The following is a 72089-nucleotide window of genomic DNA, read 5'->3' as shown; positions in this document are numbered from 1 at the left end:
CCCATTTCCAACCAGTTAAATGGTGTTTAAGGGGTTTTAGACCTATAATTTGCATAACTCCGCCCATAAAGTCAATTTTGGAGTACATTTTAACTAATAACTCCAGAAGGACAAAAGATAGAGAAAAAGCGTTTTTTGCGGCGTGTTAGACATAATAAAATATATAAACTACAATATAAAGTGAAAATTCACCCTCAGTGAGAAAATTAGGCCGATTAAGGATCTGGACTGGCCTCCCACTGAAAAAAGCTCAACTTGGCTGGGAATTATACTGTCTTTTTGAGAGATTTTTCCTAGAGGGCTACCCAGTAGAAGCTTGTTGACCTGGTTCGGGGTCATCCGCTGGGATCTGTGGGCTCAACATATGCTTCGCGGGGCACAGCACTCTGCCCGTGTGGTCCCGGAAACCTGGCGGTGTTAACAAAAAGGGCCACTGGCAGAGAGGTGAGTCATGGTCTTCTACCTGTCTTCACCTTGTTTAAATGTGTGGAAAATGTTTATTGTGTGACGGTTCAGGTATGATAGTAATGTGCAGCTTTAACACTATAGTGGTAAATAGGGCTTTAAATTTAGACATTTGTCTCACTTAGCAAATTAATAGGATTATTTTCCTTAAAAAATTATCTGTTTTATCTTAAATAAATAAATAATTTATTCTATTATTATGCTGCGCTAACATATTATTATTGTAAATAGGACTTCAAAGCAATCATTCTACTAAATAGGACCCTAAATGTAATCATTTATCTTAATGAATAAATAAATCATGCGGATTATTTTCTTAAAAAATGATCTTCATCCTAATAAGTAAATAAATAAATATATTATTTGTTCACTTAAATCATTATTTTTTATCTTAATAAATAAATTGTTTATCCAATTGGCTATGGGACACGAGCCGAGGAGTGATCACCCTACGGCTAGCCGCCATGGATGAGGGTGTATAGTAATGAAAGGCTGAAACACCCTGTGACTCTATGGTTTACTACTGATGACGTGTCTCACTATTTAGGATGTCGTCGGGCTAAAGAGGGCTTTAATTTAGTCTGTACCCTTAGCCCTAAATAGCATTTAGTGCGTTCTCCATTCCTGAACCCTAAAACATAACCGCAGGTTTCCATTTCTAAGCCCTAAACATAACCATGTATCTAGCTCTGGTGGTTGGAGCCCTAAACCTAACCCTAAAACCTAACCCTAAACTTAACCCTAATTTTTAGCACCCTACACCTAACTCTCAGCCCTAAACATAACCGTGTTTCTAGCCCTAGGGTTTAGAGCCCTAAGCCTAACCCTAAAACTTAACCGTTAGCCCTAACCCTAATTCCCAGCCCTAAACATAACCGGAGATTTAAAGCGCGTTCGTAACCCTAATTTTTCGAACCGTAAACCTAACTTTTAGCCCTAAACATAACCTTAGGCGTCGTCTGAGGTCGGAACCCTAATTTAGACCGACCTCCAACTCTAGAAGAGCGCTTTAAGCTCGTAACTCTAAATAGGCGATGTTTTTTCGTTCGTCGTGACGGTGGTGGCCGAAGACGAGGCCCGAGTGGCAGGCCCGTGCACAACGTTGGTTCTGGTTCACTCCCGGAGCCACGGTCTTTTCCCCTAACCTAACCCAGCCAGTGCCGCCCTCGGACACCTCGTTGGAAGCCATCTCCACGTGACGCGTGATCCTGGTGGGCAGAGGTTAAAAAACTTTAACTGTTAACCTCAGTAAAATAAACAAAACGTAATGTCTTGATATACACACCCACCGAGGCACCCTATTAGTTGGGGGCGACAGTTTCGATGCTCATTCATGAGCGCGTGCTGCAGCGATCGGGCCGAATGACACGGGCGATCCGTGCTCTATGGGCGGCCGAACAGAAAGGCGCCGGGGCGTAAGCGCGAGGGATATAAGAGGGACGGGAAGCGTAAGCGCATCGTAGTCTCAAGGGTCATGGGTTACGTTTCCGGAGCACGGTTTGGGATTAGCCCGAATCTAGCATAGGGGTCTGCCGCCCTCGACGCAGGATACCGAGGAGAAAGGCCAAGAATGACCCATGACTTTTCTCGTGCCACCCTCAGAGGTCTGGTCCACCCTGAAGGGAACGGCGATCGTTAGCTTAGGCTCTGGTTGCGTGCCTCGACCACCGAGCAGATGCCCGCTTCGTATTGCCCTTAATAGATCTCCGCTGGCCTTGTAGCGACCCTAAAATAGGCGCCCGCCGGCCCAATCTTACCCCGTTCAGAGCGTTAAAGCTCAGGCATGAATACGGAGATTCAAGAAATAGGCGTCGTAGGTTATTAGGCCTAAAATTTATTTAATTAAAATAACTTAATTAATTTTCTAAATAGGTTAATAATCACGGATTAGATTTAAAATAAGGGGGAGATGGTAACTACGCTCCATCCTGCTAAAATAATGTTTGGACCGGAAACTTAGGCCTGAACTTTAAATTAGAGGCGTTTATTAGCTATTTTAATTTAAATTAGTAAACTCTTATTTTAGCAGCGATCCAAAATCTCTTTAAATTCCACCTTAGACGGGCTTTGACCCATTTCCAACCAGTTAAATGGTGTTTAAGGGGTTTTAGACCTATAATTTGCATAACTCCGCCCATAAAGTCAATTTTGGAGTACATTTTAACTAATAACTCCAGAAGGACAAAAGATAGAGAAAAAGCGTTTTTTGCGGCGTGTTAGACATAATAAAATATATAAACTACAATATAAAGTGAAAATTCACCCTCAGTGAGAAAATTAGGCCGATTAAGGATCTGGACTGGCCTCCCACTGAAAAAAGCTCAACTTGGCTGGGAATTATACTGTCTTTTTGAGAGATTTTTCCTAGAGGGCTACCCAGTAGAAGCTTGTTGACCTGGTTCGGGGTCATCCGCTGGGATCTGTGGGCTCAACATATGCTTCGCGGGGCACAGCACTCTGCCCGTGTGGTCCCGGAAACCTGGCGGTGTTAACAAAAAGGGCCACTGGCAGAGAGGTGAGTCATGGTCTTCTACCTGTCTTCACCTTGTTTAAATGTGTGGAAAATGTTTATTGTGTGACGGTTCAGGTATGATAGTAATGTGCAGCTTTAACACTATAGTGGTAAATAGGGCTTTAAATTTAGACATTTGTCTCACTTAGCAAATTAATAGGATTATTTTCCTTAAAAAATTATCTGTTTTATCTTAAATAAATAAATAATTTATTCTATTATTATGCTGCGCTAACATATTATTATTGTAAATAGGACTTCAAAGCAATCATTCTACTAAATAGGACCCTAAATGTAATCATTTATCTTAATGAATAAATAAATCATGCGGATTATTTTCTTAAAAAATGATCTTCATCCTAATAAGTAAATAAATAAATATATTATTTGTTCACTTAAATCATTATTTTTTATCTTAATAAATAAATTGTTTATCCAATTGGCTATGGGACACGAGCCGAGGAGTGATCACCCTACGGCTAGCCGCCATGGATGAGGGTGTATAGTAATGAAAGGCTGAAACACCCTGTGACTCTATGGTTTACTACTGATGACGTGTCTCACTATTTAGGATGTCGTCGGGCTAAAGAGGGCTTTAATTTAGTCTGTACCCTTAGCCCTAAATAGCATTTAGTGCGTTCTCCATTCCTGAACCCTAAAACATAACCGCAGGTTTCCATTTCTAAGCCCTAAACATAACCATGTATCTAGCTCTGGTGGTTGGAGCCCTAAACCTAACCCTAAAACCTAACCCTAAACTTAACCCTAATTTTTAGCACCCTACACCTAACTCTCAGCCCTAAACATAACCGTGTTTCTAGCCCTAGGGTTTAGAGCCCTAAGCCTAACCCTAAAACTTAACCGTTAGCCCTAACCCTAATTCCCAGCCCTAAACATAACCGGAGATTTAAAGCGCGTTCGTAACCCTAATTTTTCGAACCGTAAACCTAACTTTTAGCCCTAAACATAACCTTAGGCGTCGTCTGAGGTCGGAACCCTAATTTAGACCGACCTCCAACTCTAGAAGAGCGCTTTAAGCTCGTAACTCTAAATAGGCGATGTTTTTTCGTTCGTCGTGACGGTGGTGGCCGAAGACGAGGCCCGAGTGGCAGGCCCGTGCACAACGTTGGTTCTGGTTCACTCCCGGAGCCACGGTCTTTTCCCCTAACCTAACCCTAACCCTAACCCTAACCCCTAACCCTAACCCTAACCCTAACCCCTAACCCCTAACCCTAACCCTAACCCTAACTTTTGCCCTAACCTTAACCTAAACCCAACCCTAACCTTAACCTTTACCCTTACCCTATGCCCTTACCCCAACCCTAACCCTAACCTTAACCCAGTACCCAAACCTAACCTTAGCCCTTGCCCTATCCTCTTACCCAAACCTTTGCCCTAACCTTAACCCAATACCCTACCCTACCTTTCCAACCGTTCTTTTGACCCCCACACCCCTTTCCGTTCCCTAAACTTAACCTTTACTTTCTTAGCTCTTTCCTTTTCCCTCACCCGTCCTTTTCCTCTATTTTGCTTCTTCTTCTCTCCCCTCTCTCACCCAAAATTATCCTAATTTCTACAAAATACTTAACTGTAGACCGGTCTTCCTTCAATACTTACCTTAATGCAGTAAAACACCGATTTCACTCCATCCAAAAAATAGGGGATCTTGGAGACCTGTAAAATAAATAAATAATTAAATAAATGAACAAATTAACAAATAAATAAATAAAAAATCTGATTAAAACAAATAGGGGAGAAAGGGATTCTTGGTTGTGCCCATGCACCAAAAATCCATTCGGATTACATTTACATTTACATTACATTTACAGCATTTGGCAGACGCCCTTATCCAGAGCGACGTACATAAGTGCTTAAATCTCTAACATTGAATACATTAATGCTGGATCACTAAGTTACATACTTAAGATACCATGAGTTTAAAACATTTGTTCAAAGTTACAATGAAAGTGTCAAAGGTGTGTTTTTTTTTTTTTGTTTTTTTTTAAATGCAAAAGATAATGAAAGAAGTGCTAGTTGAAGTGTTTCCTGAATAAGTAGGTCTTCAACCGCCGCTTGAAAATAGCCAGTGACTCAGCTGTCCGGACCTCTAGGGGAAGTTCGTTCCACCACCTTGGTGCCAGTACAGAGAAGAGTCTTGTAGTATACTTGCCTCTTACCCTGAGAGATGGTGGAACCATTCGGACTCTCAGCCCTAAACTTAACAGTGTTTGTAGCCCTAGGGTTTAGAGTCCTAAGCCTAACTCTAAAAATTCCCAGCCCTAAACATAACCAGAGATTTAAAGCTCGTTCGTAACCCTAATTTTTCGAACCGTAAACCTAACTTTTAGCCCTAGACATAACCTTAGGCGTCATCTGAGGTCGGAACCCTAATTCAGACCGACCTCCAACTCTAGAAGAGTGCTTTAACTCGTAGCTATAAATAGGCGGTGTTTTTTCGTTCGCCGTGACGGTGGTGGCCGAAAACGAGGCCCGAGTGGCAGGCCCGTGCACAACGTTGTTTCTGCGTCACTCCCGGAACCACGGTCTTTTCCCCTAACCTAACCCAGCCAGTGCCGCCCTCAGACACCTTGTTGGAAGCCATCTCCATGTGACGCGTGATCCTGGTGGGCAGAGGTTAAAAAACTTTAACTGTTAACCTCAATAAAATAAACACAACGTAATGTCTTGATATACACACCCACCGAGGCACCCTATTAGTTGGGGGCGACAGTTTCGATGCTTATTCATGAGCACGTGCTGTAGCGATTGGGCCGAATGACACGGGCGATCCGTGCTCTATGGGCGGCCGAACAGAAAGGCGCCGGGGCGTAAGCGTGAGGGATATCAGAGGGACGGGAAGCGTAAGCGCATCGTAGTCTTAAGGGTCATTGGTTACGTTTCCGGAGCACGGTTTGGGATTAGCCCGAATCTAGCATAGGGGTCTGCCGCCCTCGACGCAGGATACCGAGGAGAAAGGCCAAGAATGACCCATGACTTTTCTCGTGCCACCCTCAGAGGTCTGGTCCACCCTGAAGGCGAATGCCGATCGTTAGCTTAGGCTCTGGTTGCGTGCCTCGACCACCGAGCAGATGCCCGCTTCGTATTGCCCTTAATAGATCTCCGCTGGCCTTGTAGTGACCCTAAAATAGGAGCCCGCCGGCCCAATCTTACCCCGTTCAGAGCGTTAAAGCTCAGGCATGAATACGGAGATTCAAGCGCAGAAATAGGCGTCGTAGGTTATTAGGCCTAAAATTAATTTAATTAAAATAATTAATTTTCTAAATAGGTTAATAATCACGGATTAGATTTAAAATAAGGGGGAGATCGTAACTACGCTCCATCCTGCTAAAATCTGGCGGTGTTAACAAAAAGGGCCACTGGCAGAGAGGTGAGTCATGGTCTTCTACCTGTCTTCACCTTGTTTAAACGTGTTGAAAATGTTCATTGTGTGATGGTTCAGGTATGATGATAGTAATGTGCAGATTTAACACTATAGTGGTAAATAGTACTTTAAATTTAGACATTTATCTCACTTAGTAAATTAATTTATTATTAATATGGATTAGTAATAATCCATATTACCATCCATAATCCATATTAGTAATAATCCATACCCTAACCCTCTGTTTTAGATCTGTTTTATCTTAATATGTAAATACATTAATTAATTATTTATTTTATTATCATGCTGCTCTAACATATTATTATTGTAAATAGGACTTTAAAGCAATCATTTTACTAAATAGGACTCTAAATGTAATCATTTATCTTAATGAATAAACAAATCAAGAGGATTATTTTCTTAAAAAATTATCTTCATCCCAATAAGTAAATAAATAAATAATTTGTTCTCTTAAATAATTATCTTTTATCTTAATAAATAAATAAATAGTTTATCCAATTGGCTATGGGACACGAGCTGAGAAGTGATCGGCCTACGGCTGGCCGCCATGGATGAGGGTGTATAGTAATGAAAGGCTGAAACACCCTGTGATGACGTGTCTCACTATTTAGGATGTTGTCGGGCTAAAGAGGGCTTTAATTTTAGTCTGTACCCTTAGCCCTATAGCATTTAGTGCATTCTCCATTCCTGAACCCTAAAACATAATCGCAGGTTTCCATTTCTAAGCCCTAAACATAACCATGTATCTAGCTCTCATGGTTGGAGCCCTAAACATAACCATTTTTCTAGCCCTTGTGCTTGGAGCCCTAAACCTAACCCTAAAACTTAACCATTAGCCCTAACCCTAATTTTTTATAACCCTAAACCTAATTCCCAGCCCTAAACATAACCGGAGAATTAAAGTGCGTTCGTAACCCTAATTTTTCGAACCGTAAACCTAACTTTTAACCCTAAACATAACCTTAGGTGTTGTCTGAGGTCGGAACCCTAATTTAGACCGACCTCGAACTCTAGAGGAGCGCTTTAAGCTCATAACCCTAAATAGGCGTGTTTTTTCGTTCGCCGTGATGGTGGTGGCCGAAAACGAGGCCTGAGTGGCAGGCCCGTGCACAATGTTGTTTCTGGGTCACTCCCAGAACCACGGTCTTTTCCCCTAACCTTATCTATCCTGTAACCCTAACCCTAAAATTTTTTGAAAAATTCACTGTCCAAACTCAAAAAGCGTTCTCACAGAAATCATACCAGGTGAATCAGCGTTGCCTGAAACACCTAGAAAAATAGGTCCCTCGTCACAAATTTTGAGAAGCCATTCTGAAAAATGACAAACTCCGATCGACTCAAAAACACCACCATCGTGTCTGGCGACCTCGAAAGAGTATATATAGATGTCAATTCTGTAAAGGACCATAGGAAAATAATGTGCAATACCATATCTCCACTGGTGGTGGCGCTATCGAGCTGAAACCATGTGCAATCGACTTCCCGCCCCCTAATTAGTATATATACCAAATTTCAGCCTCCTAGGACCTATAGAAACGAAGTGCACCCCTCACAGTAGGAGGGTGCACTTTCGCATTTATCCCTATACTTAACCCTAACCGGAGGAGTTACTTAGCTTTAGCAATAGTCAACTTCAGATTTGACATGGGACACAAGCCAAGGCTTGATCGACCTGTGGCTGGCCGCCTCAGAGGAGGGTGTACTGTGATCAAAGGCCGAAACGCCCAATGAATCCGAGGAGCACTGCTGATGATGTGTCCTAAAATTCATAAAATGTTTGTTTTTAACCTTAAACCCTTTAAATAGGCTAATAATCCTATTAATTCTTTTAATAAATTTTTTTTTAAATAAAAAATATTAAATAAATAAATACAAGAGTATACACGCTTGTTCTCTAAACCTTAAAACTTGGAGACTGGCCCACTCAATCCAGTGGCTCACCTCCTTGTTACTCAACAAATCAAAGGTCTGACAGAGTGATAGCTGTGCAATAACATGCGCCAGCCAGTGCCTTTCCCTTGATCTCCCTATTCAAACTGCGCAGGTTAAGACCCTGTGATGGGGGAGTCATTGTATTCTTTCAAACCCTAACCCTAACTCCAACCCCAAACCCTAATTCCCTATCCCCACGGGCCTGGACCTGGGCCTCGGCTTTTCCCTTAACCTAACAGCCGCCTAATCCTAAAACCTAGCCCTAACCCTAACCTTAACCCTAACCATAACCGATAAACTCCAATTCCGACCGCTACGCTAACCAGACTCTAAATCCTTAAACCCAACCAATCTTGGCCCTAAAATTTTCATATATCAAAATCCTAGAAAATAACTTTCAAAATTGACCCAAAAACAACTTGAATTGGACCTAAGTCTCTAAATCTCAAACGGCCCCAATACGTAGGACTTAATTACCTAATTAAACCTAACTAGTTAATTGAATTGATTAAATTGACTGGTTAATAATTTAAATTAATTAATTAGTTTAATTGTTAGATTAATGTCACTTATTACTTGATTTATTTATTAATTGGTTAATTATTCAAAGTAATTTGTTAATTGATTACAATTAAATAAACCTAATTAGGATAAGTTTAATTTGGACTAATACATTAATCCGGACTCTGTATCCTAAACCCAACCGATCTTGGCCCTAAAGTTTCTTGGCAACTCAAATTGACTCCAAATACCCCTAATCAAAACTCAAAAAAAAAATTTTATCAGGCAATACAATGCCTAAAAATTTAAAATTGACCCTAACCCACTTGTAATTGCAAATAGATCAAATTAAAATCTAAATCAAATTAAAATCACCCAAAACCTAATTAGAATCATTCCAATTTGCAATACTACACTAGTCTGAACTCTAAATCTTATATTCATATATTTTATTCATAATTATGTTTACTTATGTATTTATATTAATTATATAAGGAACACAATCCAAAAAATACATGAAATTGCATAATTAATACTGCAGATGGCACCATTTGAACATGGGCTCCGCCTAAATGCACAGAGAGGATTCTGGGAACAGAATCAAAGGCTAATATTTCAGCAACCGTTCGAGCTATTGACATGCTGTTTTTTTTTGCCGTGTGTGTCATGATCTACTGTTTCAGTAGACATCAAAATAAAAAACACACAAGAAATTTTAAATTTATACCCTCCTTGGGAAAACGGTTCACATAGACATGTACTTTCAGCTTGATCCATGGAGATTCGAGCTGGGGGGCGGCATAGTGGAATAGTTTTTCCATGGTGACAGCCTTGGAATAACGTAGGGAAGGAATCCGCTGACGTACGCTTAACCCATGGGGACCCAACCCAGTAGAAGCTTGATGGTGTCCTGAAAGATTGCTGTGTTAACAAGAGACATTCTGGGGGGGTGAGGTAAGTTGCCGGCCTCCCTGGGTCCACTAGGACAGCATGCAGGGCGGTGGTCTGGGACCAACAGACCTTAAATGGGGCCAAGTCTTTTATTGGTGGCTAGCACCAACCACACAACAGTCCATCATGCACCTCACTGCACTCACACCAGATTAGCCTCCAAACCATAATGTTTTAAATTTCTTAGAAAATAGTCTGGTTAACAGTTTCATAGAAAAAAAATGCTTAAGTAATGTTGGCACTATAATTTTGCTACTATTATTGTTTACAATAATAACAAAAAATAGGAAAAACTAAAATAAGATAGGGAAAGATAGTAAAATGCTTGTAGCTCAAACTTAACCATTATCTCACCCCATAAAAATCAATTTCACACCTAAACTCACTCTAAACGCCTCTTTCATGCCTAGACTCACTCTGCTCTCCTTCACGTCCGCTCTCATCTTTTAGGAGTAAATGATAGATGATATAAATAAATAAATAAATAAATAAATAAATAAATAAATAAATAAATAAATAAAATAGGTTAAATAGGTTAATAGCTGTAGGTAAAACGCAGAATGGAGTTTAATTTATTAGGGCATTCCTCAAGCAGAATGGATTCGACTGGCGGCGCTCTGAAAAGGGAACAGACATATGTGCTGAATAGAGACGGTAAACGTGGGTGGGTCCAATATTATTGGTCTTAAAAAGTGGGTGTGTAACTCCAATGAGAGATTACAATGAGAAAAAAATAAGGAGAAAATGGTAAGCCTTAAATTACTAAAAGAATTAATAAATTCAAAGTTAAAACTTTTCATAAGTGATTATAGAATAATTTCAGGTTGTTTTCATATGTTGTGCGTGTAAGACATAATTAAGTAATGTTCCTTTAAGAAAATGTGAGGTGAGTTCATTGCCAACCAATCAGGAGAGCGAACGCGAAGCAAGCGGATGACGTCAGCGTCTAGTGCGAAAACAGAGAGAAGAGAGATGATGCAAGTAGAAAGCTTCTGATAAAATAGATCACTGATTGTGAGCAAAACCCAGACAAAATGTTTTGAAAGACTTTGGTTAACATTTGAACTGAACATTATTTCATTTTTGAGTGTTTTTTCCATGGGAACACGGCGATGACACATAGAGCTCATCACCTCGTGGGAAATGGCGGCGCCTTGTCGGAACTTAGAGCCCACCTCCAAGTGGACACATCGCAGGGTGACCTTCACACTTAGACTTTTGGTTAATAAAGACTGTTTTAGTTAGACTTAAATGATAACTTTATAATTACTACAAACAAAACACTGAGAAAACTCCTCAGACCTGGATGAGAATGAGCAAACTTCTTTATTGTGGTCAATCAGCCAACAATTCTCTAAGAGAAATTGCTAAGTTGAAAGTAACAAATGAAAAACCCAAAAAGAGCATCTTCATGAAGAGCATCTGCATGCAATCAAAAACAAAACTCTCAAGACATTCTTGCAAGGTAAAGTTTTTACACACACACACACACCGACCCTCAGGAAATCTCCTCAATATATATCCTGGCGCTCCTAGGTGCCTCCTCTTTGGTTCCCATCCTCTCAGGCAAATTCCCAGTATTTCACGGTGAAGTTCCACCTGGTGACCTTCCTCATATCACCTTATTTACCGGCATCACCTCCTATGTGTTCTAAATAACCTAACATCCTGTTCACTAAATTTCCCTTATTTCCCAGCACCTTTTACCCTTATGCCCATTTATGGATTTTCCTCCCCTTAGTTCCCAGGACCTAGGTCTGGGAACCAAGGTCTTCTTCATTCTTCATAACAGTTTATGAGCTAAGGTCTGGGAACCATGGTCTTCTTCATTCTACATAACAATTTTGTATTTGTTATTACAAATGTGCTCAAAAGAGCTTTACTTCCTGGTCAAAGTCACATTTGCCTCAGTCTTTTATGACAGACGTCCTGAGGATTAATCCTTCATTCAACTACAATGAGTAAGTTTCTCTTTTGCTATCTTCTTCTGTATATGCTTTTTACTGATTATAAGTCACTCTATGAGTCTGGTTTATGTCAAAGGTTCTCATGTTAAAAGCTCTTACTTATTCGTTATCTTATATTGTTACTATTGCTAAGCTGTTGCTGCTATAATGTTGCTTGTGTACAAATGAAGTTCTTTGATGACTCCTTAAGCCTGCTAAACTTCTGAATTTGTTATGATCTCAGCCTGTCTTTTCCCAGGCTGGGCTTGCTTACGCATATCTCAAGCTACCCAAGGCCAGTGCCTGCTGACGTCATGGCAGGCTATCGCCGCTTCCAGCTGCCCCATATCACCCATGAGCTCACTACGTTCCTGGAACAGCTCTCTTCTCCTGAACTTCCTGAGCGTCCTTATCTGCTGTCCCATATTGTGAGAAATCCTCCCGCTCGCACTTCCTCCTCTCAAACCCCTCTGGCTAACCTCGTGGACCAGAGAACTCAAACTGATGCTGAACCTTGCTCCCCTGAGCTCGGAACCCCCGTCTCTCTTCCTCTTCCCTCAGTGCCTCCTTATGCCTATATTTGTCCTCTCTCTCCCACCTTGGCATCTTCTTCCTACGATTCTGGCCCTGTATCTCCAGATTACACTCCTACTACCCCCATTTACTAAGTTTTTATAATAAACATTTCCTCTTTTATCCACCCTCTGACTCAAGTGTGGTTATTTTATTCTCTAGTTATATATTACCTTAAGATTATTACAACATCTGGGGTTTATTCCAATGTGTCTTATGACTCCAATCATAATTCCCTTAAGGCATATCACACTGCTTTTAAAGAGCCCCACTTTAGTGTCTGCATATGAAGTCGCACAACTTATTGCCCAGCATGGCAAACCGTTCTCAGACGGTGATTTCATAAAGCAGTGCCTCATCAAAGTCACAGAAGTAATGTGCCCGGAAAAAGTGCAGGATTTCAACAACGTGAGCTTATCCAGAAATACAGTGGTGCGGAGAATCGAGGACTTGTCAGCTAACCTGAAACTTCAGCTGAGAGAGAAAGCTTGTGCTTTTGATTTTTACTCGATAGCATGCGATGAGAGCACAGATGCCACAGACACCGCACAGCTTTTAATTTTTTTGCGGGGAGTCGATGATAATTTTTGCTGTACGGAGGAGCTGCTTGATATGATGAGCCTAAAAGGCACAACGACGGGTGGAAATATTTTTGACGCTGTGTCAGAGGCAGTTGAAAAGATGGGGCTTAAATGGGACAAGCTCTGTGGAGTAACAACGGATGGAGCTCCGGCCATGACGGGTGAGCGCAAAGGAATGGCATCCATGGTGTGCGTCAAGGTAAAAGAGAGCGGAGGTGAGGCTGTTAGGATGCACTGTATAATCCACCAAGAAGCACTGTGTGCCAAGACTGTCCAGCTGGGCGATGTGATGAACACTGTTGTAAAAACTGTCAACATAATTCGAGCTAGAGGACTGTACCACAGGGAATTTCAAGCTTTCTTATCTGACGTGGATGCTGAATACGGGGATGTACTCTACCACTCTGATGTGCGCTGGCTCAGCCGCGGCTCTTTGCTGCAGCGGTTTTATTCGCTGAGATCAGAAATCGACAGGTTTTTGAAAGAGAAGGGCCAACCTCTTCATAAACTGAGTGACCCTCTGTGGCTGGCAGACCTGGCATTTTTAGTTGATCTCACTCATCATCTGAATACACTGAACAAGAACCTACAAGGCAAAGAACAGCTGGTATCACACCTGTATGCGCACATGAAAGCCTTCTGTGTAAAGCTCCGCCTGTTTGAGACACAACTACGAAGCTTTAATGCTGCACACTTCCCTGCGCTGTCTGAAATCAAGTCTGCTTTTCCAAAGGCAGACCTTTCTGCTAAAAAGGAGAAATATGCTTCTGTAATTACATCTCTCGTGACAGAATTCAACCAGCGTTTTCAAGATTTTTCTGTCATTGAAAAACAAATCAAGCTGTTCTCGACCCCCTTCCTGGTGGATGCAGAAGAAGTGGAGGAGAGTCTGCAGTTAGAACTGATTGAAATGCAATGTGATGATTCTCTGAAGAGTCAACATCAGCTTCTCTCCCTCCCTGACTTCTATCAGAGTTTGGATCATGCCAAGTTTCCTCTGATGAGACGCCACGCAAAAAGAATGATGAGCCTGTTCGGCTCAACATACATATGTGAACAAACATTTTCTCTGTTAAATCAGAACAAAAGCAGACTGAGATCCAGAATGACTGATAGCCATCTCTGTGAAGTCCTTCGTGTCTCAACCACCAAACTTTCTCCTGACATCCCAGCCATCCTTCAATCCAAAGGACAGCATCACTGCTCCCACTGAGAGCAATGTTCTTCACATTATAGGTGAGTTAGAAATACACACAGTAATCATGTGTCAATATGTCACCTCTTGTGTGTGGCCCGGGCCTTTGCTTATTTTTCTGTATTTGGCCCTCACCAAAAAAACTTTGGACACCCCTGTTCTAGAGAGTCAACGGAATCTTTTACCGCAAAAGCCGGTACAAAACAGTGATCCAGCACTGCGTCAGGTTCTCACAGCTGCGCCAACATCTATGCCCAATTTATGTGACGATACTACACAGACATTGCAGCGACTCATAGGGTCAAGGCAGAAGTGCTCTTCAAACAAATTGCCGTCTCTAAAACACATTAAAACAGTGCACTTCTCGTAAACACATGCAATGGCCAAGAAAACAACCAACAGCGCATTCTCCTTAACGTCTCAAGCACTCGCATCTAGTTCCGGAAAGCACGTTAGTGACGCGGCAAGTAACCAAGTGACGCATCCCAGGTAATCTGTTTTTATAGCTCTGTGGAGCTGCCAATAAGCTAATGCTGCACCTGCACCGTGACGTAATCAGAGTCACTCCTCCTGCCACAATCAGCACATCAAACTGTATCCACTTCTGCTGTCTCTTTTTCCTCGCTAAAAGTCTTTAACTGAGACCTTGCGCCTTCTGAGGCCTGGCAAATTTCTATTGGCAAATTTCTATTGGCCCCCAACACCCCCGTTTTATTTTTAGCAGCATCGTTCTTTCATATGCACATGTCCGTCATGGGGACTGTATTGTTAACAGTCACACGGTCAATCATGTACATCCAAAGCAGAGAAAATTCATGGACAGGAAAAAATTTTTGGTTTGCTTAAAACACAAGTGAAGTACAACTTCTGCAGTTGTTTTAGGGAAATTAAGACTGCTCTGCGAATGTCAAAATGCTATTATTCTGAATAAAGCTTGGTGCATGTTTATGCACGTCATGATTTGACTATTTGTTTCCATGTAAACTGATTCAGATTTTCCAAACCTTCAAATATTTAATCTGATGTAAGAAACTTTGCACATGTAAACGTATCTACTTGCCAATGGGCTGCACTTTTATAGCATTTTTCTACACCCAACAGTACCTAAAATACTTTACAATGGCCTCCCATTGACCCATTCACACACACATTCCACCAGCTGCCATGCAAGGTTTACCCGAAGAGCAATAAGATATGCATTAAAATCAAGCAAAATAAGGCACAAACACAGGACAGAGGGGATTAAGGGTGAAGGAGGGGTGAATATGATTATTTATTAACACTTCAGACAACAACAACTAGTGCTCTGAGGTATTTGCAACACGTAGGGGTGGTTTCCCGGACAGGGATTCGACTAGTCCTAGACTAAAATGTAAGAGCTGTCCAAACTGAAAACAACTTGCACTGACATATCTTAAAATACATCAGTCCCCTTTGTTTTGCCGAAAAATTTACACAAGTAATGTTTTTAGAAAGGCATGCTTGTTAAAACTATTTATATTTCCTAATTAAACTAAGGCCTAGTCCTGGTTTAAGATAACCCTGTCCGGAGAAACCACCCCTATATGTTCTACAAAATAGAGGACTACACACCTTACAGTGCAATACACCAGAAATGTGGCTTTAGAAGAGGAAAGGTAGGATCAAGAAGTGAGCAAGCAATGAATTAGTATTATAGGTCCCAAGCTGATACAGTAGCAGTAATGGGTGCCTTACCTTTTGCAGTCTCCATTCATGCCTAATAAACATTGATACAAGTAGGCTATGGTTAAAGTGGTTAACTTATAAAGTCTTAAAAGATGTGTTTTCCCTTCTCAACGCATTATGCATTTACTCACCAATAATGGCTGCCTTTTTAATCTTGTCAAGGGCGACCAGCTGCTCCCCATCCCCTCTGTTTGGCTTCCCACCTTAAAGTAATATTTCTAAATTATTATGAAAGGGGGGTAAAATGAAGGTGGAGAAAGCAAGAGTTTTTTATATACACATTTTCTTGTGGTGCAAGGAAATACAAAAATGCAGAGTAAAAAAGCAATTTTATGCCCGCACACAAACATAATTCCACAGAATATGACTGACTTGTTTTTTTTCCAAGGACAGAAGAGATTAGAAACATGTTGTTTTGTACCATTCAGGTTGCTTTTCAGCAAAGTCTCCAAATCAAAGGTTCCCAGCAGCAGATTCCGCACCATGGCAGTAGCAGAGTTGGCAAGGCAGGCTGTTTCCACACTTCTGCCTGGCAAAACACCCCAGAGCCCTTTATAACTTCAATCTGAAAAATAATTTCACATCACAATATTAATTTATTGGCAACTTATAGAAACTTTTTCATGTTTCATATTGATTCTTATGCTTAGCTTCCTAATAGTTAATATGTTTTTATATATAAATGCAGATTAATGATAAAGATATGAAACAAATTAATCATTGCCTTAAACGTTATTAAAGGAGAAGAGGAGTACAGGGTGGGGGGAAAGGAGGAGGTTGGATGGAGAGTAGGGATGGAGAAAAGACAGTGGGTGAAGAGGAGCGAAGGGGGGCAGGAGGGAAGGATGATTGTCATTTATTGGCTCCTACAAAGCACACAGTTTATACCCATCCTTACTACATATGTTATTCACCTGTGTTTTCGCTGAGGCCTCAGCTGCAGTCTTGTTAGAGAAGAAAAACATTGTTAAACTCTTTAACAATTTTATGCATATGGGGCAAGTAAATTACATATTACCACTACTATCCGAACATAAAAATACCTATAGCTCAGTTGGAGCCTTAAGTAAAACAAGTACAGAAAAATCTGAGGCATAAAAAGGTTACACACACCTGTGGTGTCTCTCGAAAGCACTCAGTCACCATGGGACTCTCTTTAAAGGGCTCAGTCTCCTCGGGGCTCGGTCTCCTCTCTGGAGTCTTAGAGAAGAAAGAAACATAGTAAAACTCTTCAACAATTTTTATTCGTCCCAGCAAGCCACTATAGATTCAAGAGGAGCTTGGAAAACATTAAACATGTCAATAAATTAAAGTTACATGCAAAAGTAATCAGCCAAACATCATAAAAATCCATATAGATCTGTTTGAGTAACAAGTAAACTAAATAAATAAATAAAAATGTAAGGGGGTTACTCACCGGTTGCACTTCTCCAAAAGTCGAGAAGGAGGAATCAAGATCCTCCACAGGAGTCCTTCCTGTCTTGTTCATAGAGGACAAATAGTTCATTCATTCATTCATCTTCTACCGCTTATCCGAACTACCTCAGGTCACCGGGAGCCTGTGCCTATCTCAGGCGTCATTAGGCATCGAGGCAGGATACACCCTGGACGGAGTGCCAACCCCTCACAGGGCACACACACTCATTCACTAGGACAATATTCTCTTCAATAAATTAAAGTGAAAATACATCAAATAATTAACACTATCAATCAGCCCAACATCACAAGTCTCTACAGCTCTGCTTGAGAAACAATTTTAAAAAGCAATGGAAATCAGAGGAACTTAATCAGAGGAATAATGGCGAGGTCACTTTTCATTTGAGGGATTTCTAGAAAGAGGTTATATAAAGAAAAACAATAATTACAATCACTAGATCAAAATAGCACCCAGCAACTCTGTGCCCTTACTCTTCGAAAGACATTTCCTGCAGCTGTGAATACAAGCTACAACCCTCCAAAGCCCATTGATAAGGCTCTGCAAAGGAAACCTGGTTGTGAACGCAATTTTCTTTCTCCAATTTCTTCCTCCACCACCGCCATCTCCTGCTCTTCCTCGTGGTTGTATTTAGAAGACCATCTCTTTTTCACGTCAATCTTCAGAGGGGTAGGGAGAAACAGAAGATAAAGTTCCGCATTGTGCTGGTTTCATACTTTATAACAGCTACTGTTAAAAGCAATTTAACGGCAACAGTGGCGCAGGTGGCGAGTCGTCTCATGATTGGAAGGTCGGGGGTTCGAATCCTGTGTCTATGGGCAAGACACTTAACCCAATCCCTATGTGTGATTGTTTGGTGGTGGTCAGAGGGACCATTGGCGCAGATGTGAGCAGCCTCACTTCTGTCAGTCTACCCCAGGGGAAACTGTGGCTACAAATGTAGCTTACCACCATCAGCATGGAGTGAATGAACCATCCTCCATTTCATGTGTGAAGCGCTTTGGGTGTGACTTGAGTCTTATAAAAAACACTATACAAATAAGATTCCCTTATCCCCCATAAAAATCTTACTCATCATGAATGTATTGTAATGTAACAACACACACAGGATGCAGACTGGTAATGTACCTTATTCTTTGAAAGTCTGTCATGACCCTCCTCCTGCTTCTCACCCTCCTGGTGCTTGTATTTGGAAGCCCCTCCCTTTTTATTGTCAACCTTGAGAGACAGAGAGAAACAAACTGACTTTTAGCTCAACACTTATTAACTTATTTTACACCACCTTGCATATACATCTTGTCAAAAAAGCACATAAAATCATCATAGATGACAATTACAAACCTACACACATGCCTACACATTAAGAAACAAGAGAGAGAGAGATTGGTGCAGTCAGTTACCTTTTTCTTTGAAGCCTTCTCAGTCTGCCCCTGCTGCTCACTGTACTTTGAGTTTGGGATGTGAGGACATTTTATTTGCCATTGTGTGCCCTCTTTCTCCATCAGTTTAATTTGGAGAGTTTTTTCAAGTTCTGGTGCAATAAAATTTAAATGTTATCATGAACTGCAAACGTTTGTCTAATCATGTTTAACAAATCTAACATTAGTCCCAACTGGACTTCACTAACATTAGCAAATTAGGTTACATACGTTAGCTAAGCTATATCCAGGTACCTAGCAAGATTCATTTTATACTTCTTTAAGTGCGAGCAAAACCATTTTATGTGGTATTTAACTACATAATGTCAGGTAAAGTTTGCGTGTAACATACTTGCCTCGTCAATAATTCTGGCTCGGTGCACCAGCCAGGTTGGCAGCCTTTTCGCCATTCCACCAGCTTCTTGGTTTTATCAGTCCTTTCAAAAAAATCTGTAACTGAAAAATTCCGGACACAGTCGAGGAGCAAAATACTATGGGCCCCTCTATCCTCACCCTCAGTCCATTCAAGTAGGACATAGCGGATCTCCAACACTTTTATCGCCATTTTACTCCCAGCCACTATCTTTCGGCGCCAAAAATGAAATATAGCGTGCTGGACGCATGCGGATGACGTCATCAACTACGCAGCGCGCTGGGCCGCATGCGGAAAACGTCATCAACTACGCGACGCTGTAGCGGTTGATCGGTAGCTGTAGAGTGGAGAAATGCTTGCCAGTATAAATAACGTTATGGAAATAAGACGCAAGAAAAGCAATATGGATCCAGTACGTTACAAAAGGTACCTCGTTGATGACGAAGCACCCGTTCCAGAAAGAACAAAGAGAAGACGTAAACGAAAGTAAGTATTGTAACAAAACGTGCTAGAAGCTAGCTTGCTAAGTTAGCCAGCTAACAAAGCTACCAGCTACAGATTATTTCCTATAACGTTACCATGTAAACGTATATGGCATAATTTCCCTTAATGTATGTTAAGTAACTTATGTTTGTATAAAGGTAAAATTTATCTTTTCATTTCCACTGTATAAGCCCCCAAAAAATAAATAAAAATAAGTAAAAAAAATAATAATAAAAGTTAAAGTTGGAACTCTAGCCAGGAAAATATTTCACTTTGTGTGTTTTGAATTTACAGTCTTAAAGGTTTCACCTCATGAATGGAATTTACCTACTTGTCTTGGACTTAATCAACCAGTCATATCAATCCTATTATATTGAGTGAGGCATGAAGTGTTTTAACATTACCACAACATTTTTGTTAGGGAAATTTCTGAAGATATGGGTGATGAAGAAGCTGTGGCCTCTTCTTCTACAACTCAGTAAGTAGAAAAATTGCACACACGCATTAGGCCTACATATTTCTTGATCATGATCAAGGATTTTTATTTTTATTTTAGGTATCTCACCCAAGAGGACAATCAAGATGACCCGGTGTCTACTGCTTCTGATGACACCGTAAGTTGCTAAAAATGGCTAAAATATTCAAGTTAGGTGTTTTGTTTGTGCATGTGCATGCACACTAGTTACTGTAAATCATCATAAGATAATTCCACAATCCAAACTTCCACCTGATGTTGCTTAAAGTGGAGCACAATTTGGAAATACCATATTACTTTGTCCTTTGTCCATATTGCAGCGAACCCCATGTTTTTATCTTGTTAAAAAAACTTTTAGGTTTTGATTCAGGTGCAAATACAGCATCTCTCTCAGCTGGCCCCATACAAAATGACAGAACCTGTCTCTCACTGTGTTTGGCCAGATGGATAGTGTCAGAAAAATATACATGTGGACAAAAGGGGGCACAGTTATTATTTTTTTTAAATTAATTTATGATATAATGACAAAAAAATCAATGCAAAAGACTCTTAAAAAAACAAATACATTTGAGCCTGACTTCAAATGCAGGTGGTTACCAACCACATGAAATGGCACATTTGTATGAGTCTGTGCAAATTTGGGATTGCTAATCCAATGTTTTAAATTCACAGATGAACCAACCCATATCTGGCCCTAGCTCTTCACCTGGGGAGCCAGTAGAGGAACATCTAGAAGACTCCACAAGTCCAACTTTAGACCAGAAACCAACAAAAGAACAGGTGGAACTCCTGCTGCTGGCATTAAAACTCAAACACGGATTAACAAATAGAGCCTTGGAGGACATCATGCATCTTATCAACTTTAGTGCTGGTCCTGGTGGGGAATTGGTTAGTCGCTCAAAGTACCTTTTCTACAAAGCATTTGATTCAGTGAAAGACATATTAGAAGTACATTATGTCTGCAAGAGTTGCAACGTAAGCATGCAGGAAGGTCCCTTTAATGTTAAGTGCCCAGTCTGTGACCTGGACACATCAAAAGCGCATGCACAAAAAGACCAGTGTTTTTTGTACTTGCCACTATGAAGCCAAATAAAAAAACTGCTTGAGGACCACCAATTAGGGAAACACCTGAAACACCGTTTTGAGAAGAAGGATGCCTCCATCAAAGATATATACGATGGACATTTATACAAAAAACTATCACCCCTTGCATCACCAGACAACATATCACTGACTTTTAACTGTGATGGAGTGCCAGTGCACAAATCAAACACACAAAGTTTGTGGCCAATTTTGTGTACTGTTAATGAACTGCCAATACAACTATGTGCAAAACATGTTATGCTTTGTGGCCTGTGGTTTGGTCAAAACAAACCAAATATGAACACCTACATGAAACCATTTGTCGATGAATGCATAGAGTTGTACTCTAATGGTCTTATATGGCAAAGTGAAAGTGGGGAAGTTGTCACAAGTGAAGTACTGCTTATTACCATGGTGGCAGATTCAGTTGCTCTGCCACTGATTCAGAACTTTAAACAGTTTAATGGAAAGTTTGGGTGTTCTTTTTGTATGCAGAAAGGAACAAGTGTGTTAAAACGCAGGGGGCGTGTTAGGGCTTATCCCTGACTGATGATCTGGTAGAAGAGGCTCTTAATGGAAACCCCACTAAGGGCCTAGTATTCTGTCTAGTCTACCTGATTTTAATATTATTGATTTCTGTGTTCCAGATTATATGCACAGTGTGATTCTGGGTGTAGCAAGAAGCATCACCACGCTGTGGTTTCATTCTGAGTACAACCAATCGCCATGGTATATCGGACGCTCAACAGAACAGATTGATGACATTTTAACTTCAATTAAACCGCCCTGTAATGTTCCCCCCATCCCCTGCTCAGTGAAAGAGAAAAAGTTCTGGAAGACACACGAGTGGAACATGTGGTTGTTTTATTACAGCATACTGTACCAGCATTGAAAGGGGTCTTACCTGAAAAATATCTGAAGCACTGGTTTAAGTTGGTAAAGGGGGTTTCTCTTCTACTCGGTGAGAATATATCACCACTGCACATATCAGAATCTGAGGGGGTGCTAACAGAAGTGTCTAGTTGAAATGTCTAGTTCCTCCGCTGGGCCTGTGTAGACTCTTGGGCTAACATCAACAATGTCGTCTACAGGGGCTAGGAATGATGTCTCGACATTCCTTGGCAGGTGGACAGTAATAGGTCCTTGCGCGCTCTAGCTCTGGCTCATGTTCTAGCGGCAGGGCCTGTCACTAAGTCGGGCCCATAGGGATCACTATCATCCTTGTCGTCAGAATACGGAGTCGTGTATTGTTTTAACTTCAGCAATGTCTCCCAGTCTTTTCCTTTCCCTTTTGCAGCGGGTGACTGACCTGCCGGCTGTTGTCCTGCCTTAGACGTGGAGGGTTGTTCCTCGGTTCTTTGTTCTAAGGCGAGTGGCTGTGTTTGGGGCTGCGCCCCTGTCTTTGAGGTTGAGGGTTCTTCCCCGGTGTCTGAAGAGGGCTCAACCCCAGTATCTGCTGCAGCTGTCACACGACAACAGTGATTAAGGTGATACCAGTATTCCTTACCTTCGTCCTTGACCACAGTAGGGGTAGCTAACACCACTTTAAAAGGTCCCTCTCTTCTTGGTTGTCTCCAATGTTTTCTCTTGAATGTTCTGATGTACACGTAGTCTCCAGGTTCTACCTGGTTACATGGTTCCTCTACTGCTGTGCCATGCGTAGCCGGACTCACCTGAGAACACAAGAGTCTGTGGATATGGGTTAAATGCTTCACATAGCTCGACATTTCGCCTTCCATCTGTTCAAGCGATGGGCCCTTATAGGGTCCTTGTGTAAAAGCCACGTAGAATAGTAGAACCATCAGCCCTCTGGAAACCTCGCTGTGCCCAGATTGGTCCAAAAACATGACATACCCCATACGCATACGCTGAGTCAGTGTATATTGTACACGTTTTTCCTGCTACCAGCTTACAAGCTGCTGTCAATGCTTTTATCTCTGCCAATTGAGCTGAGCATGGTTGTGGGACAGTCACCTCGCTAATTGTTCGATATACATTCTCAATGAGGTCCTATTCTATTACTGCATAACCTGCTTTGTTTCCCTCATTGGTACGATAACATGATCCATTCACGAAGAAAATTCGTTGTGCCCCTAGGAGAGGTTGGGACTCTAAATCTGGTCGCGCTTTCAGGAACTTTCCAGATTCCTCTGTACAATTGTGTGGAGTTCCTTCACTCGGCAGCACCATTCTTTCGGCTGGGTTTACTGTGTTGCACCTTTCGATTGTCAACTCTGGTGCTGACAGTATTACATCATACTCTGTGCGCCTTGCATTGGTTATTACGAATGCTTGACTTGTCAATAATGCATGCAGTGCATGTGATGTATACAGGGTCACGGGGTGACCCATTGTAATAGTGGAGCTTTTTGATATGCAAATGCTGCTGCTGATATAGCACGATAACATGGTGGTATGCCCTTCTCAACGTTATCTAACGCTGTGCTGAAGTAGGCAATAGGTTGTTTTCCAACCCCTTGCCGTTGCTGCATTAGTACTGCCGATGCAAAACCTTGTCTTTCTGACACGTATAGGTGAAATGGCTTGCTGTAATCTGGACTAGCCAGCGCTGGGGCTGAGGCTAGTGTGCACTTAAACATCTCGAATGCTGTTAATGCTTCTGGTGTCCATGTCAGCTGTGCATTGGGTTTAGCCTGATCTGCAGCTTTTATCATGTCTCTAAGTGGTTGTACTTTTAAGGCAAAATCACATATCCATGGTCTACTAAACCCTGCCATGCCCAGGAATGACAACATCTGGCGCACGGTTTGAGGTCGTGGTGCATCACGTATAGCTTGTACATGAGCCAGTAATATCTTTCATGTTGTTCCTTCTAGAACTCGTCCTAAATATTCCACCTTTCTCCGGCAGAATTGTAGCTTCTCTTTACTAACCTTGTGCCCATTGTTTGCTAGGGCCTTCAGTACTATTATTGAATCCTGTAAGCATTGCTCTTTCGATTGGCTACAAATCAGTAAGTGATACATATTTTTTTTCGTTAATTCTTAGTTTTTGCCTTGATAATAGAAAATATGAGCTAGGCATCATGTATGATAGTTGCCAAAATGAGATATGAGCTACAAAATGACCAGATCCTGCCATTAGCTATATAGAAGACATATCTTGTATGTATAGGGCTTATATGTGGATATGAAGAAGCAATACAGTAGACCTATATTTCCTGTATATGCACATATATGCACCTCAATTTTGCCTATGTGGCATATATACGCATATATGCAGCATATATATTATCATATATGTGCATATATGTGCATATACGCTGCATATAGGTTTCATATATGCGCATATATCCACATATAGATTCTTTCCATGTGGGTCTGAGGTCTAAGGGTATTTATAAATATAAATTGCTAAAGTCTAATATCACTGTAATCAGCACAAACTGGACTATAATAATGTGAGCAGCATGTATGTACATGATTCTGTTTTTGAGAAAACAATGTTTATGCGTGGTTAGTGAAAAATGAAATATTTTAAATCACTTGAATAAGGCCATAAAACACATACAGAACATCGGTTCACAAGACTTTTGAGAACTGGATCTTGTAGCCTAGAGTTTTTGCTTCAAAATTATGTGAAAATCATCTTGTTTACTTGCTCACAGAAAACAATATATTGATTTAAACGTTCTAAGACACTTTTTGTTTGTAAAGGTCATATGCGAGTAGACGTCAACTATCATGAATATTAGTGTGATTCAGTCCTGAGAAGACAAAGGCCCGCATGATGAGCTGCATAATGAGCCTTTCATTAGATTTACTAACCCTGCGCAAATTTGCGTAAATTCCCTGGACCTCACACCTACTAGCACCCCTTCAGCTCCATTGTTCTCCTGCTTTTGTTGTGCAAACACACCCATTACCTGTGAGGCCTGCAAATTAGCATTTGTTAGCTTAAACCAAGGCAGGCCGAACCTTTGTGTGTGACATGGAAACCTTCAGAAATGCCTGCCGTATTTATACAAAAGACACACATTCACAATATATGGATACACAAGTCTGTTTTATTTTAAAGTGTTTCAAACTTTACAGCGTTTGCAGGCCCAGTGTCCATCGTCAATGCATTTGGCACAAGTGAATTACTGACATGTTGCACAGGTAAACCTGCTGCGATTCGTGTTGCAGCTCTCTTGCACCTGGCACTGCATTGTCTGTGCAGTCCCTGGCACAGCAGCTGCAGCAGCTTCAGCAGCCTGCCTCTGTGCCAATATTTCCTTGTGCTGCATGAATCAGCAACGAAGTTCCTTAGCTAGAAGACTCTGAAACAGAAAATCTCTGAAAATCTTCTTTTGCCTGTCCACCCTGTACATTCATTCATTCATTCATCTTCTACCGCTTATCCGAACTACCTCGGGTCACGGGGAGCCTGTGCCTATCTCAGGCGTCATCGGGCATCAAGGCAGGATACACCCTGGACGGAGTGCCAACCCATCGCAGGGCACACACACACTCTCATTCACTCACGCACTCACACACTAGGGACAATTTTCCAGAGATGCCAATCAACCTACCATGCATGTCTTTGGACCGGGGGAGGAAACCAGAGTACCCGGAGGAAACCCCCGAGGCACGGGGAGAACATGCAAACTCCACACACACAAGGTGGAGGCGGGAATCGAACCCTGACCCTGGAGGTGTGAGGCGAACGTGCTAACCACTAAGCCACCGTGCCCCCCCCACCCTGTACATGCCTTGTACAAAATGTAGGCATTCACTGCCACCAAGTCCAGCATATTGTAAAAAATCGCTACTGGCCACCTGCATGTTGCTGCTCTTACGGAATACATCCACGCCATTTGGTCCAACACGTCTACACCACACTTTAAAAGCAGAGAGAGAGAGAGAGAGAGAGAGAGAGAGAGAGTCATGAGTATATGTGCTTTTTTCTATAGGCCTGTATAGTACATGTAACCCACACAAGGTTACTGGAGTGCAACTCTCTACTCTGCCTGCGGGTGGCGCATACACCCCAGGGAATTCACTTAAGAAACAAACATGCTTTTCCTCTGGTAAAGACGTTGCTAGAAAGCAAACAAGGACTGGTATGAGAAATATCCTCTAAAGCAAAGGTATTCAACTAAAATTTAAAGAGGTCCAGTAAGAGAAAATTTCTTGAAAGAAAGGTCCGGAAGAACATATAATGTCTAACTAGTTAGTGTGATATATATTTATGTAGCCTAGTAGTTGTATCAACATCTGCAAGCAATCAATACCTGACTGTCAAATCAAACAATTCAGTACAATTCAAAAACTTTTTGACAATATTTATTGTCACGTAACACAGAACTGAACATATGTATGACTGTAGATATGTATAACGTTCTCTCATTAAATACATAAAAGTAAGGCTACATTTCAAAATAAGAGAAAATAAATAAAATGTGAAAATTGTGTATGTTTAAATAAGGTGCTTAACTTTCCCTTTTATATCTCAGTGAGAGAACTGAACTCTAGCTTGGCTTGGCAGGATGTTAAACCTGGGCTTGAATGGAGTCAGGGCCACTCTCATACACATGTGGAGGTGCTCATTAGTGACCCTGGAACCATATTTAGTTTGGATTATGTTCATTGTAGAGAAAGCTGCCTCGCAGTTGTATGTAAAGCCAAACATGGATGTATAGGGCTACTTCCCTCAGACCTGGGAAAGCTGTCTCAGGAAAGCTGTCTTCAGATTAGAGTGGATATGTTTGTTCAAAAAAATTTTTGTCGTCTCATAATGGCGTTTCACAATGCCTCATAATATGAGACACTCTGCTGAAGTGTGAAGTGTGAACAGAAATCAGTCTCCATCTCACTCGTCTGTTTCTCTCCCTTTGTTTTCTACTTCATGTGTAACTTGAGCAGTGTTTACTTCAGGAACTTCAGTTTCCATTACCTTTACCGTAAAGACAGCAAAAGCTGCGCCGGTTAAAACAGAAGCGCTTCGTCAAGTTTTAAATCATAACCTTTTGTTTTGGCTGTAGGTCCGGGTCCGGATTGGGCAGCTTCTGGGTCCGGACCCGGACCGTGGTCCGCCTGTTAGTGACCTATGCTCTAAAGCACAGAAATTAAAAGAAGAATCTCGTACTATATATTGAAATATTGTGTGTCCATTAGGTTAAAAGCTGTGTGAGAGAAAGCTGAGCCGCATCCCAGCGAGCTTCTGAAGATACCTCCGGTAAGGATGGTAATGCTAATGAGTGTTATGCTGATTGTGCAAGCTCCATTATGGAGCAAAATACTGTTCTTTTAAAACCAATCAGAGTTATGAACCTGATTCTTGCTGTTTGATACCATATAGACACAGATTCAGATTGTATTATGTTGTTTAAGATGCTCATAAAAAATTGCTAATCGTGCTAGCTACATGCTAATTGTTAACATTTAAATGCAAGTTCTATTTGATTTGTTATGCTAGCTCAGCTAGGCTAGACATCACTGTAGCAGATCTTTAATAGTTTTTACACCGCTAAAGGTGCCTTTATACTGTTTTGTTGACTTAAAAGTTAATATACATGTATTTAAAATAAGGGTGATTTAGTTCATTATAAACTTTACGATAGGTTTGATATTTGAATGGAGAAAAGTTGATTAGATTTGAACAGAAATGAGGCAATTGTAATTAATGCATTCTGTACTGTATGTATAGATTGGTTTTTAGGAAGGGACCATCTGAATCTGACCCTAGCGGTCAGTGGCGAGCCAACCGCAGAAGTGAACGGATCAAGAGCCCGGTGTGGCCAGCTGTGGCATCTTTGGAACCAGCATCATCCTGTGCCTTCATTTGTGATACAGGTAAGAACACATGTAAACCTACCCGGGTAGTGAAAAGAACATACTCTAGGAAACACACGCACACACATCAAGAACTTCCATGGACTCTTTTTTTATTTGAGGTTTTACTTTGAGTTTAATGTGTGCTGTGCACTTAGGAAGCCGGCTTAGGTAGGCAGGGAATGTAAATAACTGCCATTCATTTTGTATAATACAATTTTCAAATTTATCTGTTTTGTGTTGTCTGTTCTCTGATGACCGTTTACTATTTCAGGCTCCATTGTCATATCTAGAGCTTCTGATACTAGCCCAGCTTTAATTTCTTAGTATTTAAATTGGTTATTAGTTACATTAACCTAAGACAAATGTTACATACACATCAGAAAACATTGTAGCACTGGTGTAAAATTATACACACATTCACATACCTTAATGTGGTTATAGTCTGTTATCGTGTTGGGTTTCCTCTTTCTGCCGTCACCGATCGTCATGTCTTGGTGCATGGAACTTAGAACACACACAGTCTTGTTTTTTTACGTGCATAAATTGTCAAGGAGACACCGCCACTTCTAAGCACTGAAGTAGAGAATACCTCTCGCTGTGCAGTGTCTTTTGCAAGTTGAGGAATTCATGCCGGACTTTATTCAGCATGCCCAGTAGCGTTGTTTTGCGCTGCAGCAGTCTGTGCGACAGTGACAGTGAAGTAAAGAAATTGTCCGTCGTGACATTTCTGCCATCATCCAAAAATGGCTCCATCAGATTCATGGCCACGCTCTCTGCCAGCCTCTCTCCCTTCTGATGACTGGGGTCCTTTCTCAAGTAAGGAGATGCATTGCAGACATATTTGGCCTCCAAATCCGTGGCCAACCAGAACTTGATTCCAAATTTGTCTGGCTTGGTTGCGATATACTGTGTGAATGGACAACGAACCTTGTTAAGGAACAGCTGTTCATCTATGGTCATGTGTTCTCCGCGTGTCCTTGTCATCAAATCAAAGGTGTTGCATAATTGAAATGAATCCATCTCAGGGCATTGTCTCCTTGATTACTGGCACCAGAAAGCTTTCTGACCAGCAATCCAAAATGGCACCAACGGGACACATGATTGCTCTTACAAACAGAATTGAAATGAATGCCATCAGTTCATGAATTGCCAAATTCCAGTCCGGCTCTGTTCTGCAGGCTTGATGGACCGTGCACTCCCTGATGGTCTGCAGCATTCCCACGTTTAACAGGCAAAGGAAGCTTTGGAGCACGCTTGTAATTTTATGCTGTCGGAAGATAAACAAATAGAGAATGGTAAATTTACATGAACCTCACTCTAAATGGGTTTATATAAATATCATATGTACTATGGCAATGACAAACTTTAGCAGACTCTGTGGGTCCAGCTTGTGCAGTGAAGCACGAGCAATTTGCTACTGCACTGGGCATTCCAATGTCCTCCTCTACCCACACAGTGCCGTCTTTTGCCATCTGGTTCAGACAGGGCTTCCCAGTACCACGGTGCATCTTCCGTGGAGGCATGTTGGCTTCTTGTTCCATCTCAAAATTCACTTTTGGTGTTATAATTCAGTGATGGCCAAAGAAAATGAAATGACATCATTTTATTCTGTATGTGTACAAATATGTCAAAAACCATGGACCATAACTTCGGATTTACGCAAGCCTGACTAAAATGTTTCAAACATTGAATTATTAGCTAAAAAACTTTGTAACTGTAAAAACACAATTTTCCACAATCTTTGAGATAAAAGGCAGATTTGAAATGGGCCTAAAGATTGTTAAAACTGATGAGTCCAGATTCGGTTTTTTAAGCAGTGGGTAAAACACTGCATGCTTTAAACAGTCAGGCATAATGCCAGATTATAAACTGCGATTAATGATGAACAAAAGATATGGAGCAACATCAATAAAAACCTGTTTAACCTGTTTATAAAAAAGGAGGAAGAATATCCAAAGACAAGCTGAAAACGCTCGCTTCGAGGCTGCAGCTAACCACGCTAACGATGCTAGCGGCACAAACACCATGCACGCTGAGAGAGCTGGAGAGGTAAACATGTTCACCATCTCAGAGCATGATGTGAGGAGGGCATTCAGGAGAGTGAATACCAGGAATTCAGCAGGACCAGATGGCATCACAGGTCGGGTTCTGAAAGCCTGTGCTGACCAGCTAGCACCGGTGTTCACTGAGATATTCAACCTCTTACTGGAACTGTCTGTTTTCCCCTCATGCTTCAAACAGCCCACCATTGTTCCTGTCCCAAAGAAACCCCAGCCCACCTGCCTCAACGACTACCGCCCTGTAGCCCTGACCTCAGTAGTGATGAAGTGCTTCGAGAGACTTGTCAGAGACTTCATCACTGCATCACTACCAGACACACTGGATCCACTACAGTTCGCGTACTGCCTGAACCGCTCTACTGAGGACGCCATTGCTCATCATTTCCACACTACGATGGACTACAAAAAAGGGAATTATGCAAAAATGCTGTTTGTGGACTACAGTTCAGCGTTTAACACCATAATTCCCTTCACGCTCAACTCTAGGTTGGAGGTCCTGGGACTCAGCCTGCCGCTGTGTCAATGGATCTCGAACTTCCTGACAGACAGACCACAAGCCGTACGGGTGGGCAAACACACCTCATCCACCCTCACCCTCAGCACTGAAGCTCCCCAGGGTTGTGTTTTGAGCCCCCTGCTGTACTCAATGTACACATATGACTGTGTGGCCACTACGCTCTCCACCACCATCATCAAGTTTGCTGACGACCCTGTTGTGGTGGGCCTGATCTCCAACAACGACGAGACGGCCTACCTACAGGAGACCTGGAGAGATGGTGCCAGGCGAACAATCTTCTCCTGAAAGTCAGCAAGACTAAGGAGTTGATAGTGGACTTCAGCACAAAGCAGGAGTGGTCATACAGACCGTTAAACATCAACTGGTCCCCAGTGAAGAGAGTGGACAGTTACCTTGGTGTTCACATCACACAGGACCTGTCTTGGTCCTGTCACATCAACACCCTGGTGAAGAAGGCCCGGCAGTGTCTGTACCATCTGAGACGCTTAAGGGACTTCAGACTACCCTCTCAGGTGCTAAAGACCTTCTACACCTTCTTTCATTATAGTTTCTTTTTTTATATAGTTTATACTTTTGTTTATTTATCTCCTTCTGGTTTATTTTTTATCCTAAATTGCATTCCTTGTTATTTTTATATACTGGACAGTTGCATAAAGCATTTCACTGCATGTCGTACCCTGTATTTATATGTATGTGACAAATAAAATTTGATTTGATTATATTTAAATGTAAATATTCATAATGTCATAATCAGGAAACTTTCCACACTTGATGGTGCGATGTGCCTCGTTTGAAAAGTCAAATTTGTGCAAATTAAAGTTTGCTGTGTAAAAAGTGTGGTGTGTGTTGTGTAAAAAGTGTGGTGTTGTGTAAAAATAATAATGTATGCTGTGTAAATCGTGAATAGTAAAAGTGTCTCTAAATAGTCATTCGCTCGCTGAAGTTCGCTCACTGTGTTTAAATTTGAATGTCAACAATTTAATTGTAAACGGTGATGAGATGTCATTGTATTCCGGATCCACTATGACATCACAGGACTCATCCTACAGCTTCAGTGTTACACACTACACTACTGACATATAAATCCATATGTTTACCTTCACAACCACAACACAACATGACAATCATTTTATTCTATTCACCATGACCTGAGTAGTATTTTAAGATATGAGCGTCTCAGCCCCAAGAGGCCTCGCTCTAATGTTTGTGCTAAAATATATTCACACTGGTGTCTTCATGCTTTAATCACAGTCTATATACCTGTGTAAATCTCAGGATTATCTGATTTCTATGAAGTGAAGTTATTAGGTTTCTTTTCTCTTCATGCTGCTTTTTTATTCTTTGTCATATTGACATTACTACAGTCAGCTATCAGGACAGTAAACTTTCGCTACACCACTTTCACTACACCACATTCGCTACACCAATTTCGCTACACCACTTTCGCTACACCACTTTCGCTACAACACTTTCGCTACACCACTTTCGCTACAACACTTTCGCTACACGAATTTCGCTACACCAATTTCGCTACAACACTTTCACTACAACACTTTTACTACAACCACTTTAGCTTATTTTAGTTTACAATAGATTTTTTAATCTATTCTTTGTTTTATTTCGTTGTATTTTATATTTCTAAATCCCCTATTTTGACCCTATTCTTATAGGATTATATCTTTTATAACACAGACACTTGTAAATAGCAGATCACTGCATGTGGTATCCTGTATGATTGTGTGTCATCAATAGAATTCAGATTTCATTATGAAGATTGTGACCATATACACTTATAAAAGCTGATGTCTGACACAATAAGGCTGATACTTTTCACCTGACTACACAGTAAAAGGAGAAAAAACTCTTCCTTTTTTCCACATACATTATTTACCAATATTTTTTAGTTTGCTTCACTTGAGTTCATTACGGTATTTTCGTCAAAGTTTTTACCTCAAATTTACCTCAAAGTTTCCCAGTAGGATCAAGATCATTTGAGTAAACATTTTGTGTCAAGTTCGCTCTCAAAATGTCAGGGGAAAAAAGGTGATGTTCATGTGTGCCCATGTGTATGATGTTGCTGTTTGCGGTAACACAGTAAAAAATGTGGCTCTTGGTCTCTGACTGGTTGGATACCCCTGGTCTACGATAACAGGAGGTCCTCCAGTAGGTGCTTCCATGGCGGTTTCATGGCGGTTAGGTGCTTCCGCCTCCTTTGACAACATTACGCTGAAATAGAGCGTGCGGAGCGTAATGTAATCTAGGAGCAGTGATTCACCAAACCTCCATTATTGCAGTCACACACATTTCTTCTGATTTTATTTTGTAGTAACGAGTAACAAAGATGCTTAGTGGAAATATAACGGAGTAAAAGTCTACATTTTATCTCGGAAATGTAGTGGAGTAAAAGTGAAAGTTGACAAATTTAAATAGCGAAGTAAAGTACAGATACGTGACATTTCTATTTAAGTACAGTAACGAAGTATTTGTACTCCGTTACATTACAACACTGTATTTCTGTCTAATCAGAATTTAACAGTTGAAAATTCCAGCTCATCCAATCTTTTATCTCTTTAACACACTCAGTTAATTTAGACAATTTAGATATTTTGGATGAGAAATATAACTGTGTATCGTCAGCATAACAATGGAAACTAATCCCATGCCTTCTAATGATGTTCCCTAAGGGAAGCATGTATATCAAGAAAAGAAGAAGTACTAAAACTATTAGTTCTACTTGATGGTGACATGCAGTGTTGGTTCGAAGCTAAGAACAAGTCATTTGTAACTTTAACAAGTGCAGGTTCTGTGTGATGATGGGGTCTGAAACTCTTCAAAGATATTATTCTCCTGCAAGAAGGAGCTCTGTTGAACAGACACAACATGTTCTAATATTTTAGACATAAACAGAAGGTTTGAAATGGGATTTGATAGTTTGTTAGGATCTAAATTAGGTTTCTTAATGAGGGTCTTAAAGGTGGGGTCTCCGATGTTTGAGAAATGCTTCAGAAAAGGCGTGTCTTGTCAATATGCGGCGGAGAGAGTGTTCAGTGCGCATGTGTGACGTTAGCAGAAAGCGGTTTTAACATTGACATGGAGGATAAAAACAAAGAAAGAAAGAGAAGAAAGGCTTACGATAAGGTAAGAAGTAGGACGTGTAAATATAGGATCAGCTTTCCAGCGCTGGAGAGAACTGAAGGAGCAGGAAGTTGGTCACATATTCACAGATTGGAGTTTCCCGAGTCAATAACTCCTCAGCTAAACGTTGTTACTACACAAATAACACCTCTTTTCTATCGTAGTAATGTAGAGACGCAGCTACAACCGTGTTTTGTGTAGTAACAGCGTTTAGCTCAGGAGTTATTGACTCGGGAAACTCCAATCTGAGAATATGTGGCCAACTTTACTTAAGACGCCGAGGCGCTTTTTTCCTTCTCAATAGGTGAGTAACGTTGGTTTTGCTTTGTTACACAGAACTAATATATGCCTTTGTCCTTTACATGATTATGCTTGTGTGTCATTTTTGTTTGTTTGTTTATCTGCAATCGTATTGTTCTTCTCTTCAGCTATGATACATCCACATGTTGTGCTTGTTATTAATATTTGTCAGCCAGTGCCTCATTTGCATATGTCAAAGAGTGACGCTAACCACGTGGAGTCCTTAAAATAAATGTTTTAGGATGCTTTGTCTTCCCGATTGCCATTTATTTACATTCATCATGTATCTTTATGAAGGGATTTTTGCCTAAAAGTTATTTTAAAATTTATAAGGATAAGTATTCATTACTTATTAGAGATGAGCCGGATACTCGGCTGAAATGAGTATCCGGTACGGATAAAGCACTTCTGCCGAGTACGAGTATTATAGGAGTAATACGAGTCATTATCTTTGCTCAGATTGAATGAAAATCATCATTGGGTAGCTGATTGTGTCAGCGTTCTGTGATAGGCTGGTCACAGCGCCCCTCCTCTACAGTGATAGGCTAGTCACAGCGCCCCTCCCCTACAGTGATAGGCTAGTCACAGCACCCCTCCCCTACAGTGATAGGCTAGTCACAGCGCCCCTCCCCTACAGTGATAGGCTAGTCACAGCACCCCTCCCCTACAGTGATAGGCTAGTCACAGCGCCCCTCCCCTACAGTGATAGGCTAGTCACAGCGCCCCTCCCCTACACACATACAGATGTATTGTGTTGCTGTGTCTCGCTCTGCTCACTCACAGTCACACACAGAACAGCTCTCTGTCTCTCCCTCAGTCACTCGGGTTAGCGGGTCTTTTCCGTTAACGTTTAGGGTTTCTTCAGCTTTTTACTTCGGGTTGTAACGTTAATAATACGTACTTACTAACCAGTAGAGTTCTGGTAAATGTGGGTTCGTTCAGACGTGGTGCTTGCTTGGACTCGCATCTGCGTCTCTGCCTGACGGAGAGTTTTTCTTTTTTAAACCTTCAGCTGTCTCTAACCAGTAACCAGACACTGAGTGTCTGACACGTTTTTGCTGTATTTCATAAAAACATAAAGGTAGTAAGCTAGTGTTATAAATATTACAAATTAATTATTACCGGTTAAAGCCCCGCCCATTTCAAGACAAGCCCCGCCTACTTTCGGGTTAGGCCCCACCCATTCAGAGTACAGATACAGATACGGATAATTCGCTCATCCCTATTACTTATACTAATAAGTTCAGTATTATCTGATATTGAACTAGATCACTTTTGTGAAAGTCTCCAGTGTACATGATAATGGTTGGCCTTTTATTTGGCCCAGCAGAGGGATATCAGGCTTCATCTGCAGTCTATACAGTATCTCTCTCACTCACTCACTCACTCACTCACTCACTCACTCATCTTCTACCGCTTATCCGAACTACCTCGGATAACGGGGAGCCTGTGCCTATCTCAGGCGTCATCAGGCATCAAGGCAGGATACACCCTGGACTGAGTGCCAACCCATCGCAGGGCACACACACACTCATTCACTCACACAATCACACACTACGGACAATTTTCCAGAGATGCCAATCAACCTACCATGCATGTCTTTGGACTGGGGGAGGAAACCGGAGTACCCGGAGGAAACCCCCAAGGCACGGGGAGAACATGCAAACTCCACACACACAAGGTGGAGGCGGGAATCGAACCCCCAACCCTGGAGGTGTGAGGCGAACGTGTTAACCACTAAGCCACCATGCCCCCCTTTTTAATGTTATTTAAATGAAAAATACATTTTTTAACCACATGATCATATCATCGTATTATTTACTGCCATGCGAGCTGCATATTAAAGCTGGCGAGCCGCAGGAGGCTCACGAGCCGCGCAATGAGTAACACTGCTCTATTTCATACGTTATATCCACATTATCATGAAGATTAAATCCAACAGTGTTATTTGTGCCGATTGTTTTAGGCTATATACATCTAGTAAAATCCAAACGTAATTCAAAATGTATTAAAAAAAAAAATTTATAATAATCAGCGCTGCCTTACAGTCACATTGTCCACAACGGGAGCGCAGGAGGAGATGGTGCGACTACATGTGATACAGAATAGCATGAACTACCCCTTTATTAGAGAACTGCAGAACACAGTGTAAAAACGAAATATTTTCCTTAATGTACATATATCATAAAATGTCAAAGTCTGCAAATACAGTCATGAAGCACAATCGCTACTCATCATCGGTCCTAACTATTACGGTGTTCATTACAAAACCGTCATGAAGAAGTATGTGTTCACTTTAACATTTTCGTCTTAAATTTTCACCCACAAATTAATTCTGTGATTTTGTCAGGGTGTTAACGATCAGTCTAATTGCTAGAAACATATAAATCCTCCGGTGACCCGAGCTTCATGATGGCACTGCTGGCACTGTTGGAGGATTACGCCAATGGCAGAATAAGGAGATAACGAGTTTCCAGGGACCATGATGATTTCCTGGCCCATGATGATGACTGGCTAATAAGCCGATTTAGATTCCCTAGAGCTGTGCTCTTAGATCTATGTGTTGAATTGGGTCCAGTATTAGAGAAGGCAACACGCCGGAACCATGCCATCCCAGTCCAAATACAAGTCCTCACCACTCTGGGGTTCTTGGCAACTGGCTGTTTCCAGTAATTTACCTGGCAGACAGGTAAATTATTTATATAAAAAAAACTATAAGTAATCCTCAACTTTGTCTCTAAGACCTTGCAATTTTGTTTTTAATATAATTATAACAATGTTGTTTTTAATATAATTATAACCTGCAGGCGACAGTGGCTACCCCCTGAGATGCTGGCTCCTCTTGCTGTAACTGCAGGACTGCGTCAGTGAGTACCCGACCACTTTTGGATGTGCCAGACACAGAAGGGGCACTGCTTTGAGCCAGACGCTGTGCATCTGCATCCGAGAACCCCTCCAGTTCACCCACAGCTTCAGACTCTGGAAGGACTGGAGGACAAACAATTGGCAACATTTATCCATTTATCACCCCACACACTCAAATGTACAGCGTTATTGATTAAAAATCGGGAGGACAGTTTTCTCTTTGCCTGCACCTTGAATGAATGAGTATATATAGCCTAATAAAACACAAATGTAATATGTTGGTAAAAAACTAGTATACCTTCAGGTCAGACCATTTTTTCTTTAATTCTGCAACTGTCCGTTCTGTCCCACTGACACAATTGATGGCAGAAGCAATACTTTGCCACTCGCACTGCTTTTTTTTATTAGTGACCCCACTGCTGTGGCCACCAAATAAAACAATTTTCCGAGCCTCCAACTCCGCTACAAGTGTTTCAGTCTCAGTGTCTGAGAAATTGCGTTTTTTTCCTCTTTTCTCACCTGTCACCATTATTCAAAGTAACCGAAATACACTTTTTCACTTTCTTTGATTAATTAATTGGCAGGTCACATGCCAGTTTTCCAGGTATATATGGGAATCCACTCTCATTTGCATGCCGAATGAGGTGATTTGCATTGATTATTTATGGTTAAAAATGGGTGGGTTTTGAGGCTGGTTCACGTACGCACATCTGCTGGTGATCTGTGATTTATAAAGGGAACATTGCTTAGAGGAGTGCGTACGCATGGTTTATAAATCGGAATTTTTTTTGGCGTATGCCATTTTTGGCTTTTGGGCGTACGTAAACTTTTAGTAGGGATCCTACGCACAGTTTTATAAACGAGACCCCTGGTGTGTTATACGAAATTAGAAAAGTCTAATTGTAATTATAGTTTACCAAAAAAAAAATACCAAATATGGTGTACAGCAGAATTCTAGTCACTTTATTTCTCCACATAACTTTAATAAACATTGTGCACTAACTGGGATAAATGTGTATACACACACACACAAAGCATTTTAAAACATTATTGTCTATCGTTCTTCAGCTGCCATCTGGTCTACAATTGAGATAATCTGTTCATAACTTTCGAACACCCTGTTTTCCAGCCCTCTGGAATGCGGCATCATTTTTATAGGGCAGAAATTTCTTTTTTTGTATTTTTTATGTCCCTGGACTGGTTGGCCACAGAGTGTACAAACTGGGAGATTTTGCACCCTTGACAGTTTGGCTCCTAATTCTGATGGTTTTTCCTCTTACGATTATAGTACGTAGATCTTGCCCAGCTGACAGGCGAGGTTGTAGGCCCCAGATGTTATAGTTTTAAGGTAATATATGACTAACATATAAATGGCCACACCTGAGTCAAAGTTTAAACAAGAAAAGAAGTTTATTGTGATCATAAAAGTAAAAGTAACCAGACTCAGTGCTATCAGACCTAGTCAGTCTGAGCTCTCTGATCAACAATGTGTGAGAAAGTAAAAGTCAAAAGTTCAGCTGAAACAGGCCTCATGTAGGGAGTAGGGAGAGACAGCTGAATCAGGCGACCAGCTGGACAGACCTGCTGATTCTGAGATTGAGGGTCTAAGGGAAAAGGGGAACCTGACCTTTAGTAGAAAGGGAGAAACTAAGGCTTAAAATATGCATGTGCAAGCCTAGTCTGGAAAGTGACAGACTGAGATCATAACAATGGTTTAGTAAGCTTAAGGAGTCAACATAGAACTCACTTATATACAAAGCAATGCAACATAACCAATATAATCAAGAACGTTTATCATAATTCAAACTCATAAAGATAACATATAATCAATCAATTATGTAATCAGTAAAAATCATATACAGTATAGAATAGCAAGAAATGAAATGGGAAAACTTACTCATTGTAGCTGTAAAAGAGGATTAATTCACAAGATGTCTGTGTTATGGAAGATTGAGTGGCAAATAACTCAAGAATAAGAAGAGACAAGAAGATCTCTGGAGCACATTTTTAACAACATTTTTAACAACGAAGCATATTTTTTAATAACAATGCAGAAGTAAGTCGTGAAAAACAACAGGGCAGACTTGTTTTTCTGATAAATTAAAAGGGCAGACTTGTTTTTCTGGGAAATAAGGGGAAGTCACTTAGTGATTCTGCAAATTAAGGGGAATTAAGAAAGGAGGAATTATCTGAATGTATAGAAGGCACCTAGAGGTGCCAGGGAATATATTGAGCAGATTTCCTGGGGAGAGGGCGGGGCTTGCTTTTTTTGTGTTCGAACTTTTTGGGTTACAGGGGGATGCTCACTTGGGTTTTTTCATTTGATTGCTTTTGACTTTGAGCTCAATGGAACTGTTGGCTGCAATAAAGAAGTTTGCTCATTCTCATCCAGGTCTGGACAATCTTCTCATTGTTTTATTTGTATCAATTATAGTGTTATCAGTAAAGTTTAGTTTAAATAGTTAATATTCGGTAAAAAGTCTAAAAGTGTTTTTCACCCTGCGATGTGTCCACTCGGAGGCAGGCTCTGAGTTCCGACATGTGCACGTCTGACTGGCAGGCAATATGGGCACTGCGAAAGAGAGCAATGAGGCTGGAACAGTAACCGGTACCTGACTGAAGAGCATTACATGATGTGTGGAGGGGCCCAAAATAGCAGGGGTGGCTATGGAGGAAGAGACAGAGGGTGCAGGTCTGGTGATCCTACGAGACACCGGGGTTTTTCTCGCCATGCTAGGTGTGGGCACATATTGCATGAGGGGGTAGTCCGGCGGAAGGAGCACTGCCGGCTGGTGTGGTGCTGGAGGTAGCTCTGCGGAAAAGACAGAGGTGGTCTTTGAGATGGTAAATGACCATTTTGTAGCATGCAAAAAGAGCCTCTCTTGATGACGGATGAAGTCCCGCACTGTCTTGATGTTGATTTTTGGAAGAGGAATGCCTGCTTTACACAGGACTGGATCAACCACCAAAATCCGGTGTTGAATTATCTTGTACGACTTCAAGATTGTGCTCTTCTCCGGGCTGGTGCGAGATGATTGAGGAGTCCGCAACCACAGCAGTTTCACCAGAATGTACATCAGCCTGTTGTGCTGAGAACCGTCATGTTGAGCCGGCCAGTAACGCTTAGCCATTTTGACCCTCTGGATGACGGCGGAGGCAACAAGATCATCCCGTTTCATCCGAAAGTAGAGGGTGTTACCTCAGTGGGTCCTGTACAGCTGATTAAACTTTTGTGGCTGCTTATCATGGTCCTCCACTGCATTCCAAGCTTCAAGGATTTTGCACCTCTGTTCAGTGGTAAGAGAAAGCTTGTTTTCAGCAAGGCAGATCAACACCAGCAAGGAGCAGAAGGTTTCTAGCTTTTTGAAAGCCAGGAAGAGGGTTAGGACTGCAGGCATCCTCCTGTAAAAAATACAATTCAAGAGGTTCAAATGTTGTATGTTGTTGTTTAATGAATTTCATAGCAATTGGCGTATTGTGTTTCATTCTAAAAGAAACTAGACTACTCACAAATGGCGGTGGGTTTACAGTGGAGGTGTCATTGGCCGTGAGAGTGATGCGGGACGGGGCGACGTCCAGAACGACGTCTCGCATCTCCACATCACAGTGGTATGCCTCGTCGTCCTTGTATCGGGGTGTCCAGGCTGAACCACCTCTTCCTCGGGACCAGGTCCGTCGTCGACGATGTCCTGGAGCGAGAAGGGTCCCGATTCGTCTGTGCTCTGGCAGAAGAGGTACTCCAACCCGAGCAGCTACTCGGAATTCACGTCTGCAGGGGCCCGGAAATTCTCCTCCATGGTTTCTCCGAACAGCCGCTGACACCGGGTGTTGAGGCGGTTGATCAGCGGCGTGGAGTATACCTTGTGGTGCTGTCCTTTGCCACCAAACACTGCGTCCGAGCTCCTGTCCACGTTCCACCGCGCAATGCCGCTTATGAGGTAAACCTGAAAGGGCCGAGTAAGTAAGTAAGTAAGTAAAGTTTATTTATATAACACCATTCACAGATAAAATCACAAAGTGCTTTACAAAATATAACAATAAAACTTAAATGTACAATAAAACATTCTTGCAAAGTAAAAAAGAGAAATTATTAGAGACAGTAAAACTTCAACTCTAAAATAATAAACAGACTACAACAAGGATGAAACCATAAAAGCCCAGTCAGCTAAAAGCTTGTCTAAATAAGAGTGTCTTCAGTTGCTTTTTAAAAGAATCAGCAGAATCAGCCACACGCAGAGACAGGGGCAACGGGGGCCACAGACTGAAAAGAAAGATCCCCCCGAGTTTTAAAATGGGTTTTAGGGACCACAAGCAGATTTTGACCTGATGACCTCAATGCTCTCGAAGAGACATAAGGGGTCAACAGGTCAGAAATGTACTCAGGAGCATTCCCATGAAGGGCTCTATAAGTGAGGACCAAAATTTTAAAATCAATTCTATATTTGATTGGTAACCAGTGAAGAGAGTATAAAACCGGTGTGATGTGGGATCTTCTGCTGGTTCCAGTTAAAAGCCTCGGTGCTGAATTTTGAACAATCTGAAGACGATTTAAAGCATGTTTGTTAAGACAAGTAAAGAGTGAATTACAATAGTCCAAACGTGAAGAGATAAAAGCATGTGTAATCATCTCTAAATCTACATTGGACAACATTTTCCTCATTTTAGAAACACTCCGTAAGTGATAAAAACAGCTTTTAACCATCTGTCCTGAATGTTGCACGGATTGATCAAATACAACACTGAGGTTCCTGAGGCTTGACTGAACAGAAGGGCCCAAAGAACCAAGATGTTGCCTGGTCTGTGGAATTTTCTTATCTGGGGCAATGATCAAAGTTTCTGTCTTTTTCGGATTTAGTTGAAGATAGTTACTGCCCAACCACTCCTTAATACAAGACAGACACTCTAACAGGCTAGACAGCAAGTGAAACTCAGACTCCCTGAAAGAACAGTATAACTGAATATCATCAGCATATAAGTGATAGGACACATGTTTAAAACACTGAATTTTCTGAGCAAGAGGTGTCATATACAGTAAAAACAGCAAAGGACCTAAAACTGATCCCTGTGGTACTCCACATGAGAGAGGCATGATGTCAGACATGATCACAACAGAAAAAGTTCTATCAGTAAGATAAGAAGAAAACCACTGGAGTACAGACCCAGATAAACCAATAACATTTTGCAAACACTTTAGCAAAATTTTATGGTCAACTGTATCAAACGCGGAGGTTAGCTCCAGTAAAACCAACACTGTGTACTGGCCCGCATCTGCTGCCATCAAAATGTCACTTGACACTTTAAGAAGAGCTGTCTCAGTTGAGTGCACTTTGTGGAAACCTGATTGAAACTTGTCCAAGATTTGATGGTAATGCAGATAAGTGGAAAGTTGATTAGCTACCACTTTTTCTAAAATTTTGGAGATGAACGGCAGTTTAGATATGGGCCGGTAGTTTATAGGGTCAGAAGGATCCAGGTTTGGCTTTTTTAGAGTGGGGTTCACTACAGCTTGTTTAAAAAAAGGAGGGGACCGTGCCAGTAAAAACAGAGACAAGTTTATCATATTTACCAGACAGGGAGCAAGCATATCAGTAGCATTTAACAGTAGAGTCGTTGGGACAATGTCAACGGGGCTAGAAGAAGGTTTCATCTTTTTTAATAAAACCTTAATGTCCTGTAGACTGACAGGAGAAAAACGGTCCCAAGAGTGGAGAGGAGAACCTCTATTATAGGTGTGCGAGGAAGGAGAAATACTGTCCCTAATGTCCTGCACTTTACTGATAAAAGCCCTATTCGGACGGGACTAGTTTTACAGGGGGTCGTTTCAGTTTCAGTTTCACAGACGTACTTTGTGATTTTAATCCCGTCCGAATCTGCCATGTCTGTCTTTTTCTCACACAACCTGTGTAAAAATTCCAGAGCAAATTACCTGCTGTTTTTCAGCAAAATCTGTGCTTCTCTGAGAAATCTAATCCCGTGTGAATGCGAATGTCTGTGATTGCCGAAAATGTTTTTTCCAAAACGCGTTTTCTTGTCTGTTTTGGTCAACGTGAACTACCGTATTAACCCTAGCGCACCGGTATTCAAGTTTCTGCTTTCTGCACACCAATAATGGGTGTAAATGTGTTTGCTACCTTGTGAAGAAATAAAACAAATGAAATCAACAAGAAGAGCCAAATCACGTAAATTGTTAAGACTGGCTACTGTAATATCAGTTTCAGGTAAGAGTACTTTCATTTCTATAGTCAATTACATAACATTACATTTGTTTTTTTATTATTTTTAATATTATTATAACGTGTATAACATTTTTAAACAATTAACAAGTTAGGATGTTTACATTTTAAAGTGCTTAAATGTAAATTTACTTAATTTCAAAATACATTTGATCAAATTTCATAAATTGCTTATGGCAGTTTTTCAATTATATTACTGAAATGCACTTTTATATAGTTCACAGCATGTCAACTGCACCAAGTGCTAGGAAGGAGTGCACCAGCACCTTTTGGGAGACAGATGTGCTGCAGAATTTTGAGGAAACTGAGTGGTACCTTAACTTCAGAATGCCAGAGGAGGCTTTCTTAGATCTCTGTGACCTCCTTCGTCCTTACATAGCAAAGCAAACCAAAGCAATGAAGACCACAGTGAGTTTGGAAAAAAGGGTTGCTCTGACACTTTACAAGTAACATTGAATTCCATGATGTTGCAAACCTCTTTGGAATTGGGGTGAGCACTGCCTCTGATGTGTTTTGGGAGGTGTGTGAGAGTCTCTGCCAACTGAAAAGGGAGTTTATTGGAATGCCAAAAAGTGAATAAGATGTGAAGACCATAATCACAGGATTTGAAGAGAAGTCAGGGTTTCCCGTGTGTGCTGGGGCCCTGGATGGAACACACATTCCCACACAAGCACCCTCCAGCTTTCACACTGATTACTACAACAGAAAGGGGTGGTATAGCGTGATACTACAGGGCTTGGTTGACCACCGGTACATTTTTCAAAATTTTGATGTTGGCTGGCCAGGGAAGTGCCACGACTCTTTTGTTTTTCAAAATTCAAGACTACATGCAAAGCTGGAAAATGGCTCATGCTTTCCACCACTTACCAAGACAATACAAGAAGTTGACATTCCTGTGCTGATTGTGGCTGACTCTGCCTATAGCCTCTCTCGTAATGTCATGAAACCGTTCCCAGAAGGAGTTGCAAGAGGGCCCCAACTGCAATTCAATGCATGTCTGAGTAGAGCAAGAATTCATGTGGAACATGCTTTTGGCCGCCTAAAGGGCAGATGGCGCTGCCTAATGAAGCGCAATGACAGTCAAACTAAAAACATGAAGTTTGTTGTTGCAGCTTGCATTGTGCTGCACAACTTTTGTGAGTCTTGGAAGCTGGATTTACCACAGGAGCAGAGCACAGCAGAGATGCCTGAGGAGGAAGACACATAGCAGGAACATGCATAATTTGGGTTTCACAAAATTGCATCATAAGACAAATAGATGTGCTGTTAAATGATAATACAATATATCATGATAATGAACATTGTCAATATTGTTATTGAGGAGACTTCAAGATGTGAATAATTATGAATTACTTGGCTTTTTAGAAAGAGTTTTAATTTTTAACTGGTTAATTTGTTTCTGTAAAGTATTTTAAACTTTTTCACTATGGTGTTCACCAACTATTCAAATACAGAATACTTTAACACCTATGCATTTTTAAATTTCAATATAATTTAAAAATGTACTATAAATACCATTTAGAACTGTTCCATTTCTTTATTTTTTCTTTAAATTCATGTTTAATCTTGCTTAATAGTAATTTCAAACTTACTTGTAATGATGGAAGTTTGGCCAGTATTGGTGGTCTGCTCTGACCTTTGACCACTGTCATCTTCAGTCGCTGTAAATGTAGCTGCTTTGTCTCCTGATGGCTCTGCTATACTAGATGAGTGTGAACTGGTACCTGTAACAAATCATATAAATTAGAAAATTCGAGAGGTTCAAGATATTAAATAAATAGCAACACTGACATTTTGTACAGAGAAAAATACACAAACTTACCAGTGATATCACCTTCCTCTGAACTTGACGCATCCATATGTCCATCACCTGGGTTAGTCATTGGATGACAAGCTAAAGAAACAGAAATATCTATTCAATATCGACAGTACTGGTTTAATTACAGTACTTGATCATAAAAAGGGTGATTGTGTCTCTATCAGTAGCTTGTTCACTGCATTGTATTATTTATGTCTATTATTTCATTTCATATGTATGCTTATGAACATAGCCATACATGCTTTGTACACTGTTAAATACTTTTCAATACAAAATTAATACTCTTAAAAGTAGCAACTAACCAAGAACAGAGTCCAGTTCCTCGAAGAATGGGCAGCGTTGTGGATCTGACCCAGTCTTCTTGTTATGCTTCACACAAACGTCGTTTCAGATATTCCATGCGGTCTTTGCACTTCACCCAATCAAAGGTATTTTGTATGGATGGACAAACCTCACAAACTTTTTTATAAACTGCATCCCAAACCTTGTGGTTGTGTATACAATTTTCAAACTGAAACTGAAACATAGGTTCGCTCCAAACAGAAATTAAACCCAATGTTTCCTCCCGACTCCAGTGTCGTGCCACTTTCTTTTTCGCCGCCATTTTACTATTGATCGGTCATATGACCATACGCAATCCACGCATCCTGGACATGTGGTCTTGTGCAACACCCACATGTAAAACACAGACACTCCTACCTCCGTAATAAACACAGAGATGTTAGTCCCGTCCGAATCCATACATGAAATGACAGACGTCGGCTGAAAAAAATTCTAACTCAAACGTCGTTTGGAAAACTAGTCCCCTCCGAATAGGGCTAAAGAAATGTAAAAATCTGTTACAGTCAGCTGATGAGTAAACTGATACTTGTGGAGCTGGAGGCGAAACAATATTTTTAATGGTGTTAAACAGGACTTTAGGATTTTTCTTATTTGCAACAATAAGATTTGTGAAATAATCTGTCCTGTTTAATCATAACATTGAGAGCTATGATCAGCTCCTTAAAATGTAACCTGTGTACTTCAAGATTAGAGGTTTTCCATAAACGCTCCACTTTACGACAATTTCTCCTGAGACTAAAGATGCTTTCATTCAGCCAAGGACAATGTTTTTGTGGAGAAATAAGACTGTGTTTAAGCGGTGCCACATTATTTAAAACGAACACACAATGATTATTAAATGACTGAACTAATGACTCAGCATCAGTATACTCATTAAAAGAACTAGGATCAAATAAAAAACAAAACTTATCAACAGCAACTTGATTTATAATACGTCGTTGAGTGCTCACCTTAGATGGATTGGACTCCAAATAAAAAGACAGATTAAAGAGAATACAACTGTGATCACTCACTTGAATATCGTTAATAGATATTTGATCCACACACAGGCCCAAACTAAAAACCAAGTCCAATGTATGGCCCTTTGTGTGTGTAGAACCAGAGACATGTTGTGTAAAGTTAAAAGACACGGTCAGAGATAATAGTTCTAATGCCGTGTTACAGGAAGCGTCATCTGGTGTTCAAACGAGCTGAAGGAATCCTGACTCAGTTGCCTACAAGAGAAACAGTCACGGTACACAATGGCAAGTCCACCTCCACGACCTGTTTTGCGGGCTGTACCAAACACAGAACAGCCCGGAGGACAGAGTTCATTCAGATGGACGTAATCCGACTCGTGCTGCCAGGTCTCGGTCAGGCACATAAAGTCTAAACGTTCCTTGATAAAAACATCATTCAATATAAACGCTTTATTCGCTATAGAGCGAGCGTTCAGCAAGGCAACCCGAATCAGGTTTACGTTAACTCCAGCTGACTGGGGCGTATGGGCAATAGGTTCCGCTCCATTTCTTTCCCCACAAAGAGACACGGGGCGCAGGACCCGCTCCCGTAAGCCCGATATCTGGGCCTGTCGAGTTGGAAAAGCTCGGCTGTAGTGTACTTCATAGAGAGGTGGCGTGACTACGACTGTACCATATCCTGACGCCCTGATTGGAACCTGCTGCAGGCACCGCTCTACCTGTTCCAGTCCGGACCCACTCGGGGTAAATGAAAATGCCCGGTATCTCCTCAACCTCGTCTGGACACCCACTCTGGAACCTTCCTTTTTCCTCCGGCCGCGTCCCTTAGACAGCAGTAAATACTCCGGCGACGTCAACGAGCACTCAAAGACGGGCGAAAAAATCGGTTTGTACCAGGTCCAATTACCATAGTCCTCCATAATAAGGTCTCTGATATGAAACAACGTGTGCCGATCATACTTAATAGCAGCCGACACACAATAGTTAGCTGACAGGGCTGATACAGCAACAAATAATACAAGTACAATCCCAAATATACGAGAAAACAGAGAATACAGAAAAGGAGCGACAGCAGAGCCGAACACAGGCGCCATCTTGCCTCCTTCCTCAGCTCCTTCCTCTCACAGAGCTGCACAGTGGGGACCTGAAGGTCACAATAAAGTGTATTAGAACAAATGATGTCCTTTGTTAAAAGTATACAGACTACATTTGTGTACCTGGAATCATATTTGGCAGAGATTTGTGGAATCCTTCCAGGCTGTTGCATCCACACAGACATTTGTAATACGGCACGTCCACGTCGTTGATGGTTGTGCTACGTGCTACTCTGTACATGCTCATGTCTGGTGGATCCTAGATGCACTCCAGGTGTCACTGCTGACTTGCCCACACCTCATCAATGGCCTCTGTAAATTAGATTAGATTAGATTCAACTTTATTGTCATTACACATGTACAAGTTGTGGCCTAATGCTTAGAGAGTCTGACTCGTAATCCTAAGGTTGTGGGTTCAAGTCTCGGGCTGGCCACAACTGAGGTGCCCTTGAGCAAGGCACCGAACCCCCCAACTACCCCCTCCAATGGCCTCTGTAAGTGGGTGCTGCAGCATAAATGGCTGCCCACTGCTCCGGGTGTGTGTTCACAGTGTGTGTTCACTGCTGTGTGTGTGCACTTTGGATGGGTTAAATGCAGAGAACAAATTCTGAGTATGGGTCACCATACTTAGCCGTATGTCACTTCACTATCACTATCACAAGTACAAGGCAACGAAATGCAGTTTAGGTCTAACCAGAGTGCAATAGCAGCAAGTGCAGGATATACAGTGTTTGCAACAGTTAAATAAATTTAATAAGATGGTAATATAGGAGTAATTTACAGATGTGTATGAACTATGAACCTAATATACAGATGGCTATTACTATAATTATTATAGTAAAGATGCAGCGGCTCAAAGTTGTTCTTTTTCAACGTGTGACTGACCTTAGTCAGACTTTCATCACCTTTATCACACATATAGCAGACTTTTGTCATGAGCCCCCCTCTCTACATGCAATCAAAGACGTGTGAATATTCTAATGTAGCCACCCCCATTTTTAGCTGTTGTAATGCAATTCCAGGGCACAACCTGAAGATGGGGCTTTGCTCACAAATACTTTCTGACCCTGACTTTACAGGTCAGAGACAACATTTTTTAAGAGTATAGAAGCAGTTTTCTCTTTCACCTTTTAACTGTCCAGCAGGAAGATAGTAGGAAGGACCTGAAACTTTAATGTCATTATCACACACTGGAGAGAGACAGGCATATGGATGTTGTATTTGGTGAAACTGTGGGTTTTGAACTTGTGCAAATTAAAGTCAGTTTTTATATATATATTTATATATATTTTTATATTTTTTTATATATTTTTATATATTTATATATATATATATATATATATATATATATATATATATATATATATATATATATATATATATATATATAAAGCCGGATACTCGGCTCATCATATATATATATATATATATATATATATATATATATATATATATATATATATAATAAAAACTGACTTTAATTTGCACAAGTCGGCTGAAACGAGTATCCGGTACGGATAAAGCACTTCTGCCAAGTATGAGTATTATACGAGTAATACGAGTCAATATCTGTGCTCGGATTGAATGAAAATCATCATTGGGTAGCTGATTGTGTCAGCGTTCTGTGATAGGCTAGTCACAGATGTAATTGTGCTGTGATTTATTCTGTTCATAGAGCGCAAACATAATTTCTAAATATTTACATACAATGCTGGGCCCCTGAGCAAGACCCTTAACCCTAAATTGTATAAATTAAAATGAAATGTAAGTGACTCTGGATAGAGGTTTCTGCTAAATGCTAGAAATGTCTGATTGAACGTAATGGAAGATATCATCTTGATGCATTTACAAACTTGACTTTGTTGTCCTTTTCTACATTTGTGAACCAGGAATTGTGGGAACATAACCACGTATTTCTTTAAAAAAAACCCTCCTGGCTATGTTGACATGGCAGGTAGTCTTTCTACACTACATTTATTTAGAACTTTCTATATTTATTCATTTTTTTTAAACTTTTTTAATCTGGTTATATAATACATGTTTTGCTAATATGCTTTGCCCTGAACCACAGTATACACTAGGAATGAGCGAGTACAGCATTATCTGTATCTGTATCCGTATCTGTTAACCATATGAATTATCTGTATCTGTATCCGTACTCTGAGTGGGTGGGGCCTAACCCGGAAGTAGGCGGGGCTTGTCTTGAAATGGGTGGGGTTTTAATTGGTAATAATTAATTTGTAATATTTATAACACTAGCTTACTACCTTTATGTTTTTATGAAATACAGCAAAAACGTGTCAGACACTCAGTGTCTGGTTACTGGTTAGAGACAGCTGAAGGTTTAAAAAAGAAAAAAAATCTCCGACAGGCAAAGACGCAATGCGAGTCGCATTCTACCAAGAGCGAGACACAGCAACACAATACATCTGTATGTGTGTAGGGGAGGGGCGCTGTGACCAGCCTATCACAGAACGCTGACACAATCAGCTACCCAATGATGATTTTCATTCAATCCGAGCACAGATATTGACTCGTATTACTCGTATAATACTCGTACTCGGCAGAAGTGCTTTATCCGTAGTATACACGTTTTCTCTTTATGTTCCCTCTCTTTTTGTGCATTTTATCATTTTCATGTTTGTATTGTCTGAATTACCATCTTCAGCTTTTTCCACTTTTTCCGAAGTCTCTACTTCACAAGGGCTCTCAAGGTCAATAAAGAGAACATCAGAGTCAGAACTCTGACTGGATGATACATCTTCAGTCCTTGTATTTTCATCAGTGGTATCTTTAGTCCTTGATTCCTGTAAAATCAAAAGTTTTAATAGAAACATAAATAGAGAATTACACCATACTCTGTTTAACACCAGTAACTCTATCTGTAGCTATCAATATTGCATTAAAATTCAAACAATGCAAAATATTTTACCAACTGTTACTGTGGCAAAACAAATAAATCTGTTTAACTTAAATAAGAATATTTAAAGTAATCTGATATGCTTTTAGTTACTTCTATGTTATTTTAGTGATTTTCAAACGTAATTCTGAAGAGAATGGTATGCTATAATCGTGTTCTCAGACATGATTATAGTTTTCCTTTGTTCCAAACTTCAAAAAACTTCAAAATAATGTATGATGACTGAGATCAGTCCAGTTATTGTTTCTTATACTGTCTCCTAATATTTAGACCCCAGCTGTGTGGCTGGAGCCAGTGGTGGTGCCTTTCAGGACTGTGGAAATTCTACAGACAGTGACAATGGTATAAATTACACTGATAATACAGATGGTATAAATGACACTGACACTGACAAAGTTTTAAATCTTAATTTTTAGCAGAATCTTGTAAAATGATTGTGTACATTTGCAAGTGATGAAATGTCTTTGTATTCCAGAGGCACAGTCGGGGACAAGTGTGCCGAAAAAGCCAGGACAACATGCATTTCCCATATTGCAGGTAATGGGTCAGCTAGCAGTATGTTGTAAAATAATTGTGTCTGTTCATAACAGGATGCATAAAATCCTGCAGATAGAGGGCAAGAGCTTCATTTAATGTTCAACACCATTCATTCATTTTCTACCGCTTGTCCGAACTACTCAGATCACAGGGAGCCTGTGCCTATCTCAGGCGTCATCGGGGCATCAAGGCAGGATACACCCTGGACGGAGTGCCAACCCATCGCAGGGCACACACACACACTCTCTCATTCACTCACACAATCACACACTAGGACAATTTTCCAGAGATGCCGATCAACCTACCATGCATGTCTTTGGACCGGGGGAGGAAACCGGAGTACCCGGAGGAAACCCCCGAGGCACGGGGAGAACATGCAAACTCCACACACACACAAGGCGGAGGCGGGAATCGAACCCCCAACCCTGGAGGTGTGAGGCGAACGTTCTAACCACTAAGCCACCGTGCCCCCTTGTTCAACACCATATGAATGAAAATAAAAAATCTTTTCTCAGTGCCATTAACTGTGGCTTGGCTTTTGTGTGCAAAACAAAAAAACTGTGAGCAGAGGATCTACAGGCTGAAACACCTTGCTGATGAGAGAGATTAGAGGTGAATGGTCAGACTGGTCTGTGCTGGCAGGAAGTCTACAGTAACTCTAACAATCATACTTTTCTTGAGAATCTGATGCTGTTATGAGCAGAGACTCATTGGACTGTTAAAGATATGAAAAAAAAAACATTGATATTTTTCTGTAAACTTCAGCTGTCCAGTTTCAGTGAGTCTGAGCTCATAATAGCCTCAGATTCTTATTCCTAGCTGACTGAGAGGAATCTGATATGGCCTTCTGCTGTGGCTGTTTGTCCATCTCAAGGTTGGATGCTTTTCTGCTCCCCATGGTTATACAGAATGACTGAGATATGGTAGATCTGAAAAAACCAACCTGACTTTCAACTTTCACCAACAATTGGATAACTCCATAAATAAGCAGCATGTAGGTGTTCCTTTTAAAGTGGACAATGAGTGTATATGCAGATCAGTAAGTGACACCAGTCATTTTTAGTTATTCTAATTTAGCAAATTGCTAACCACCAGATTTATTACATCCAAACTATGAAAAGAATGGGAAAACAAAAAATGCAAATGGTGTCCCCAGATTCCTGCTTTAAAGGTACGTTTTAATGCACTGATCATCTGTGCTTTAATGTGATGTGGGTTCTTAAAAACATTTCTCTTTTTTCTGAAATTGCAATTTGCTGCTTAGCTTATGTATTGGAATCACATTAGCCAGAAGCTACCAGAGAAACCACGTTAATCCTAGTTTTAGCTGTAGATTTTGTTTTTAATACCATACAATTCCAGTAACATGGCATGTCAACATATTTACAAAAAGCTTTGACCCGTTGTTTGTAGCTTAACGACTTCCAGGCAGGTTAGTGTATGTGGATTGAGTTGTGCAAGATAATTGTGTGTGCCTAAGTTGTCTGGCATGTATAATGACTTTAATCCATGAACAGAACTTCAGTCATGTTAGTGACTATGTTGTAGACCCTTGTCTCCATCTCTCTGTCTCTCCAGCTAGCTCTGTATTTCTCTCTTATTTCTTTCTATGTCTATCTCTCTTTCACACGGTCTAATTTTCTCTCTTTCTCTCAGTTTCTCTTTGTCATTTTTATATATTATCTCAAATGGACTTGTCAGATATTTACTAAAACATGCACACACACACTTTTACACACAACAGTAATCCAGGGTAAATGTTCAGTATGTGTGTTGTCCTGTAAGGACTTTAATGTTTAAATATTTGCTTTAAATATTTTTGATAAATATTCCTATATAAAAAATCTAAAGTTCATAATTACTTTTTTTATCTACTTAATTTGTAAAAAATATATTGTTTGTTTTATGCGATAAGTCACTTCCTGTTTCGTCACTTCCTGTTAGCGCTCAGTTCTCCAGAATGCTATGAAACCGGCATGGTGTGCTCTCTATAGTATCCGTCGCATCCATTAAAAGCATCATGGAGGCAATGCCGTAAGTTAATTAATATGATCTTACACACGTTAAAGAACTTTATATTAGATATTATTTGTTATAAAAGGGCAATGTTTTATGAGCTGCTAAAAATAGTTGTTACCATCGTGTTTAAGCTTTAGCGATGCTAATAGCGAATAGTAGTTTGTGTTTGTTCATTTATAATGCAATGTTAGCCAAGACCCTGAATATTGCTGTTATAGTGTTATATAGTGTATAGAGTGATAGTGTTAATGTTTAGGGTAGAACAGTAATACAGGGTAAATGTTCAGTATGTAATAAAGGCCTGAGTGATAGTGTTAATGTTTAGGGTAGAACAGTAATCCAGGGTAAATGTTCAGTATGTAATAAGGGCCTATTAGATTACTTGTACACATTAATTGAGATTACTGTAATTACACAGTAATTTACAGGCAAGTTTTTTTTAAAGCCAAGCGTATATTTAGATGATGAAAATCAAGCCAGACTCTTCATCCTTTTGCTATAATCCTACTTTCCCTCCAAAACCTAAAAAAGTCATTAAACTTTTTGTAAAGAAAATCTTAGATTAAATTTGTTGATGTGTTTTAATAGTCACACATGAAATTGTGATATTAAATGGTAAAATTATACTAGAGTGTATGTCTAATTAACACAAGTGAATATGCAATGTAAAAGAAAATTAAGTTAAATAGTTTTTAATTGGGTCTAATGTACATAGGCATTTCACTCATGATTATTTAAAAACATTACCCAAGACACACACACACACACACACACACACACACACACACACACACAAGAAGGTATAGTGATGGTACACAGACGCTTAGATTCAATGGCACAGAATCTTTTCTGGACCGCTTCCAATAACATGGCCTTTGAGGTTTTTACTCCATTGTCAGTGTCTGCGGTCTTCTCTAGAAGACGAGTTAAAGCTCTGACCCGGTGGTATGACATCTGCAGCCGACACATTTGATGAGCTGATCAGTTGAGCGAGTTCTTCAAGTAGGGCGAGTGGCGAAATCATTCGTCACCCAAATGAGGATGGGGTCCCTTCTGAGGTTTCTCTCAAGGTTTCTTCTTCATATCATCTCAGGGAGTTCTTCCTCCATCATGGCCTCTGGCTTATTCATTAGGGATAGATGTTAAAAATATATAATATTTTAAATTTGAAATGAATATTAATAGTAAAACTTTAAATTGATGTATTTTTATTTATTTTTATTCTTTTTTTTTTTTTTTTGTTTCTATACTTCTGTAAAGCTGCTTTGAAACAATGTGAATTGTTAAAAGCGCTATACAAATAAATTGAATTGAATTTTCCACTAATTTCCACTGGCTGCCTGTGAGCATGGTGAGTAAATCATAGTCGGCTTCATAAGAACATAGGGTCCGTTTCTGTTCCAAAAGAGTCTGAAACAAGCACTGCTCCAACTGGTAGATATTTGTAGTCTGCTACAGTCTCTTGCAGTCAGGAGTAAGCAAGCGGGGAGTGTTTGAAGTGACAGACGATATAATTTATATTTATATAAGTGATATAAAATATAAAAAAACAAACAAAAAAAAAAAGGCGTGGCATGTGTGGGACGTCTGGGGACGGGTATGCATTTTGGGACCCTGGACCCCGCAGCACCTCACCTTGATAGCCCGTTGCAATATGACACTATGGGTCTATCCTATGCTATAGCCATGAGGGGTATCAGAGGCAGCTTTATAATACCTTATCATTAATAGCTTTATTATTATTATTATTATTACTATAATTGCTATTACTATTGCTATTGTCACCTTTCCAGTTTTCTTTTGTGTGATACTATTATTATCTCCATCATTATTATTGTCATTAAAATTATCTATTTATTTATCTATTTATTTCTTTTTTAACATATTTCCACTCCCACACCCAGTTACACTTACAGTTACACACACGTACCCAAATCGTACTGGCTGTAATGTAGGTTCTGTTGGTCTTTGTATTTGCATTTTGCATTTAATTTCTCTTCTGTAAATATTGTAATTGTCTGTTTGCATAATAAAAAAGTAAAAAAAATAAAAATTATTTTATCAGCGATGCTCGATTCCATGTTCTTTGCATTATCCCTTAGAATAACGTGTACTTTTTTCTTTGGGATTCCCCATGCAGGAAACATGTAGCTAAATGCAGCAGCAAGAGCCTCTGCAGTGTGAGACCCTTACTCTTGAGAATGAAGAACAACTTTATGTAGTTTGAAGTTTTGATTAACATACTGCACAGTGAGGCACAACATGGACATAGGACATACACTCACACTCCAAATGTCACTTGTGAAACTAACTGCTCTCATGTTGTCCTTCATAAGACTGCTGACGTGTAAACACTGTTTCGTATAACTGTGGCAGGCATACATCTGTGAAATATTTTCACCCTGGCATAGTGTACCTTGAATCCAAGTAGAATATGAGTCGGAGTATGAGAGTAGGATATGAATCTGATAATGCAGATACATTAGCAATCTGCAACCTGTGTAAATTCCATGGGGTGTAATTTACACAGGTTGCAGATTGCTAATATATTGTTTTTTTTTTTCCCACACCATGTAGAATTGCCAGACCAGTGAAGACAGTTTTGCGTCATCTGATCGGCTTTTCTAGACCGGACTTTATAGAGACTGACGGTAAAACTTCCCAAAGCAATTATCAGCCGATTACGATTTATGACCGAGACTGAGCAGAGGTATGCCCAAGTGGAGAACTTGGTTAAGGGCCTTGCTCAAGGTTCCAACAGTGGCAGCATGGTGAACATGGGAATTAAACTCGTACACTTCTGATCAGTAGGCCAGTGCTCTTAACCACTGAGCTACCTCATTAAAGAGATACTACAGGAATAATTATACTGAACACTACAATGTGGAGAATGTTAGCCTATCATATACAAACAGTGCTTCACGTGATAATTTTTTGGAAACAGAATAATGCAAATGTCTAGGAAACTAGTCCCGTCCAAACAATGCCAAAAATGTGTGAAATGATTAAACTTGTAAACTGAAAGCTTGTTTAGCTATAAAACACATTTATTCATGTTTTATGTAATTTATTGAAAATATCCATTATTTGTGTCATGTCTTCATTTTGCAGGCTCTGATTGGCCTACTGCTGTTGCTGCAGCCCTACCCCACACCCACACTGATGGGCGCTATCCCTGCTGCTGAAGTGCCCTGTTTTCACCAGCGTTATTGCCTGAGTTGCTGTCTCACCATCGGTGGCTGTATGATGCCTGTTGCTACAGAACACAATTTAGAACCTAGTTTGCTGGTTAATTTGCCACATGTTTAACTTGCTATTGTTGTGAGAAAAATAAAAAAAATAATGATTGTTGTAATAAAACAATCACATCTTTTCAGTGCATGTTAAATCACAACAGGTTTAAATCATTTCAAAACTTATGATCAGAATTTTAGTATTGGTTTTGTGGCAAGACTGAAATCAGAATTAGGATACACTCAGAGACAGTGTGGTGATTACCATGACAGCACCGTCTTGTCTCAGCTCTGTGCATCACCTAATTTATATTCATGAGCCTGCTGTAAACTGAAATTTCATGTTAGGGGAAACAAAATCCTTTACATGTAGGAAATATTTTATTGCTTCTGTTAACATGTAAAATTTAGATTCATCATCCAACTTGAAAGGCAAACTGCAACAATGAACTTTGGGTAATGCTGATAAGTCGATTCTCTGTTGTGATGAAGTTATAGAACATTCTTTTACACAACTATCAAGAAACAGGGCTGAAACAAAATGCACCTGCATTCTGACAATGAACTCGCATTTCAATCCAAACTAGGAGAAAATAAATCCACACTTTATATTATTTATACAACAAAAATAACGAGTAAGAAAACAACCAGGAAACGCTTTAACTTTTACCCAAAATGCAGTCCATCACCAAAATAACACTATCCTCAATGAGAACCAGACACTAACTGTCACCTCAGTTCAGTTCCTTTTCGGATATTCCTGTGATTGGGCTCTAGATAAGCTCAAATGAAATGTTTAAAGAAAATCTCTTTCAGGTCTGATATCCAAAAACTCTCTGCCCTTGGCATATTACTTTAAATGTTGGCTGAAAGAATCAATACCAGTCCTTATGCCAGCAGTTCTAATGCTAGCAGTGTGTGAATGTTGTAATTATTCTGCGACAGCTAACAAAAAAAAAAGTTTATTTTTCCATTTAACTCTGAAGTGGATCCAAAAAGCAAAACATTTGTTTACAAAATCTTCAGCATCATAAAGTTAAAGCTGCTCCAGATTAGCTGAAGGGACATTTTCAATCTCTTGCTGCCATAAAAACAAACAAAAACCGAACAAAAATTCTCTGTGCTCTGTCTGTGTAGCAAAAAAATACTAAAACCTATGTCTAACACAGATGGCCTCTCCTGTGTCTCCTGAAAAAGAAAATCTTGGCAGTATTGATAAAAGTTCACTTTTGGTTTTGGAGCAGATCTTATTGGTTTGCATCTTAAATCCAAACAGACAGCTTCCACTCATCCATATCGCTGCTATGGCTGCTCCCTTGCTGCCCTCTGCTTCCATCTCTCTTGTTTTTTTCATGTTCACATAGGAAGCCTATTTCTAAAGCAGACCGAGTTAGCAGATGGAGGACATACACTCTCATTAGTCCATCTCGCTGGATTCTCTGTCAGCCATCATGTCGTGTTTTCGTACCACTTCTTGTTGCGTCCGGAGCTACGCTATCACTTTGACTTTCCATTGTGGCCATGTCGTAAATCACCGAAGCTTCCTCTTGATTTTCCTCCGCAACCTCCTGATCTCGGGTCTGACGTCTGCCCAGGGGAAACTTCCTACTCTTGGAAAATTTCACTGAAGTGCCCTCTTTGCCTTCTTCCAACCGGGCAATCTTGTTCATTGCATAGCCGAGGTACAACAGAGAAGGGGTGGACACCAAAATGATCTGAAATACCAAGGAGCGGACGTGAGAAAGTGTGCGAAAAGTCATTGAAGCATACATTCTCGCAGCCCGGCTGGAGTGTGTTACACACAAAGCTGCTCTGTTCGTCAGAGTAGATGGACTCGCCACCCACGGCAGTGAGAACGATCCGAAAAACCACAAGGACCGTGAGCCAAATTTTTCCCACAAATGTCGAATGGTTGTGAATTTCTTCTAAGAGGCTCGTTAAGAAGCTCCAGCTCATTGTGACTTGGAACTGGAACAACTCTGACTCACTGCATTAAGAGAAAAAAACACAAACTGTCAAGTGGGTGCTGTTTACTCTTTACAAGGCTTAAATGATATGAAGGTAGCAGAAACACAGAAATCCTTCTAAGAATTATAAAATATGAAAACAACTGAAACTGAGATGTGAGAAGTGACTGGGAGCTGTGTGCGGCTTTTGTTGAGTGGAAGATGAGTGATGATAAATGCATAGTATTCTAGCCTGTAGGGCTAGAATCTCTTTTTTTTTACTCTCTTTTTTTTTTTTTTTATTTAATGCATAGTATTGTAGTGTATTGTTATTGTTGCACTCTTTTTTTTTTTTTAAATATATACATTTATTAAATGCATAGTATTGTAGCCCTACAGGCTAGGATTTGAGGAACCCTACTCTAGTGTATTGTTTTATTGTTTTTGTTGTACTCCTTTTTTAAAAATTTTTATACATACTGTACTGAATTGTTTTATTTTTACACAATTCCCTTTTTAATGCTGTCCTTGCTAATGTGTATTTTAAATAGACCACAAAGGAAACACATTCTTTCTTGTAGTACTGTACTTCTCACTCAGATCCTGGCTCAGTGATCCACAGCTCATTATGTAATCCACAGCTCATTATGCGACCCATTGTCTACAATGCTGTCAGTCACAGAATGTCGACGCAAGATGATTTTCACATGATTACAAAAAAAAACCCTTCATTAGAAGATTTGTTGTCAAAAAGTCTTGTGAAAACATGTTTACTATAGGTTTTGTGGCCTTATTTCAGTGAGTTTTTTTTTTTTTTTTTAAAAACTTGTTTTGTCAAAAATACAAACACATACATAAGTTGTTTACATATTATGGTAGCCCAGTTTGTGCTGAATACAGTGTAATAAGTCTTTTGTCAATAATATTTTATATATCTAAAAAGAACCAAATGTAAGAGCATATCAAAATCTCTCAAGGGGCCCAAAACACCCTCAGACTCCAGAGGGTTTACCCCTCTGGATGAACGTGTATACGCGTTTTGTGGCATAATCTCCTGTTAAGACTGAAAAGAACTTAAATTACACTTTCAGTTTCGATCGTACAGACAAGAGCAATACACATATAATAACAACAAAACACTGTGCTTTTGTAGAATAAAGAGAATAAACAGAGTGCGTTCTCTGCCATCTCGGTCTCGGTCATCACTTCACAGACACATAAATAAAACAACCCGAATCTCAGCGAATACTTGCCTCACATACAAGATAAATATATGCATAGAAAGCTTGAAATGTCTACTTTTAAATAAACAAATTCAAGTCAAAAACAAATAATCTATTTTTATGTAATCCGTATGAAAGTAAGGATTGGTCCCTTTTCTCCTGTTTCGCCTCATTATAGATAATGTGTTCCCGCCTCCGTCTGAGCGCGCTGTTCATATGCAAATGAACTGAGGTGATTCAGGTAACCACATACACGCCCCCGAGACACAGGAATGACTCAGTACATGAAATCTGGACCTGTGTGCTTTGCAAAGCAAAGCATGGTAAGAGGCTGGACACTACTTGGAAATGCCAGGCATGTGATGTTCACTTGTGTGTTCAGCTGAAAAGGAACTGTTTCCTAGAGTGGCACAAAGATGTATAACTGTTCACTTCTGGGTACTATGTGACAGAGTAGGTTAGTGGGCTTCCTGATTGTGTCTTCTGTGCTATTACTAACTTCTAAAGTGATTTTTTGTGATAGTTAAATATTCTAAATAAACTACAAACTACGATTATTTTGTCCTCACATTCTTTCTTGTAACTCCTCTCTCAGTCACATACCTGCCTGAAAGGCTCATTATGCAGCTCATTATGCAGGCCTTTGTCTTCTCAGGTGTGAATCTCATTAATATTCATGATAGTTGACGCCCACTCGCATATGCTCTTTACAAACAAAGAAAATTTAAATCAATATATTGTTTTCTGTGAGCAAGTAAACAAGATGATTTTCACATAATTTTGAAGCAAAAACTTGTTTTTGTGTTTTATGGCCTTATTCAAGTGATGTAAAATATTTCATTTTTCACTAACCACGCATAAACATTGTTTTCTCAAAAACACAATCATGTACATACATGTTGCTCACATTATTGTAGTCCAGTTTATGCTGATTACAGTGATATTAGACTTTAGCCATTTATGTCTTTATAAGTAACTGAAAAAAAGCACAAATAAAAAAAAAAAAAATATATATATATATATATATATATATATATATATATATATATATATATATATATATATATTTAAAAAAAAAAAAAAAAAAAAAAAAAATAGTGCAACAATAACAATAAAACAATACACTACAATACTATGCAAAATCCCTGTGCCTGTTCAACTGAAGACACAGGTACACATTGCATGCCAGGCATTTCCATGGTGATTTGTGGTGCTTACCATGCAATGTTTTACAACGTACACAGCTCTTGCATCCAGCAGTGGCAACATTTCTGACATCAGAGGACAGTTCAGCTCCTGGAACTGGTACATGATCAGAGTTGGTCCGTTTTGGCACTACTTTCTGTGTGACGCTACAAAGCTCGGCAATAAGTTGTTCATTAAATTCTTTATGGGACACGTCACCATCAGTGATGCGCGGGTCGTCTCATAACCCGCGGGTCGGGTTGGGGCGGGTAAAAAAAATTGTCACTTTACTGCGGGGCGTTTTGGGGCGGGTCATTAAAAGCAAAATATAAAAAAAAATATTTTGGAATATATATTTTTATATTTTATGTGATCCTTTGATAAGGTTACCATACGTAGGCCTACGTAGCAACGTAACTTGCGTGATGACCCCAAATCTTTGGCTTCGCCATGAAAGCGCCAATCAGCTCCCGCCACAGCCACAACAATAAAGCAGATAATTAAAATGGAAGATGAAGTGCGAGTGAAATTAAGGTCGGGAATTTACAAAATCCGAAGAAATTAAGATAAATCTGCAAAATCTAATGTTTGGGAACGGTTCTCAGAAATTGTTGCAGCAGGAGACAACAGCAGTATCGGCTACGTTAAGTGCAACTCGTGTGAAAAAATATACAAACACGAGAGCCATAAAACGGGCACTTCCAGCATGTCAAGGCATATTTGTGGGGGGTCTAAGAAAAAGGACGACACGTCTCAAAATATTACCCCTTTTCTCAAAAGTAAAGTACCAGCACATGTCAAGTCCGAGGTTACAGCTGTGCTGGCCGGGTGCTCGAAGCTAGGCGAAATAGATTAAATCCGGGTACAGTGGATGCAATTCTTTTTTTGCACAGTGAACGTAAAAACACTAAATGAACATTTCCATGTGTTAAATAAAACAAAAGTTCAGTGTTTATGTAGCATAGGCTGTAAACTGTATGCCTATAAAAATCTGAAAGAGATTTTGTTTGAGCCTTTTTCTGTTTTAAAATAGGCTACTGTAATTTGTTAGACCTATAGGTGTTTATTTATAGGCCCTTCTATAGAGATAATTACAAACGATGCTTTGTAAATGTTGAAAATGTTTATATTTTGGTGTTAATATGACCATGCTGGTTTCTATGGTAAAATAAAACCTGCTTTCATTTACATTACAATGCGTCTATTTAATGGTCGCGGGTGGGGGGCGGGGCGGGTTGTAAAAATAAAAACAGTGGTGCAGGGCTGGCTGGGGCGGGCCAATAATTTCATAAAAGCGGGACCCGTGGGTTGGGAAAAAACCCGACCCGCGCATCACTAGTCACCATACAGTTCTTTATGCACAATGAAACTGTTGGTGGCAGCGATGTCCAAGAAGTGTAGAAAAATCTTTCTTTACCACTTCATTGTTTTGTGCTGTGCTGTGTAGTATTGTAACAGTTGATCAGACAGGTCAACGCCCCCCATGTGCTGGTTGTATGCAGTTACAAGTGCAGTGCATGGAAATGTCTTTGTTTCCCATTTACCTTGTAATTTCACCCTCCTCTGCACAGTGTCTCCTGTATATGCAGAATGAATGGTGGAACACAATGAGACCTCTCGTGTGTCCATCCACTTCACAAATACAAGAGGCCCATCCTGAATCCACCTGATGGATCCCCTAGGAGAGTTTTTAGAGAGAGAATTATCTGCATTTCGAGGGCAATCTTTCCTGTTCTCTCTGTACGTCCCGCATGCACCAAAATGCATGGATAGCAAGTCTTTTAAGAGCTTTGGACTTGTGTAAAAATTGTCCATGTACACATGGTACCCAGAGCCTAAAACTTTACCATCCAAAAGAGATGTCACAGCATCATATGATAGTCCATGGCATGTGGGAAAGTTGTTCTTTCCTATGTATACAGAAAAGTCCATGGTATATCCATTTGAGGAATCGGCAAGAACAAACAACTTGAACCCCCACTTAGTTGGCTTGGCTTTCATGTACTGTGTCATCCCAGTGTTAGCTTTGCATGCTACCATCCTCTCATCCACGGCTAAATGTCTTCTAAGATGAGAGATTGCTTTGCAGGTCTTACGGATTGTGTCCATAAGCGGTTTCACTCTGAACAGACGGTCATGTTCAGATGTGCCCCTCTTTCTGTCGTTTTCTTTGTCTGCATCTGGGTGACTCGTGTACATTCCACGAAATTGTCCTGTATCTGTCCCTTGACATAATTGTTGCTGGAAAGGGACCTGTGAAAATACTGCTCTGTCGCCAGTAGTCTATGATGGAGGGCAACTTTACCATTGCCATGTAAAATAAGAGCCCAATGTAGCGATACATCTCACTCACATGTCTCCATTTGTATTTGCGTCCCTTGGCTATTGACTTGGCAGCTTGAGCATTTGTGTTGTGGCAGAGTTGACACAACACTCTCCGGGAAAAACATTTTAAATAGACTAAATGGAGAATGAGAGTCAGAAGACCTCAGTTGAGGTCCAGGTTCACGTGCGGGCAGGAATCGCAGAGTCTGTGGAACTGTGTCTTTATCTGTCTCATCCTTCCATGACATGGTGGACTGTCTGTGTGCTGCCTTTGCCCTATTTGGAGCAGGTGCCTGATCACATCTGTTTATGAAACACACACAAACACACACACACACACACACGAACATCACTAATTGTGTCATTGGTAAAGTTGTTTGCATATGTCATACAATGCAATAATGATTCAAACTAAATATAATTTAAGAAAATACAAAATATGTACTTACTCAGGATGATTCTCGGTCGAACTCGAAATGGAGCGACACCTGCGTGGCCTGGTGTGAGTTTGGAGTGAAGGCAAGGGTGATGCAGCCGCATTCCTAAAAGTAACCAAACAATATATTTTAGGATGATGAATACACTTGAACAATATATATATGTTAGCATGCATTGTAGATGCATTTACACCTCAGCATTCCGGAACAGCTCTGCTACCTAACACTACATAACAGCCTTTCAGGATGATAAGTGAGACTAACCAAAACTGAACCGAGGCCATAATATTTAACTTTATATAACATCAACCAGGGGCGTCACTAGGCCCTTTTTAGGGGGGGCTTTAGCCCCCCTAAACTTCTGCCCAGCCCCCCTAAAAAATGATTTGATTAATTATTTTTTGATCGCTTCAGTCCCCTTTAAAAACGCATTTGAAGCGGCGACAAGCTGCGTCGTGTTTCAGCTCCTCCCCTGAACTGTTTTTCAATCCGCAGGGACGCCGAGCAGAGCGAACATCAGAGAGTACAAAGTGTGGGTGCTTTTATTGATGGATTGCTATGATATGACATCTGCATCGGTGCAGTTCTTGTAATTGCAGTTTACTGGACCAATACACAGTTCGGTTTCTCATCCAATGCGTCTTCGCTGCGTTCAACTTCAGCCCTGATCACAGTGTGATAGTTGTTTTATCTTCCAACAAAAATGAATCAATTAACACCCATGAAAACATACTTTAGAAAACGAGCATGATTTATTTTAATTGACCTTTTAAAATGTAAAACATTATTGTGTATTTCGGCATTACAAATATGCAGCCATGCACAGAAATGATTAAAGACACACAAAAAAGTTCCTTATCTGAGGTTTTTATGTGAGCATAGAAATGCAAACAGTAAAATGTTGTGTTTGTACTGGAAACGTGTGTACGTGTGTTTGTACAGTGAGTAATGAATCAGGAAGTCTTCACTGTAAAAAAAAAAAAAACTACATTCACAACTCAAAATTTTCTAGTGACTGGTCACATCTAAATTTTTTATTTTTTTACAGTGAAATACAGGGAATACAATGGAATAGTGGATTGCAATAAGGTTAGTAGTGTACAACCCTACCCTGGGGGCTGAGCCCTCCTAAAATGAAAATTCTAGAATCGCCCCTGACGTCAACAATATTTAGGGCATACAATTACAAACAGTTAATGTTACAAATGAGCAGATATTGGCGGATTTTTGTTGTAACATTAAAAGGCAATGCTGACAAAAGCTAGGCAGAGATGTCTACAAACAATATTAGTTTTATATGATCAGAATGTAAGACTTAATAACTTACTCATCGTAGCAACTTGATGGAAAATCCTCGAATGGGTCGATTCGCTCTTCAAAATACAAACGCTCCTCGTCGGAATCGCAATGTTCTTCGGATGAAAAGGTAAATTCTTCATCACTGTCCAAAATCATCTGAAGCGCTTCCTCACCGGTGTAGCGTGTCATCTTTCAAACAAAGCTGAATGTGTAATAATCTCAGGGGAATCGCATTGTTTTATGCCACTGTCCGGGGGGCGTGAGACTCATCGTGTGAACTATTTACCTGTGAATTGGGGGGGACGTGTCTGGTCGCAGCTCATTATCAGATAATGACCTGAGCTGGAAATTCTGTGCCTCTACTTGGTTTCACATGATTTATATTCATTGGAAACATATGTTTTTTATTTCACAGACTTATTCTAAAACTACATACTTTAAGCTGTCTAAAGATATATTTTTTATTTCCGTGTGTCAGATATTGGTCGAGTTTCAGCGCTTTTTAATGACGTGTTTCTAAACGAAGATCACGCAGACAAAGGCGACAGACGGCGCACCCTGATTATTTTATTCATTTAAAAAAAATACAACGTTCCTCATGTGAAGCCAACTTAGTTTGGGATCGGAAGGTCAGGAAGATAGTAAAAGACCTCGGCAATCACAACAATGGACTTTTCTCTTTGCTGCTGTCAGGAAAGCGTTTCTGCTTCTTGAAGGCAAACACAGAGAAATGGAGAAGATTCTTCCCACAGGTCATTCAGATTCTCAACCAGGAGAACATCTAGAGCTTGGACATATTCTGGAGTGTCCACTACCTCAGCTTGACTTTTTTGCACATCTCAGTCTTCAGTTGCACTACTTGTACTTTATAACAACATTACAACATTCTGTATTCATAATCATTCCAATCGTACCAACATAACAGTTTTTAACTATTTTTTAATCTGTGAAAATGTCATTACCTTATTTAATGTTTATTACTGTGCATATGACAAATAAAGTTTCACCTCAGTATTCATTAGAATTTACTATACCTCACTATTACCTCAGCACCTTTAGTAGATAAATAAGTGTGAAAATAAATTCATGACAAATATCTTTATTTAAATTCAGTAATAGACATTTGCTAATTTATGCTAATGTTCTCTCTGGCCTGGTTACAGCAGAACGTTTATCCAGATAAGTGTTTTTTTTTTTTTTTAAAGTCACATTAACGATAAAGTGAAGTAAAATGTAAAAACTCGTTCTGTTTAAGAGTAAACATTATTAACAGTAGACATTTACCTCACATAAAATGTTATCTAACGAGTTAACAAAGCTAGATGGCTAACATAATTAGCTAATCCTCAGACTATGCCCAGGTACGTGTTCTTGTTGATAATTAACGACATTAAAGCATAAATTAAATAACTATATTACACGGTATGGCTGTTAATTCGTTTTCTAATGACACTGAGAATATTTCTGTAAGTATTTTATTCACAAATAACACATATAGTTTATTGTTTGAAGCTAGCTTTCTAACAAGGCTAATACGTTTTTACAAATTTTTTGGGTTAATTTTTGCTCGCTTTTGTTGTTTACCTATTTTGATGTACTTCTAGATGATAAATAGATTAATAATTAAATTAATCTGTATTTTTTTACCTTAAGGTTTAGCGTTGTGTGAGATGAGCAAAACTTCCCGAAAGCAGCTGAATTGAAGGTGAAAATGAGAGACCGAGTTCCAAATCGCGTGCTAGGGCACTAGGGTTAGGGTTCCAAACAACACGTGACCATCATATTTAGGCAACCTAGTGAGTGAGTGAGTGCTCAATTTGAGACGGAGCCCGCAGCGACAGGGCATTAACGCTAGCTTAGCGAAGATGGACATTAAACTTCATACCGTAGCGTTGTTAGAAACGTCAGAAGGGCATATTGATGGCGAAAACTGATTTAGTAGTTGAAATGAGTTCGCGTAAAAATTATAAATAAGGTGTGTGTGCGTGTGTTGCTGCAGCAGCAGTAGCACCTCCTCCATCTGCCCGGTGGTGTTTATGGACTCACCTGCCTGGGTGAGGAGCCCCGACATGGCCCAAACGCCCACCTGCGCGCACAGCAGCTTCCACCTCTTACTAACCTTAAACATGTCCGACATATTAAAGCACTTCATAAATGGTAGGGATGCGGACAGTGCCTTTGCTAGTGGGGTGAAAGGTGGTGACAATTACAGGGGCTCCCACTGCCCAGGGGACCCCACAAAATCCAGCAGCTATACTATATAGGCCCCTGTTCTGTGAATAATTCTAATATTAATAATAATCGTATTAATGAAAACCACTGAAACATACAATTTGTACTACTACTAATACAATTGTATTGCTAAAAGTTTCGTTTGTGCTGTTTTTGTTTTTATAATATTAAACATTTTATTATAGCCGATGACATCATCAGCCCCCCCACCTGCTCCAAATTCAACAAAAATGGTCGCATTCGTTTGTGCTGGTTTGTGCTGCTAAAAGTTTCGTTTGTGCTGTTTTTGTTTTTATAATATTAAAATAATATTAGGTGGTCATTCACTCAGCCCCCACCTGCTCCACATTCAACAAAATCGGTCGTTTGTGCTGGTTTGTGCCAGGGTTTTAATATACTAATAGAGTAAAATAGATCATTTAACTGGTCACACCTTTAGGATTCATGAGCAGTGACTATTTTATTTCAGGTTTGTCATTTGTTCAATATCTCACCCACATATTTCATGTTAGTAAAGATGTTTTAATAGAATGACAACTGTCAAGACTATTAAACAATTCAATAAAGAATTATCTTTACTTCCCTGGTCTCTCCTGACCTTTTATTTTATTTACAAGGATTATCTGCTACACTTCACTGCCACCACTAGGCACAAGTGTCGAGTGTCAAAATCAGTTTGTTGAGATAAGATCGATACAAATCAAACTACAGAAGTCGTTACTAAATCAAATTTCTGGCCAATGTAAATACAAAGTTTTAACACTGTCAATTACAACATTATTAGTTAACTTCAAGAATAGTACAACATACAATAGAGCTAAGATTGTCAATGTTTACTGAACAGAAAACTCATTGCTAATATAATACTGCTAATGAAGCTATGAAATGCTAATTACAATTGCACATCTGACCCATGTTAGATTTTTTTAATACATTGTACATCGTAATATAAGATATATTATCCTTATATATTATTACTATAATAGTAATAGTAATATTACTATTAGTAAAAATACCATAGTAATGCATGAAAATAAGTTTAAACTGTACATGACATTTTTGAGTCAGGATTATTTAAGTGAGTAATTATGTTTTGCTTATCCCAGATGCCCAAGAAACCAACAGTTGACAGGGATTCCATTTTCACCATCTTATGTTCAGCAAAAGATGCCATAGTCCAAAACAGCAATATAGCTATGCCTAATCAGAGTATCTGGACAGAGCTTAGTAAGCAGCTAGAAAACAAGATCACTGCAAAGGCTCTATACACCTTTTTTAAATTTAACAGACACAACATCTGGACTGTTTTAGGATTTACTCATGAAAGTGATCATGAAAAAAGTGGCAGTAGTGATGACGCTGATTTTGAGCCAGGTCCCTTTCCCCTAGACCAAAAGATTCCTGGACTTTTGATCTTGAAGTTCAATTTCAGAAATGGATTGAATTCATGCCTATAACAGTACAATACAAAAACAAGTTCTCTAAAACACAAAAAAGGGAATACACAATTTTGAAGCCTGGAATCTGGACACATGATAAATCATCAAATTTGGCAAGAAGTGAAATGCTCCTGCACATTTGCCTTTAAAAGAGCCAAGTTGGCAAAGAGCCAACTTCTATCCATCAGCCACTGAGACATACATTGAAACCAGAGGCAACTGTAAGGAGTGTCATGGCCACATTCACATAAAATGTGACCGAGAGCCTGAAATAAACTGCCCAGTGGTGCTCAACTGTTTAATTAAAAACACTGATGGTTCCCTTCACACTGGCTCTTCCAAGTGTGCCATGTCCGGTAACTTGTTGTGTGCAGATTTCCAAAGAACTTTGTGAGGGTAGAATGGAACCCCATGTATGGAGGGCATCGGAGGCAACCAAGCAGATGGATTTTGGAGATCCTGAGCCAAGTCATCTGCATAATTTGGCCACCCTGTGCAAAGCAAAGCAAGAGAGAAATGACTTGGAGATAGGTGACAAGGATCCCATTTTGTCTCTGCAAATGTTAAAATACAGTGAACCTCACAGTGGCAGCATTAAAGACATTGGACTGAACAAATTTTTCTGTCACTATTGGAGTCAAACACAAATGTACATGTACAAATCCTTATCAAAGACGTCTACTAACCCAGTTGTGAGTTTTGATGCAACTGGCTCAGTAGTGAGGAAACTACAGAGACCAATTGGCAAATCTGGCCATATATTTTTGTATCAGGGTGTTCTGGCAGAACTCCAAAAGAGGTTGTGAGTGACTTTTCTTTGGCTTTGCACAGAGCTCTGGTCAAGGCTTTTACTCCTCATCCTGATCTAAAGACCTACATCAATGTGTGTTATGGTGTCTTACTTGGTAAACAGTCAGATAAAGTGCCACCTTGTTTTGTTCGAGTTGATGTTGCATATTGCATCAAGATGATCTGCCAGTGGGACCGCTTGAAGAAAAAACAGCAAGTTCTGCCAATGTTGAAGCAATGTACAAAAACATCAAACGCTGTCTTTTCAAGCATGAAAACTTGAAGATGCAGCTTTTGGAACACTACACTACCCACCACAACATCCAGTGTAGATGGAAAACCAGAAATGGGAGCTTCCTGTTCTGGGAAGTCTGATACTGTCACTGTGTCCATCCAACAAACACAGGCGCTGTTGAAAACTGGAGAGGCTTAGCGGTTCCACACAAAAAGAGGAAGATGAATTTTTACCTCTCTCCTTGTCCTGAATGGCTCCATGCAGATCCATCTGTGAGGGGGAAAAGATTGAAAGTGGAACTGGTGAAAAATGGAAATAATCAACAGCCTGTTAAACTCAAGAAATCAAGAATCTGTGTTGAACACGTGCATTTGATGCTTTTTGTCAATGCTTATGTTGTGCTTTCTGTGATAGTGTCACCTTAGAATATTGAATATTGTTTGCAGTGAGGATTCCAGCAATCTCCTCCAGTTTGTGAAGTCCATCACCACAAAGGGTCTGAATGTACAGGCCTACATAAAGAGGGAAGAGCTGCTGAGTGGAATATTCAAAGCTGTCTAATTGAAGTCTGGTGCTCTCCAAATCAATGAACAGTGCCACATCTCCACTGTCATTGAAAAGCAATGACAAAACGTGTGTGTGTTTCCTTCAGAAAACAGTGCTCCTCACAGTACTGTGCCTTCAGCACACAAGTCACAAGGGAAATTCCATTTGTTTGTACTTCTGTTGCTGTACTTCAGGCTTCTGGCATGGGTCATCTTCAGACCGCAGTTGAAGAAGGCCTTAACCTCCCGGAGTCCCCCTGTCTCAGGCCAATCCAAAGTCCATCACAGTGATGTCATGACGCATGTCGCAAGCATTATATTGTATAAAGCGCTTATACATATAAAACAGGGTGACCAGATTTGGGTGTGTGAAAAAGAGGACACTTCAGCGCGCGTGGGTGGGGCCTAACCCGGAAGTAGGCGGGGATTGTTTTATATAATTATAATATAATTTAACCGGTCAGTCCTCCTCACGTGGGGCATATTTTTCAGAGGACTGAATCTTTCCCAACAGTCTACGATTACTCATTAAGTAAGAATTTTTGTTTTAATTCGTCAGTGAACTTACACTTGCGTTTCGGCATGGCTGAAGATGCCGGGTAGCCATGCGCTTTGCCAGTGGTAAACAAGGCGCTTGAGGTGACTGACCAATTAAATGTGTACAGAGAATACTATTGACCAATGACGGTAGCTCTACACCTTACACTTCCACTCAATGCAAAGCGAACTGTAGGGGAAGGGCGTGACTAGTATGTGAATGAAAGAGAGAGCAATGCAAATTCGCCGTAAACACGTTTGAGGCTAGAATAACAAAATCCCAGACGATTTAGAAATTCCGCCCGGACACATTTTTAGGTTTCAAAAAGAGGACATGTCCGGGCAAAAGAGGACGTCTGGTCACCCTATATAAAAGTAACATTATGTCACGCACCTGTCTGCTGATGATGCATTTAATCATATTCAGAATCACAAAATGAATTTTTGGGCCCACCACCTGCAGGAGGGACCGTAAGGGGCTGGTGCAATGTGGATTGGGTGGCAGTCGAAGGCGGGGGCCTCAGCGACCCAATTCCCGGACACGGAATCTGGCTCTAGGGACATGGAATGTCACCTCGCTGGGGGGAAAGGAGCCTGAGCTGGTGCGGGAGGTTGAGAGATACCGACTAGAGATAGTTGGGCTTGCCTCCACGCGCAGCTTGGGCTCTGGAACCCAACTCCTTGAGAGAGGCTGGACTCTCTACTACTCTGGAGTTGCCCGCGGTGAGAGGCGGCGGGCTGGTGTGGGCTTGCTCATAGCCCCCCAGCTCAGCAACCATGTGTTGGAGTTCACCCCGGTGAACGAGAGGGTCATTTCCCTGCGCCTGCGGGTTGGGGATAGGTATCTCACTGTTATTTGTGCTTACGGGCCAAATGGCAGTGTAGAGTACCCGACCTTCTTGGCGTCTCTGGAAGGGGTGCTGGAAAGTGCTCCAACCGGGGACTCCATCGTTCTACTGGGGGACTTCAACGCTCATGTGGGCAGCGACAGTGACACCTGGAGGGGCGTGATTGGGAGGAACGCCCCCCCCGACCTGAACCCGAGTGGTGTTCTGTTATTGGACTTCTGTGCTAGTCACAGTTTGTCCATAACGAACACCATGTTAAAGCATAAGGGTGTCCATCAGTACACATGCACCAGGACACCCTAGGTCAGAGGTCGATGATCGACTTTGTGGTTGTTTCATCTGACCTCCGGCTGTATGTCTTGGACACTCGGGTGAAGAGAGGGGCGGAGCTGTCAACTGATCACCACCTGGTGAGGAAGGCGGGGGAGGAAGGTGGACAGACTTGGCAGACCCAAACGTACTGTGAGAGTCTGCTGGGAACGTTTGACAGAGTCTCCAGTCAGAGAGAACTTCAACTCCCACCTCCGGCAGAGCTTCAACCAGATCCCAAGGGAGGTTGGAGACATTGAGTCCGAGTGGACCATGTACTCCACCTCCATTGTCGATGCAGCCGCTCGGAGCTGTGGCCGTAAGGTCTCCGGTGCCTGTCGTGGCGGCAATCCCCGAACCCGGTGGTGGACCCCGGAAGTAAGGGATGCCATCAAGCTGAAGAAGGAGTCCTATCGAGCCTGGTTGGCTCAGGGGACTCCGGAGGCAGCTGATAGGTACCGGAGGGCCAAGCGAGCGCGGAGGCAAAAACTCGGGTCTGGGAGGAGTTCGGTGAGGCCATGGAGAAGGACTATCGGTTGGCCTCGAAGAAATTCTGGCAAACCGTCCGGCGCCTCAGGAGGGGGAAGCAGTGCCCCGCTCACGCTGTTTACAGTGGGAGTGGGAATCTGCTGACTTCGACTGGGGACATCCTCGGACGGTGGAAGGAGTACTTCGAGGTTCTCCTCAACCCCACCGACATGTCTTCCATTGAGGAAGCAGAGGCCGAGGGCTCAGTTGTGGACTCGTCGATCCCCCAAGCTGAGGTCACTGAGGTAGTTGAGAAGCTCCTCAGTGGCAAGGCACCGAGGGTGGATGAGATCCACCCTGAGTACCTCAAGTCTCTGGATGCTGTGGGGCTGTCTTGGTTGACACGCCTCTGCAACGTCGCATGGAG

The 72089-nt window shown here is 40.6% G+C and overlaps 1 protein-coding gene, 1 long non-coding RNA gene and 1 pseudogene across 2 annotated transcripts; 2 read left to right on the top strand and 1 right to left on the bottom strand.

The window, feature by feature from the left end:
- The first annotated feature begins 19735 nt into the window (after positions 1 to 19735).
- Positions 19736 to 21925, top strand: LOC132849288 (uncharacterized). The gene is made up of 4 exons (XM_060875538.1): positions 19736 to 19953; positions 20032 to 20089; positions 20623 to 20941; positions 21681 to 21925. Exons 1-4 carry the CDS (start codon positions 19913 to 19915, stop codon positions 21923 to 21925), a joined length of 663 nt encoding a protein of 220 aa, XP_060731521.1. The 5' UTR covers positions 19736 to 19912.
- A 30635-nt stretch (positions 21926 to 52560) lies between these two features.
- LOC132848062 (uncharacterized) lies at positions 52561 to 56053 on the top strand. The gene is made up of 3 exons (XR_009648704.1): positions 52561 to 52627; positions 55190 to 55263; positions 55724 to 56053. It is a non-coding gene; the product is annotated as an uncharacterized LOC132848062 (long non-coding RNA).
- A 545-nt stretch (positions 56054 to 56598) lies between these two features.
- Positions 56599 to 60333, bottom strand: LOC132848061 (gap junction gamma-1 protein-like; annotated as a pseudogene).
- Between the last annotated feature and the right edge of the window lie 11756 nt (positions 60334 to 72089).

This window comes from Tachysurus vachellii, chromosome 7 (genome assembly GCF_030014155.1).
Source record: "Tachysurus vachellii isolate PV-2020 chromosome 7, HZAU_Pvac_v1, whole genome shotgun sequence".
In the NCBI taxonomy this organism is placed as follows: Eukaryota; Metazoa; Chordata; class Actinopteri; order Siluriformes; family Bagridae; genus Tachysurus; species Tachysurus vachellii.
This window is presented reverse-complemented; position numbering and strand designations above follow the sequence as displayed.

Excerpts from the sequence above, each read along its gene's own strand:
- LOC132849288 (XM_060875538.1), top strand. The coding sequence starts at position 19,913 with ATGGGTGATGAAGAAGCTGTGGCCTCTTCTTCTACAACTCA. Across the intron at positions 19,954-20,031 it reads GCCTCTTCTTCTACAACTCA|GTATCTCACCCAAGAGGACA; the intron begins GTAAGTAGAAAA and ends TTTTTATTTTAG. Across the intron at positions 20,942-21,680 it reads CAACGTAAGCATGCAGGAAG|ATTATATGCACAGTGTGATT; the intron begins GTCCCTTTAATG and ends TCTGTGTTCCAG.